Genomic DNA, 72,089 nt, shown 5'->3' on the forward strand with positions numbered 1-72,089 from the left:
TAGAGACATAAAAAGCTCTAATGTCAGGGCGTGACAATATATTTGTGTTCAATGTAGTTAGTTTTGCAACAGTATTGAAAATACATTTTGGATTGTGTACGTGACCAATAAACGTTGATTTGATCTGATTCATTTCTTTTGTCAGGAACAACTTGTGAAAGAGGGAATTGTCACCCTGGGGAACCTGGGTTTGTTTTGAACATGGCCAATGCATTTCTAGGTCAGTGAGATATGTTTCCCACAAAGAGGGCGGGTCTGGGCTTCGTGCGTCGAACTATCAGGTGGCGGAAGGTAACCTAGCGGTTAGGAGTGTTGGCCCAGTAACCAAAAGGGTGATGGTTTGAATCGTCGACTCGGGGAAAATCAGCAGATGTGCCCTTGAGAAAGGCACTTAACCCTAATTGCTCCTGTAAGTCGTTCAGGATAATAGCGTTTGGTAAATATAAGCCTCAATGTTATGCTGATCACAATGTACATTTGTGCGCATGTCGATATAGTTGTCTTTGTTCGATAGAGGTATTGGACGTCTTTCAGCAAAGTTTCTATTGGCGGAATCGTTGATAAATGTTCAAGGTGAGACATTTTTTCTGTCTTCTCTGAAAGATTACAACTTGGTGTGGGGCAGTGCTTCGGGCCCTGGCCCTGTCTCTCTCCCAAGGCGACATTTTTTGAAAGGGAGGCGGACACAACGCAAATCCTCTTAGGAAAATGTGAAAGATTTGACCAGACCACAGTCAAGTGATTCTTCTCATCAACACAATGTATTTTGATGTTCCCTTCGCTAGCTGCATGGTGACATTCAATGATTATGACAGTGGACGCATTTCAATCTCACAAATTGAGAGGCATGATGCAATATAAAGTTAGGGTCATGAACAGATGTAAATCAATATTATTGGCTATCCAGCAAGCTAGCTAGCTAAGTTTATTAACAGTGAGAGGAAACAGTAATACAACCATTTACTGTTGTACATCTCTGAAACTGATGATCTGGTTTTACTAGAAAATGTTTGCCTAAACATGGCTGTAGCTACTGTCGTGCTGCCTATCTAGGTACATGTGTACTGCCTGACCACAGTTCAAATGTTGAGGGCTACGACACATTTCAGCCTCGATATGGTTCTAAATGTAGAATAGATGATCATTTATATATTTTTATATTATTATTTTTCTTACAGACATTACTGTGTTGTGTGGTGCCGGGGCTTCTTCCTGGAGTGGATTCTAGATGGAGAGAACACAATTTATTTGCCTGTGTGTGTCATTGGAGCAGAACTGGCTTGGATGAGATCTTTAAGGTCAGGGCCCTCAGCAAGGCTCACAAAATCCTTTTAGATCCAAGCCAGACTCTGTATGCTGACTTTTATCTACTCCCCTCTGGGTGCAGGTATAGGGCACCCCCCAGCAGGAAAAAGAGAACTAGACAATAATTTGTGCCAGGTGTGATATCCCTCCTAAACAGCTCGAGCTAATGTTGCTATCGATCCAGTAAGGCCGACAGTCTACTCTCTTTTTATTGGTATGTAACTGATATTAATTTTATATTGTCAATTTGTTTTCTACTGTGTTTAAACACACATATAAACGTGGACATGATACTGCAACTATCAGGTTTCCGGTAAGACCCAAGTGCAGACTGTGTTGAAGTAACAATGTTTATTACAACAACAGGGGTAGGCAAACGACAGGTCAAGGCAGGCAGGGATCGGTAAGCCAGAGTATGTGCAAAGGCACCGGACGGCAGGCAGGCTCAGGGTCAGGGGCAGGCAGAGCGGTCAGGCAAGCGGGCTCAGAGTCAGGACAGGCAATGGTCAAAACCAGGAGGACGAGAAAAGAGAGACACGAGAAAAGCAGGAGCTGAGAAACTTGACAAACAGAGAACCAAACTGGTTGACTTGACAAACAAGATGAACTGGCCACAGACAAACACAGAACACAGGTATAAGTACCCATGGGATAATGGGGAAGATGGGCGACACCTGGAGAGGGGGGAGACAAGCACAAGGACAGGTGAAACAGATCAGGGCGTGACAGCAACAAATGTCGCCATAGGGACGATAAAGTCCGTAAAGTAAAGAAAGTGTCCAGTGAACTGTACCCCTCTCGAGATGAATTGGACATTATGCTGGATTACAAGCAGTAGATGACTCAAGGCGAGCTGAATGGCAGTATGAACATGACAACACCCCTCTCATCATTTGCTGATAAGCAGATGTCTGCACTTTACACCTCAGACACAAATCAAATCAAATCAAATTTATTTATATAGCCCTTTGTACATCAGCTGATATCTCAAAGTGCTGTACAGAAACCCAGCCTAAAACCCCAAACAGCAAGCAATGCAGGTGTAGAAGCACGGTGGCTAGGAAAAACTCCCTAGAAAGGCCAAAACCTAGGAAGAAACCTAGAGAGGAACCGGGCTATGTGGGGTGGCCAGTCCTCTTCTGGCTGTGCCGGGTGGAGATTATAACAGAACATGGCCAAGATGTTCAAATGTTCATAAATGACCAGCATGGTCGAATAATAACAAGGCAGAACAGTTGAAACTGGAGCAGCAGCACAGTCAAGTGGACCGGGGACAGCAAGGAGTCATCATGTCAGGTAGTCCTGGGGCACGGTCCTAGGGCTCAGGTCCTCTGAGAGAGAGAAAGAAAGAAAGAGAGAATTAGAGAGAGCATATGTGGGGTGGCCCGTCCTCTTCTGGCTGTGCCGGGTGGAGATTATAACAGAACATGGCCAAGATGTTCAAATGTTCATAAATGACCAGCATGGTCGAATAATAATATTAATAGTAAGGCAGAACAGTTGAAACTGGAGCAGCAGCATGGCCAGGTGGACTGGGGACAGCAAGGAGTCATCGTGTCAGGTAGTCCTGGGGCATGGTCCTAGGGCTCAGGTCAGTTGAAACTGGAGCAGCAGCATGGCCAGGTGGACTGGGGACAGCAAGGAGTCATCATGTCAGGTAGTCCTGGGGCATGGTCCTAGGGCTCAGGTCCTCCGAGAGAGAGAAAGAAAGAAGGAGAGAATTAGAGAACGCACACTTAGATTCACACAGGACACCGAATTAGGACAGGAGAAGTACTCCAGATATAACAAACTGACCCTAGCCCCCCGACACAAACTACTGCAGCATAAATACTGGAGGCTGAGACAGGAGGGGACAGGAGACACTGTGGCCCCATCCGAGGACACCCCCGGACAGGGCCAAACAGGAAGGATATAACCCCACCCACTTTGCCAAAGCACAGCCCCCACACCACTACACCACAACACAACAGCTGCTCCTAAGTGACACAGCTGTACAAGCATTCCCTGAACTTTTCTACACTGATCATACTTTATGTGTATTTGTAAATGGCAATTTCATCATGACCACCTCTCCCATCCTCTGCTGATCACCAGTTCTCTATACTTTACTACACATGGGACACAGTGGCAGCGTAGCCAGCGCAGCTCGTGTACAGAGCATTCAGAAAGTACTCAGATCCCTTGTCTTTTTCTACATTTTGTTACATTACAGCCTTGTTCTAAAATGTATAGAATATTTTTTTTGCTCATCAATCTACACACAATACCCCATCAGAAAAATCTGAATTTTAGAATTTTGTAAAATGTATTAAAAAAAGAAAACTGAACTCAGTCTCAGTCTTCTTGGTTATGACTCTACAAGCTTGGCACACCTGTATTTGGGGAGTTTCTCCCATTCATTTCTGCAGATCCTCTCAAGTTCTATCAGGTTGGATCAGGAGTGTCACTGCAAAGCTATTTTCAGGTATGTCCTATTGGAAGGTGAACCTTTGACCCAGTCTGAGGTCCTGAGCACTCTGGAGAAAGTTTTCATCAAGGATCTCTCTGTACTTTTCTCTGTTCATCTTTCTCTCAATCCTGACTAGTCTCCCAGTCCCTGCTGCTGAAAAACATTCCCAAAGCATGATGCTGCCACCACCATACTTCACCGTAGGGATGGTGCCAGGTTTCCTCCAGACGTGAAGTGTTCAATCTTGGTTTCATCAGACCAGAGAATCTTGTTTCTCATGGTCTGAGAGTCCTTTAGGTGGGCTGTCATGTGTAGCCCACCAAGCCCCTTCTCCCCCGATTGCTCAGTTTGGCCAGGCGGCCAGCTGTAGGAAGAGTCTTGGTGGTTCCAAACTTGTTCCGTTTAAGAATGATGGAGGCCACTGTGTTCTTGGGGATCTTCAATGCTGCAGACATGTTTTGGTACCCTTCCCCAGATCTGTGCCTCAACAAAATCCTGTCTCGGAGCTCTACGGACAATTCCATTGACCTCATGGCTTGGTTTTTGCTCTGACATGCACTGTCAACGGTTGGATCTTATATCGACAGATGTGTCTAATCAATTGAATTTACCACAGGTGGACTCCAATCAAGTTGTAGAAACATCTCAAGGATGATCAATGGAAACAGGAGCTCAAGCTTAAGTCTCATAGCAAAGGGTCTGAATACTTATTTATATTAGGTATTTATGTTTATTTTAATACATTTGCAAAAATGTTTAAAAAACAGTATTGTGTGTAGATTGATGAGGGGAAGAGAAGTGCTCTGAATACTTTCCAAATGCACTGTACAAATATTCTGTACATCCATACAGGCAGAACATTTTTGCAGATTGATAGAAAATATCCATATTTATTTTTGCGGTTCTACACCACAAGCCTGAGCCAGGTGAAACTAATTCCTAGTTTCACTTTTATTTCCATAAATAAATATCAGAAACCAATACAATACTTTCAGCTGTAGATTGCATACTTATAGTTATGCATGGTTCATCTTAGATATATTATTCTACTAGGCCAGGCAGAACTAGAAGTATAGAACCTACAGAATAAAGGAAAAAATATCCTGTGGAATTCTGGTACTGTAGTGGTTCCATCCCCTAGTAAGGAAATGGCATTAGACGGTTAGTTCTGTGAATCAGACAATTAATAGAGATATCTGTAACATCAAAACATGTCATTACAGTTTGTAAAAAACAGTAGTTGTTCAAAGTGAGAACTTTCTCTGTACAAAAAAAACAGTAAGACATTTTGAATACAAAGGAATAACATTATTTGATTACTTCTACAGACAGTGAGTCACTTGGCTGTGTCTTGCTACATAAAGCAGGCAGACAGGTTCCAAGGCATTAGACGTTAGAATGGGCAAAACGAGAGAGCTAAGTGACTTTGTTATGATCGTCAGTGTCAGGCGCGCCGGTTCTCGTATCTCAGAAACGGCTGGCCTTCTTGGCTTTCACGGATGACAGTCTCTTTGGTTTACCGAGAATGGTGCGACAAACAAAACACATCCAGTTGGTGAAAACAGCTTGTTGATGAGAGGTCAAAGTAGAATTGCACGAATCGTACAAGCTAAGAGGTGGGACACAAACAGACAAACAATGATGCAGTACAACAGTGGTGTGCAGAACATAATCTCGGAAAGGACAACTCGTCGGTCTCTTTCACGGATGGGATATTGCAGTGGCCAAACACACCGGGATCCACTCCTATCAACTATAAACGAGAAGAAGAGGCTCCAGTAGGCACCAACGATCACCAACACTAGCCAATTGAGGAGTGGAAAAAATCACCTGGTCCTATGAATCCCGGTTCCTGTTGTGTCATGCTGATGGCAGAGTCAGGATTTGGCATAAGCAGCATGAGCCCCCAATATTTCAGGTTGTTCTGGAGCCAAAGGGGGTTCCGACCTGGTGCTAGATGGGTGTACCGAATAAACTATTCACTGAGTGTATAAACAAACAATATCAGTTACAGGGCCCCTGCAACATATCACTGCCAGAGTAGGTATTCAGGCAATTCGCTCTAGTTTTGACAGGGTAATGGAGTGACGTCAAACTAAGGTGTGCCTGTCTGTTAGACATACTCGCTTAGTGTGTTTTGATATGGTACAGCAGAGTAAACAGAGTTGTAGGGAAGAGGAGGGAGAAGGCTTTATAGTAACTGCTGAATGGCAGTGGTATCTAATGGCACTTGCTGGGTGGGTTGGTGGGCTGGGGAAGATGAGACTCTTCGTGGTTCTAGCAAATGTCCTGTCTCAATGTCAACAGTGACGAGGCGACACCGGGAAGCCATATCTCAGACTGGTCGTTTTTGGCGTTACTTTTGGATACCGTAATAAAGTTTGGTTTCCCCCATTATCCTCTGCTCTCTGCGCTTGACCCACCACTCCTGGCTGTGTGACATAATGACTTTCAGAAAGTCTTTGTTTCTGGACATTTTGAGTCTGTAATCGAACCCACAAATGCTGATGCTCCAGATACTCAACTAGTCTGAAGAAGGCCAGTTTTATTGCTTCTTCAATCAGGACAACAGTTTTCAGCTGTGCTAACATAATTGCAAAAGGGCTTTCTAATGATCAATTAGCCTTTTAAAATGATAAACTTGGATTAGCTAACACAGCGTGTCATTGGAACACAGGAGTGATGGTTGCCGATAATGGGCCTCTGCACGCCTATGTAGATATTCCATAGAAAACCTGCTGTTTCCAGCTACAATAGTCATTTACAACATTAACAATGTTTACACTGTATTTCTGATCAATTTGATGTTATTTTAAATGGACAATTTTTTTCTAAGTGACATTTCTAAGTGACCCCAAACTTTTGGATGGTAGCGTAAACTTTGGGTTTATTTAAGCAGGGCTTTGTGGAAGAACTCTAGATAATAAATAAAAAGAGGGAAGACTACATTTTATGATTACATGGTCTGGAACATACTCTGTCTGGTCGTTAGGCTACATCTAACCACTTGTGAACCTCATCACACAAACACATACAAACACTTCCCAAATTCATGTTTATGCCATGTTTACTGTATATTGAGCTAGCTTAGCCACCAGTTTGTAAATATTTTGCCGACTTACCATCAACAGAGCTGGAGATGTGAAGCACATGCTAGTGGAATCAGATTCTGTACCACCTGGACCCAAACACACAACAATGCACAATTTAACCACCCTGCTAATTTTCTCGATCTTGGATAGCAGTGACTGCTTAATCACACCTAACAAGGCCATTTCAACGTAAATATTGTCAACTTGATGTTAGCCAGCTGACGTAAACTCACTCACTTTTCTACATCGCCTTGGACCGTACAATTGACCTTATTTTTGCACCCAAAAAACGTAATACTACCAGATCAACTGTAATATCAATGTAAAGCACAATTTCTCCCCTTTCCAACAAAATGAATGACGAGACCTTCATGATGTCCATCTCTGCATAATTCAAGAAGGCAATGAGCTTCGTCGGGTCTTTTAAAAAATGTTGGGTGGGGAGCAAAGCGAAGGATACGAAGTGATCTGGAAAGGGGGAAATATGTTGTGTGAAGAAACAGGTGCTTTCACCCAATTTGTCCAACTAATTAACTTTCATCACATACCTGTTTGAAGGTTTGTGTCCAATTTGAAGAGTGATTTAGGGCTGCGCTAGCGTTAGCCTCACAATTCAACTGCAGCTGTTGCGACTTTTGAGTGTCATGATGGCTCGCAGTAATGATGTGCAAAAAAATGCAATTGGCAAAAAAAACTAGTGCAATTGGCACTAGTCATGAAATATTAATTTAATATTAGCAATAATTATATTAATTTAGACAAAAATCATGAATAATTACGTTTTCTTGCAAGTGTATATGGTTAAGCATGATTTTAATCTGCGAGAGAAGGGCTAACCCTTGTGGAAAGAGGCTGTACGGCACAAAAAGAGGTAAATGTAAGGTACAGCGTCAGAGGGGTCCGTTTTTTCATCTTTTCTCCAATACTGTTAGTCCATTACATTATTGTCAATCAACGCTGAGTCGAAATGTTGTTCACACCCCGGATTTTGATGCCAGCACAATCACTACAGTTCCATTAGTTTTCATTGCAGCCTCGTTTGAATGTCGTGGTTACGCACGTTTTTACTGAATGGGGTGAGTTTATGTTAGCTAGCTTTAGTCAGCAGCAGTATTGCTAGCCAGCTGAGAACGAACCAATAAACCATAGACAATTTATACACATTCATCATTACTACCAACACACAAGCAGAGGTTTAGTTATCTAATAGCCTGATAATGCTTTCAGAGTTAGGTAGCTAGCAAGATTAGGTTACCTCTAATCAAGCTCCTCTTGTGAGCTGATGATGGTTGATTGGAAGTCTTCCATTTTGTTTTGAAGAAAAAAAACAATGGTAACCTAATGGCATCACTTCTCATCTGGCATCGTTTGAATTTCCCATCAGTTCCGACTGAAAATCCCTCTGATAATCTTCTGGACTTATTGTTAGTCCAAGTTGGTGGGCACACCCCATCTACCTTGTCTCGCGGTATCGGACATTCGCTATGAAAGCCGGACCTTGTGGTTCACTATGAGCAGACCGAATAGACAGGAAGTGGAAACTTCCTGGGTCTACGAGAGAAACAAAAATGTATTTGTTCTAGCTTTCGGTTAATATAGTAATGATTATATACAGTGGCAGAGCTATAGTGGAATTTCACTTTAAAGCCTAGCTCTTCTGAAAGACTTTAAACACCAATTACCAGAGAAAAGACTTAGTTATTTAGTTGATAAGGAGGGTAGTCTCAAAATCAAAGTGTGAACTAAACTTGTCTAGAGTCCTTTTTTTGGCCATCACTTTTCACACAAGAGCCAAGCTATTTTCTGCCTTCTTATGATTAGTGTCTAGAAATGTAACACGTTTTAGAGTGTTTCATCATCCGTCCATACTTTGGCTTTGATGTGTGATCCTAGATGATATAGCTATTCCACTAAAGATCATTAAAATGTTTGAATGATCTCTGTGTTGGGTCACAGACTGAGTGACATGGGGCGCACTTTATCTTGACACATCTTAGTGGTGTAGCCTCGCATCAAGTTATCAGCTGGTGTGAAAGGCTCATTAAACGAGTATGGGAACGGTTCACAGGCTTTTCAGTTTCTCTTTTCGCTGCTCTGTGTGTATTTTTGAAGGATTCCAAATGGGCTCCAGTCCATTCAGGTGTACTCTGTACTCTCCTACAAAGGCTAGATCCACTAAGGGTTAAAAGAAGAGAAAATATGTTTTTTAACTGCCTGACTTCATTTTTGCATATTGGATGCAAGTCTGAGATATAACACTCAAGTAAGCATATTATTATAGGAGTAAAGCATAGGATTTTTGCATAATCATTGCCTTGGATAAAACAATTTGAATCACACTTGCAAATGGATGTGTGTGCATGGTGTTTATGTTTGTGCATGTACTTACTTGCAAGGTGGACGTGTGTACTTGACTACACTGTATGTCTAGATAGCTCTATGACTTTGAGTACTAAGTCCTTGTCCATCCAGTCACACAATAAGGCGGGCTGAAGCTAGATGTCAACAACTTGAGACAGAGACACCGTCCATCTATCCATCATTCACAAGGACCTAATGGCCCGCCTGAGGCAGCCAGCCATGTTGGACTGTGTGTTTGATGTGTGCATCCCACAGGATACCCTTTTGATGTCCAAATATCAGTTGGCACCGCAGTGTCAGGGCTCACAAATGGCTTTTTCTAATCCACTTGTTGTGGGGGAGTTGTTTCTTTCAACCCCCTTTTCTGAAGCCCAGGCCAAAAATGTACTTAGACACAAACATCCCTTAGACGCCTGACTGTCTCTCACCCCAACCCCTCTCCCCACTGTCATTGTGTGATTTGACTAGCTAATACATTTCCGTAGTGGAGAGAAAGAGAGCGGGAAAGAGAGGAGAGCGAGGGCATCAGGAAATCTCAAATAATGAGATGTCAAGCAGGGCGGACCATAATTGTTAATTACATTTATCCCAGTGCTTTTGGAAAGCAGCCACAGTGCTTTCAGGAATATGAAGTGGTGTCATCAACATGCTCCAGGTTCAACCTTTAAATGGGCCAGGGGAGCGTTCTCTCTGCTCAGTCCTGAAACTCCATATCGGACCATCTTCCAATCTCCCTACCTGACGGAAGAATGTGGGCGCATAACAGAACACAGCACACAGACACATGTCAATGCTAAACGTCTGGACAGGACAGATATATTCTCCAGGTATTAAGCAGAGTGAAACACGGACTCAGTCAACACGTCCACAGACATGAAAATGTGCTGTCAGTATGCAGTGACATGGACTAATAAGTACCTCCATTAGAAGCATGACTTTGAGTTGGTTTAATGTATATTGAAAGGGTTTGTGTCGGTTAGGAAATCTGTTCTAGAATGTTTGTCTTGGCCAGAGGCGTTTACTTACTCCGTCTCTCGCTAATTGACAGTTTAGATGTGATAAATTACCCTTTTTTCATTTTTTTCTCCTGGCCCTGAAACGTCCCACTAGGCACTGCTCATAAAATGTTCCATAAACAAAGTCTATAGATACAGGTAGAGATAAAGGTCCAACGCAACATCTGTCCACAATAAATGTGAAACGTACTTTGACTCTCCCACCCACCCACTCACAGCATGGTTTGATTTTTCAACAACAAAAAAATTGCTGTTTCTTCAGTGGTTCAGGGCGTCCACAGACTAACTAAACCCAGTGACACGGCCTCTTAGAGGAGCTTTAAAGTGCAAATTGTGTCATTCAAAGCAATGAAATATGCATATGCTCTTCGCAAACATAATTCAAGAATGTGAAAAAGGCCTCATAACTCCCCCGACAGCCTCAATCAGGGCTTAATTAAGTCATCGGGAGCACATAGTACACCCCTGCAATTTGACAAAGCGCTCAAATTTTCAGGTATTCGACATTTGTGTGGATGTAGTTGCTTTGCTGGTAACTTCCTAGCTTGGTTTGTGCTATGATGAGACCATTGCTGGGGCTAGAATAACATTTCTCTAGACAACATCTGGGAGACACCCCCAGCAAGTACATTGAAGTGAACATTGAGACATTTAACACATATTCATATTCATTGGCCCTGTGCTTCTCACATACGTACAGTATATTCCTCACTTGATCGAGACAACATATTTAACGGGAGAGGGAGCAAAGCATGTGTTCTTCATGTTTTTCTGTTTTTTCGAAGTGGCACTGAAAGCCTAAAACAGGCAAAAACAGATGAAGTGATTCGTTATGAGTTTCCAAATGTTAGTCACCAGTAATGTATTAATGTGTCTTAAAGCCCCTTGAAATCCTAAACCACTTAACCGTCTTTCTGCGGAGTAAAGAGAGACAAACATTGTGCTTATTTTGTTCACAATGCTTACAGAAAGAAGGCTATTTTAAAAGCACATTGCAATGATCTTTTTGTATGTCCTTGATTCGATTTTTCAAGAAAATGATGTTGTTATATTACGAAAAGGACGCTCCTCATGAAATATGTAGTTGTGCAAAGCAGTTTCACCTTGGTTTTAATGAAAATGCAATTGACCTCACAGACACAAATTGGTTTTTAAACAAATGATTGTTAGGCCTACAGGATTGTAATTGCAGAAATAGATGGCCATAATTGAAAAGCAATTAACATTATGTTTAGAACAATGGTTGGTGGTAGTTAAGTTTTATCCAAAGCGTTGCGGATACTTTTTTCATAATCTTTCTACATCACACGGCAACAATATTATGCCTTTTGCTCATTGTTTAAAGTTTATAGTAATTCTGATGTGTATAACATCTGTCATTTTAACACTACAACATATCCTACTATTACTTTGTCCCCGATGCATGTTTTATTAATCAACCTGTTCTCAAGTGGACTGTTGGGACAACTTTTCATTTGAACACACACACACACACACACACACACACACACACACACACACACACACACACACACACACACACACACACACACACACACACACACACACACACACACACACACACACACACACACACACACACACACACACACACAGCTCCCCACCAATCCTACTTGCCACCCCAAACCATCTGTCAGACAATGTTAATTAGTTTTATGGAGTTCTTGGCAGACCGAGTATGACTGCACGATAATTACCCTTTTATTGTTTTCTATTCTATTGTTAATGTTGTTGTTGTTGTTTTGTGCATTGTCCTAATTAAAAGTTCAGAGTGTCTAGGAATTAGTTCAGGCTGCCCTTTTTGTGCTTCTGAATCACTGCTTATTCTGCAAAGGCAATGTGAGGATGGAGGGAGAATGTGTGAATGAAGTGGATGTGTGTGAGTGAAGATACAGTAGCCAGAGTTGAAAGTAGATTTATCTCGGTAATAGTGTCACCAACGCGGTGCAGGGATGTTATGGTGTCAGTAATAAAGGTCATTTTGTGTCGTCAAGATCAGGGAAGGAGGTCATACAGTGCATTCGGAAAGTATTCAGACCCCTTGACGTTTTCCACATATTGCTACGGTACAGCCTTATTCTAAAATTAATGAAATCTCATTTCCCCCTCATCAATCTAAACACAATACCCCATAATTACAAAGCAAAAACAGGTTATTAGACTTTTTTGCCAGTGTATTAAAAATTTAAAAAACTGGCCTCCCGAGTAGCGCTGTGGTCCAAGGCACTGCAATGTGCCACTAGAGATTCTGGGTTCGAGTCTAGGCTCTGTCGCAGCCGGCCGTGACCAGCACAATTAGCCCAGCGTCGTCCGGGTTGTGCACTAGCTACTCCTTTGGTGGGCCGGGCGAAAAGCACACTGACACGGTCGCCAGGTGTACGGTGTTTCCTCCGACAAATTGGTGCGGCTGGCTTCCGGGGTAAGTGGGCATTGTGTCAAGAAGCAGCGCGGCTTGGTTGGGTTGTGTTTCAGAGGACGCACGGCTCTTGACCTTTGCCTCTCCCGAGTCTGTACAGGAGTTTCAGCGATGAGACAAGACAGTAACTACCCATTGGATACCACGAAATTGGTTAGAAAAAGGGTTATACATAAAAAATAGATATATAATAATACTATGAAATAATAATACATTTCCATAAGTATTCACACCCTTTACTCACTACTTTGTTGAAGCACATTAGCCAGTGAATACAGCCTAGTCTTCTTTGGGATGATGCTACAAGCTTGGCACATCTGCATTTGGGGAGTTTCTCCCATTCTTCTCTGTAGATCTTCTCAAGCTCTGTCAGGTTGGATGATGAGCGTTGCTGCACAGCTATTTTCAGGTCTCTCCAGAGATGTTCGATCGGGTTCAGGTCCGGGCTCTGGCTGGGCCACTCAAGGACATTCAGAGACTTGTCCCGAAGTCACTCCTGCGTTGTTTTGGCTGTGTACTTAGGGTAGTTGTCCTGTTGGATGGTTAACTTTCGCTCTGGAGCAGGTTTTCATCACGGTTCTCTCTGTACTTTGCTCTGTTCATCTATCCCTCGATGCTGACTAGTCTCCCAGTCCCTGCTCCTGAAAAACATCCCCACAGCGTAATGCTGCCACCATCATGCTTCACCGTGAGGATGGTGCCAGGTTTCCTCCAAACGTGATGCTTGTGTTAAATCTTGGTTTCATCAGACCAGAGAATCTTGTTTCTCATGGTCTGAGAGTCTTTAGGTGCCATTTGACAAACTCCAAGTGGGCTGTCATGTGCCTTTTCATGAGGAGTAGCTTCCATCTGGCCACTGCCATAAAGGCCTAATTGGTGAAGTGCTGTAGAGATGGTTGTCCTTCTGGAAGTTTGTCCCATCTCCACAGAGGAACTCTGTCGGAGTGACCAGTGGGTTCTTGGTCACTTCCCTGACCAAGGCCCTTGTAGGTTCTAGGTGGTTCCAAACTTCTTCCATTTAAGAATGATGGAGGCCACTGTGTTCTTGGGGACCATCAATGCTGCAGAAAGGTTTTGGAACCCTCCCCCAAATCTGTTCCTCGACACAATCCTGTCTCAGAGCTCTACGGACAATTCCTTTGACTTGATGGCTTGGCTTTTGCTCTGACATGCACTGTCAACTGTGGGAGATTATATAAACAGGTGTGTGCCTTTCCCAATCATGTCCAATCAATTGAATTTCCCACGTGGACTGCAATCAAATTGTAGAAACATTTCAAGGATGATCAATGGAAACAGGATGCACCTAAGATACATTTTGAGTCTCATAGCAAAATATATATTTATATTTGTTTTGTTTTTTATAAATGTGCAAACAAATCTAAAAATCTGTTTTCATTTTGTTGTTATGGTTTATTGTGTGTAGATTGATGATGACTAAATATAATTGAACTCATTTTAGAATAAGGCTGTAACGTAACAAAATGTGTAAAAATGGAAGAGGTGTGAATACTTTCTGAATGCTCTGTATTCAGAGTTGAGTTGGGTTGCACTTCAGTAGGTTGTCATGGTCCAAAAAATTGGAAGATACTATGAATAGATTTTACACTAAAATCTGTGTCCTCGTTATAAGAGATTACCCATTCTCACAATAATAGATATCAAAATGCAAAACATCTATTTTTAATGAATTGAAACATAAAAAGGCTGTACAACAAGGGTATTGACTTCTGGGTGACTACTAATGGGGTTTGTTCTGGAAGTCACTCTAAACTATAACGAGTGGTGCTGTAACAGTAGCTAATGTTTTCTCTCTGAGGGGATGGCTGGCTACTGTTTGAACCACAAAGGTCACTCCCTGGGACTCGTCTGTTGGACAAACCCACCAACAATGCCTTAGAAATTCACACCATGCCTGTCTCACTCCACACTCCTCCCATTTCTGTGGCATTCCTCTCTTTCTTCTTTCTCCCTGGGGTACAATACGAGTCAATATTTTCACTGCATCTCTCCCCGCTCTCCATGCTTTTAATGGGCTTGAAGTTGACAGGTGGTCAGATCTGGCCGTCTCCCGAATAAGACATGTTGTCTGAGAGGTCCCTGGAGCCAGAGATTGGACATCGGCACGGCACAATCCACTTATACGCAACCCACTAAGCCCTTACATTTAACAGCACACATTAACCTGAGCTAAAACCTCCCTGAGACTTAAGAAAATGAAAAAAAGATTACGACCAGGCAAAGGAAATGCGCAGCCCATCTGGCATCGCTGTATTTTATGTGCTGAATTTTAAAAAATATTTAAAAAATAAACGTTTACATTTTTCTCCACACATTGACCGATTCACACACTAGAACGTTCAGTCTATAGATTTCTAGATTTATCTACTCATCGTTTGAAACTCCAGTATTACCAATTAAATGCAAGTTGATGCTGCTTCACTAATGAGTTCACATATTTGACTTTCACCATCAGTTTAGTGGTGTGGAAATGCTTCCCAGAACGCCACAGAACTCCCATCGTGTATGCTACGTCATCTGCCTCATGATTCCATTTACATTTAGGTGAAGTGCATCTCTGCTTAGGGTTGGAAGGTTCACATCCAAGTAATTACCTAGATACAGTACCTGGCTATACATCAGACTCAACAAGTACTTTAGTGATGCGTATAAGGTCCTTTCAGTCCAGTTTATTTAGATAGAAATTAGAGCAAGTTATTATTATTTTAGATCAGATTTTATTGGGATTTTGGTTTTGGTTTTTGTTGTTTGTGGTTTTGGTCATGACACAGGTTTTCAACTCAGGTTTTCAACACAGTATAAAATAATTGTAAAATTGCAGCCTTTTTGTGAACCTTGTATGTTGTAAAATAACATGTTATCTTTATGTCAATAGACAGACGTCCGCAGATTATAGTTAATTAGTATGATTTTGTGGAGAGAGAAGATAATGATGAGAGACAACACAACAGTTCCTAGGGCTGAACTTATCACCAGCAGTGCAAAAAGTCCCCTTTTTCCTTGTTTGGTGTGTGATTGTGTGGTAAACAGTATGGATGAACGGTGGGGGGTAAGATGAGTTGGAGGTGAGTGGCCATGTGCCAGTTTTCCAAGTCCCAGCTCAGCTGTAGCCTGCCTATTTTGGCACGCTCACACTCCCAGAGATATGGACACAGCAAGCTATGGAAATCTGAGAAACTGATTTATCTCTGTCTGTGATTCTGGTGTGACACTGTGCTCCTGACCTGGAAGCTAGTAACTCAACAGGTTTATTTCTGACAACTACAGTATGGTATTCAAATTGATAATGTATGGTGTAAATAATGTGTAAACAATGTTGAATCAACCAATGAGGGGATATAATATTCCACCCTTCAACAAGTAGACTAGGAAATAGTATCATAGAGTTACCATGTTTTTCAGAAAAATATCCATATTTGTCCTTGCAAAGGGTGTGTGTTGGTGGCAGGGAAGTCAGGCGAAGGAGAATCAAACTTGATAAAAACAGAGTTGTTTAATCAGTGCTTCACAAAACTCCAAAACCAAAATAACATAATAATTTTAAAAATGGTACAAAACCCGTCGTGCACCAACAAATAATACACAAACATACAATCAAACAATCTCCGACCAGGACATGAGGGGAAACAGAGTTAAATACACAACATGTAATTGATGGGATTGGAACCAGGTGTGAAGGAAGATAAGATAAAAACCAATGGAGAATGAAAAATGGATCAGTGATGGCAAGAAGGTCGGTGACGTCGACGGCCGAACACCGGCCGAACAAGGAGAGGGACCGACTTCGGCGGAAGTCGTGACAGTCCTCTATTAAGTCTTCAGCATTCCTGGTGATCATCTGTCAGTTTTAATCTATTCTGAAAGCTGTAGTAATCATCTAGCCTCTTTGAAACCAGTGATCTCACCATTATGGCCATTAAAATCATCTGGTTTGCCATGCTGTTTGTTCACACAACTAGTGATGACCAAACACTTACAGTACTTACACATACACTGGACTCATTGTCATCAATGTCTAGATTAGTTTTATAAACTTCCGGGTTAGAGTCCCGCTCCTTGAAAGCGGCAGCTCTACCCTTTAGCTCAGTGCGAATGTTGCCTGTAATCCATGGCTTCTGGTTGGGGTATGTACGTACAGTCACTGTTGGGACAACGTCCTCAATGCACTTATTGATAAAGCCAATGAATGAAGTGGTATACTCCTCAGTGCCAGGGGAAGAATCCCAGAACATATTCCAGTCTGTGCTAGCAAAACAGTTCTGTAGTTTAGCATCTGCTTGGTCTGACCACTTTTTTATAGACCGATTCACTGGTGCTTCCTTCTTAAATGTTTCTTGTAAGCAGGAATCAGGCGGATACAATTATGGTCAGATTTGCCAAAAGGAGGGCGATGGAGAGCTTTGTATGCATCTCTGTGTGTGGAGTAAAGGTGGTCTAGAATTATTTTCTCCCTGGTTGCACAATTAACATGCTGATAGAAATGAGGTAAAACTGATTTAAGTTTCCCTGCATTAAAGTCCCCGGCCACTAAGAGTGCCACATCTGGTTGAGCATTTTCCTGTTTGCTTACGGTGGTATACAGCTCATTGAGCGAGACTTTAGTACCAGCATCGGTCTGTGGTGGTATGTAGACAGCTACAAGCAATACAGATGAAAACTCTCTAGATAGATAGTGTGGTCTACAGCTTATCTACCTCAGGCATGAAAAATCTCGAGATTTCCTTAAATACCGTGCACCAGCTGTTGTTCATCATAAATGCATAGGCCCCCAGCCCGTGTCTTACCAGAGTCTACTGTTCTGTCCTGCCGATAGAGTGTATCACCCACCAGCTGTATGTTCTTAATATCGTCGTTCAGCCACGACTGGGTGTAACATAAGATATTACAGTTTTTAATGTCCCATTGGTAGGATATACGTGATTTCAGTACGTCCCATTTTTTAGCTAGCAGGAAGGAAGACAAAGGCAGATTAGCAACTTGCCGCCTGATCCTCCCAAGGCACCCTGATCTTTTTCAGCAAAATCTCTGTTTCCTTCTCCAGCTAATGACTGGGCTTCAGGGTCCCCTCCGGCAGCCATCCCCTCTGGCAGCCATCCCCTCTGGTGCCATCTTCACTCCAAATTCTTAAGTTTACGCATTACCTCTGAATGGATAAGGTAAGGGTTAAGCTTTAGGATAGGCTTAAAACCAAAATATCACAAAATATCTTTGGATTCGAACTTGCAACCATGAGGGTAAGAGCGCTCATTGTGGCCCCAATTGGCTGACTTCTTCAGACGTGGATGGACGTCGAATACGGACTTGTATCACGGGTGACCTGGCTGATCTTTCACATTGAAAATATAGGCTATATCTTTCATATTCAATTTTGTCGTTCTTTTCTAGCCATATTCTGACATACTATAGATGCCACTGCACCTCACTTTCGAGGCAACTACAGGGAGAATTGAACGAGAACTCTCTATTGGTCCAAAAATCCACCTCTTAAGCGTCCACCAGCACCAGCTAATGATCGGAGCTCCTGTCAGACAGAGAGAGAAGAAAGGGTACGACTTCTTTACCACATCCATTATTTAATGCAGAGAAAGTGATAATTCCCACATAGAGGAGAGATCCGGTGAGGAGCCGGACAGTTACGCCTGTGTCGCTGTACCGCTCCTCTCTAATAAGGCCTGTCGCCGGCGATTAGGGATTGTTGACAGGGCCACTTGTTGTGACTGGCACCAGCCTCCCTGCACAATCACGGCTTCCTCCCATTCATCACATCATGGTCCACAGAGCACACAGCAGCATCCTATTGTGTATACGCGCAAATGCCTGAATGCACACGCACACATGCACGCAGACATACCCACACGCATGCACACAGACACACAAACACACATGGAGGCAAGCATGCATACAAACAGACACACACACACACACACACACACACACACACACACACACACACACACACACACACACACACACACACACACACACACACACACACACACACACACACACACACACACACGCACACACACTAAACACACACTACACACTACACACACACTCATGTTGACAAATATCAGATGGTGAAATTAACGGTCATTCACGGGTCATGGAGGAGATGTCTCTCTCTCTTCCTGCTTACTGTCTCCACCCACGCTTTCCCCACACAAAGCCCTGCCTCCTGCAGCAGTACATGCTGGCCTGCCACTATCGGGAGCTAAATCTCTCATTACATTCTCATTCATAGCAAGGCCCGTGTACTCTGTATTCTGATCCAGACTGGAACCAAACTAATTACTGTGTCATCGCTGTTCTCTGGGTTTTGTGGCCCCTGGATTTTCTGTGATTAGTTTCTTCCAAGTCATTTATAAAACGGTTCATGGGGTGCAAACTATTTTGTGTCTGAATTAGTCGACAGCCCCTGTTCTTTATTTGCTAAAGGAGGGGGAGACCTTGGGCTAATTGTAAAGGGATAGCTGCTGTCTCATATTATTCCTTATCTTTGCAAAATGGAGACTCAAAATTGAGACTAATTCCATTACTTTTTAGAGTGCATGGGCCCTGGTGTGACAGCCAACTCTTCACCCCATTCTTCCTGTTCCCTATGGAGTTACTGTACGGCCTAAGTCACACCCTGGTATATCTTGCTGACCTCTGACCTGAGCTGCTAACACAGGCATGTGTACTGTAGCTATTTATTGCCCATATGATCATGAGATAATTAATTATCCTGTAAGTCAAGGTCAACTAATGGGAAGTCTGGGGGAATTATACTACAAGTACCCTCTTGGCACCACAGATGGCAAAACAACTAAATATACATGATTGTGGTATTATTGTTATTAGCTAATGAATAATAAAAAAAAACATAACAAAAACCACAGAGTCACGTTATTTGACAGTATTTTTGTTCAAACCTGAGATATGTTTGTAAACTTCTGTATTCAGCTACTGTATGTGTCAGAACAGCAAACCAAACACTCGTGCTCATCTTCCCCGAGGCTGTTTATTCACACCAGCTTATTCCACAATGGCCTATCTTTAATTGAGCTGTTAATTGGACAATGAACTACAGTTGACCTCCAGCGTTTTGTTGCTGTCATTTGTAGCGATCCTCTGAGAACGGAGTAATAGATGTGGTACGAAGAGAAGCGGCACACTCCGAATGACTCCCTGAATTAGTCCCCTATTGAACTGCCCTGATAGACAAGACCTTGGATTTCAAACCATTCCCCACAAAAGCACATTGCATACAGTAGCATCAAGCATAAGCTACATACATAGTGTACACAATGTATTGAGGTTAGGGTTGGAATCAATTCAAATTCCATTTCCACATTTTTATCATAGAGAATGGGGATTTCAATTGACTTCCTGAATTGACTGGGTTGAAATGGAATTGAACCCAAACCCTATTTGAGCCACTACTGAAAACAGAACAAATAAGGAGTGTCAGAGTGACAGTCCTATCCTGACTGCGACATTTAAACATGATTAGTCTACTAACAGTCATTTTTAGAACTGGCCATTTGACCTTCCTCTGACACTATTCGTCTTCACCGAATTATTACCCATGACACATGCCACCCATCGACCAATCAAATAATGCCCGGTCTTAGCTGCAAATTGTCTCCCACAATTCTGGACGAAATGTTGACATCCTTCTATCCACAGATAGAAGGAAGCAAAGCAGATATACTGCTGTAGTTTACAGAGAGAACATTGGTGTGTCAGCACGTCACGTGATGAGTGTAAGTTGGTAAGCCACAGTGAATGGGGCGAACAATGGCCCTGTTAGTTGGGGCGGCTTGGCCCGCCTGGCCCATGTGCATGCTAGCTGTAGCCCTAATCGGCCATGATTACAACTAATGGCTGTAATGATGTACGCTCTCTCCCCAGCAGGACAATTCAATTAGGCTCAGGCCAATTCTGTATCTCCCCAGGCAGCCCCGAACCCTCTTTCTCTCTCTCCCTCTCTGTCTACTCTAGCCAAGTGTGTGTGTGTGTGTGTGTGTGTGTGTGTGTGTGTGTGTGTGTGTGTGTGTGTGTGTGTGTGTGTGTGTGTGTGTGTGTGTGTGACTGTAAAATAGGGTCGTATGAATCTACATCCGCCATGTTTAGTTGCCTCTGGATAAGGTGCTGAGTTTGACATCTATTTCATGTAAAAGTTGTTTTTTAAAGAGGAATTCTAAAAAAAACAACTCTGACCACATATATTGAAGTAACTCTGAGTGCAATGTTAGTAGCCTCAGGCCTGGAAACTCAGTTTGCATCTAAAATACATTAATTAAGTGTTTGGTAGCATGGCTCATACTGCTCTATTCAAAAGGCCATTGTAGAGCAATTTAAAAAAAATATTGAAACAGAAAAACTAAATAAATTGATTGTTCAAAGAGTACTTGAAATTCTTTGTTGTTCACCGGTGACTAAGCATGCTTATGCCGCTCGATGGCCAACCTTTGGCATGGTCACAATCTTGATCAATTTACAAGGTTTTAGTTTTTCGTTACCATGTATACTGTTTTGAAAACCCCTCACATTGGAGTATGGTGCATTATATTATGAAGAAAAAAAAGAAGCTTCAGCTTATTATATTGCCGCCCCACCTGCACATAGATATACTGTAGATATTTTACATACACAAACGTATCTAGACTGAATGCGCACACACACACACACACACACACACACACACACACACACACACACACACACACACACACACACACACACACACACACACACACACACACACACACACACACACACACACACACACACACACACACACACACACACTGAGGTTAAGTGTGTTTAAGTGCTATTTGAAATCAATACAGTGCTTTGAGAAATATGATATTTATCGTACAAACTCACCTCAACCTTCACACAAGCCGTAACTAATTAAGTTTCTGCTGTCATCTTCACCCAACCTCATACTTTAGCATTCAAATTATTCTATGGGAATTTAATGTTTGACTAAGCTCTGCTGCCTGTCCTTTGGGTGGTGGACCATTCTTGATGCACGCAGGAAACTGTTGAGCATGAAAAACCCAACAGCATTGCAGTTCTTGACATAAACTCGTGCGCCAGGCATCTCCTACCATACTCTGTTCAAATGCACTTACATATTTTGTCTTGCCCTCTGGCACACATTCACAAGGAATAACTTGTGAACACATTCCAAATAACAAGGAACAAATAACAAGGAACACAAGGAACACATTACAAATATTGCGTTGCACCCCCTTTTGCCCTCAGAACGGCATCAATTCATTGGGGCATGGACTCTACATCGTGTCGACAGCATTCCACAGGGTTACTGGCCCATGTTAACTCCAATGCTTCCCATAGTTGTGTCAAGTTGGCTGGATGTCCTTTGGGTGGTGGACCATTCTTGATACACACAGGAAACTGTTAAGAGTGAAAACCCAAGCAGCGATTGCAGTTCTTGACACACTCAAACCAGTGCGCCTGGCACCTACTACCGTAACCCATTCAAAGGCACTTACACCTTTTGTCTTGCCCATTCACCCTCTGAATGGCACACATACACAATCCATGTCTCATTTGTCTTAAGGCTTAAAAAACCTTCTTTAACCTGTCTCCTCTCCTTCATTTACACGGAAGTGGATTTAACAAGTGACATCAATAAGGGATCATAGCTTTCACCTGGATTCACATGGTCAGTCTATGTCATGGAAAGAGCAGGTGTTCTTAATGTTTTGTATGCTCAGTGGCTATAGATAACTGACACTGTAATGTAACATATATTGTCGTGAAATATTTCATATATAGGAATTTCCCAGAGAAACTTAGGGAAGCAGCTGTCCCTCTTCCCAAGCGGTAGTACAGAAAGTGTTTACTTCATACTCACAGAAAGAGCTGCGGTTTTCCTCAGGGGGGTGAGGGACTGTAGCGGATGGCTAAGTTAGCATTCGCTATACTGCCTAGGGAAGGAAGTCACTCTGGTATATGTGCTTCCTTGTGAAACACAGCTACAGTCCACATGGTCTATGTGGAGTTGAACTGAAACAACACGGGACCAGTGTACCCATCAGCGTGCTTTATTATCTTTTTACCGTACATTGTTGCATCATATGGTTGACTTTAGGGAGTTTTTAGTGTAAATTGAGGCTAGTGTGAAGTTAGTATGGATTTAAATTGTTCTTGCTTGACCATAAACTTTTGAAATTGTGTCTCTCATGCAACCTTTTCTATGTCAACATTTTGCATAGAGTAAACTGAAGGAAAAGCATCAGCAATAAGCTTTTGATTGGAATTGAGCTGCTGTCCTTTACAAGGAAAGTTTGCAGTTTTGCAATCCTAGGACTGTGCATCCTGACTATTTTTTAAATCTTGCCAGCACAATATTTTATTCTTCATACAGTATTGGTACCAACATAATTGTCACGTCTTCCACCAAAGTATTTGGGCACTTATGTCATTTTTTGTGCCTATTGTTGAGCGGAATAAAAGTGAGCCTGTTTACTCTACTCTGCTCTCTAGCACCTGACTTCGCCTCTCTTACACAGCCTTAAGAATAATACATCTTTCAAAATGACTTGATCGGCAATAGTTATTTAAATGATCACCTCATAATGAATCACTTAATGATGCATTAGTTCTTCCAAATCAGACCAATAGGTATCGTCAAAAGATCATTGTTTTCCTTCCTAAAGGTTGGCTGACTGCAACATGGGTTTTGCCACCTCACATTTGCTCAATGAGAAACGTCCAACAAAAACAGTTAGCTTTTTATTATAATGGTTTACTATGTTATGACTATGTTTACTATGTTATGACATTTGACTTTTAAGAGAACATGGATTTAATATATAATCAATCCGGGTGAATTATGAGACCCTGTCATGTGTATTAGATATATACTTGACCACAAAAGTTTTATTAACCCTAACCAGACTGTATCAGATAGCTGTCCAGATGTCAGCCTTTATAACTTGGGGGAGTAAATGGAAAAGGATCCATATATTTCACCAATCCAGACTCCTTTATATTAATATCAGATTGAGCATTGGCGTATTTTGCCTGACCAGAGCGCAGTCTGCAGTACTTATCAAGTGATTAACTTATCAAGGCTCTCCACTGCCGAACAGTCTGCTCTAGTTTCCATGGAGACTTGGCTTTATTTGATGAAGGTAGCGCGTGTGTGTGTGTGTGTGTGTGTGTGTGTGTGTGTGTGTGTGTGTGTGTGTGTGTGTGTGTGTGTGTGTGTGTGTGTGTGTGTTGTGTGTGTGTGTGTGTGTGTTTGTGTCTATTTGATTGTTTTTAACCCTAAAAGCACCAACAGGGGTACATTTTGACCCCAAGGTTTTTTTTATACTTCTGAACTCGTTTTTATACTTCTGAACTCGTTTTTATACTTCTGAACCCGTTTTTGTAGTATCCAATTGTTGGTAGTTACTATCTTGTCTCATTGCTACAACTCCCGTACGGGCTCGGGGGAGACAAAGGTCGCAAGCCATGTGTCCTATGAAACACAACCCAACCAAGCTGCACTGCTTCTTAACACAGTGCGCATCCAACCCGGAAGCCAGCCGCACCAATGTGTTGGAGGAAACACCGTGCACCTGTGTTACGGTATATGGGGCAGTCTTTCCACTGACACAGAGCCAAAACAAACTGTGTCATTCAATCGAGAACTTCAAATGCATCCTAAGCACTTGAGCTGTAAGCGCTTACTGTATATATGCAGAAGACAGAGAAGGAAACACGCCTGCCAATTCTCTGTATCCTATGAATAACAAATTAACATAGGAAATAAATTATGCAAATAAATGAAAGCGTCTGTCTTCATTTAGTTGGAGATGTGAACATCCCACCCCCCAAAAAGATCTGATGAGCATGTTCAACTGCAGTGCTTTTCAGAATTCCTCCTTTTTGCTCATGGAAAGAAATGGTAATGCGTTGAATTAATAAGGTTGAAATCACTTGCTATTTTGGATCATTCAAACATTCTGATATTCCCATTTTTATGGCTGTTAACATTTAAAACCATAGTGGCTCACCCTCTGTTTTTTATAGAATGAATCATTGTGTTCTGTTGAAGAGAATTTGGAGATATGTTAGAAAGTGTTCCACTTCTCAACCTTTGCTTTGAAGTAGGAAAAGCATTTCTTTCTGGATATTAACTGCAGAAAATAAATAGATAATATATAATGTCTTGAGAAATACTTTCCAGGACAGTAGGAGTTGTATTACTCAATAGAAGGAGAAGAGAAGAGCATATATACCCAGGGGAGGATATATGTTTTCATTCTTCATACTTACCCCACATCTCTCACTCTCTTTATCTCTCTATGTCTCCCCTTCTCTTTCTTTCTCTCTCTCTCTCTCTCCCCTTTATAAATGACACATAAAGGGAAAGGAGGATACCTAGTCAGTTGTACAACTTCCACATTTAACCCACATTTAACCTGAATCAGAGAGGTGCGAGGGGCTGACTTAATCGACATCCACGGCACCTGGAGAACAGTTGGCTAACCACCTTGCTCAGAACAACAGATTTTTTCTTTGTCAGCTCGGGGACTCTATCCAGCAAGCTTTCGTTTACTGGCCCAATGCTCTAACCACTAGGCTACCTGCACATACGGTGTATACATTCAGATAGTGGAATATGAAATCATTTTTCATCTCACACAAATACAGAGACAGATGGAGAATGGATAGCACCAGGCAATGCAAAATAGTATAATGTCTCTCTCATAGTATCAAAATGTATGCAGTTGGCAGAATCGCCTGGTACAAAAGGAGATAAATTATTGAGCTATGGAAAATTATGCAAGCCTTTGGGCACACAACTGAAGGATATGATTCTTCTGTAGCTTTCCTTGTTTCGCTTTCATACATTGTGTCTCCTTCCATGTAAAGATAATGAGAATACCACACAAGCCAGTGAAAATGTAATGATTACAATACTATTTGTATAGTATGTGTGACTCAAATAGCTGTATAATGGCTGACATTTAGGTAATGGAGGAATAATAGTGCAGGTCCAAGAGCTACATTCAGGTATTATCCACAATTTATTGTTGAGAGACAATTGTTTCCATGGGACATCATTTTGACCACTGCATGGTGCATGGTATTGTTGGTTCTGGCTCATTAAAAAAGTTTAACGGACAGATTGGAGTGGCAGCAAGTCTCAAACTTTAAATGGTTCAACATTTTGCCATGTCCAATACGTCAAATCAAATCAAGTTTATTTATAAAGCCTTTCTTACATCAGCTGATATCTCAAAGTGCTGTACAGAAACCCAGCCTAAAACCCCAAACAGCAAGCAATGCAGGTGTAGAAGCGGCTAGTGGCTAGGAAAAACTCCAGAGAAAGGCCAGAACCTAGGAAGAAACCTAGAGAGGAACCAGGTTATGAGGGGTGGCCAGTCCTCTTCTGGCTGTGGCGGGTGGAGATTATAACAGAACATGGCCAAGATGTTCAAATGTTCATACATGACCAGTAGGGTCAAATAATAATAATCACAGTGGTTGTCGAGGGTGCAACAGGTCAGCACCTCAAGAGTAAATGTCAGTTGGCTTTTCATAGCCGATCATTCAGAGTATCTTTACCGCTCCTACTGTCTCTAGAGAGTTGAAAACAGCAGGTCTGGGACAGGTAGCACGTCCGGAGAACAGGTCAGGGTTCCATATCCGCAGGCAGAACAGTTGAAACTGGAGTAGCAGCATGGCCAGGTGGACTGGGGACAGCAAGGAGTCATCAGGCCAGGTATTCCTGAGGGATGGTACTACTGCTCAGGTCCTCCGAGAGAGAGAAAGAAAGAATTGGAGAGAGCATACCTAATTTCACACAGGACACCGGATAAGACAGGAGAAATACTTCAGATATAACAGACTGACCCTAGCCCCCCGACACAAACTACTGCAGCATAAATACTGGAGGCTGAGACAGGAGGGGTCAGGAGACACTGTGGCCCGTCCGACGATACCCCCGGACAGGGCCAAACAGGCAGGATATAACCCCACCCACTTTTCCAAAGCACAGCCCCCACACCACAAGAGGAATATCTTCAACCACCAACTTACCATCCTGAGACAAGGTCGAGTATAGCCTGCAAAGATCTCTGCCATGGCCTAAACAAGGCCATAACTTGTCCGTGTAGACCAATTTGGGTTTTCAATCACTCCAAAGGAATGTGGTGATCGATGGTATCAAAAGCAGCACTATGGTCTAGGAGCACAAGGACAGATGCAGAGCCTCGGTCTGACGCCATTAAAAGGTCATTTACCACCTTCACAAGTGCAGTCTTGGTGCTATGATGGGGTCTAAAACCAGAATAAAGCATTTCGTATACATTGTTTGTCTTCAGGGAAGGCACGCAACAGCCTTTTCTAACATTTTTGAGAGGAATGGGCGATTCGATATAGGCCGATAGTTTTTTATATTTTCTGGGTCAAGGTTTGGCTTTTTCAAGAGAGGCTTTATTACTGCCACTTTTAGTGAGTTTGGTAAACATCCGGTAGATAGAGAGCCGTTTATTATGTTCAACATAGGAGGGCCAAGCACAGGAAGCAGCTCTTTCAGTAGTTTAGTTGGAATAGGGTCCAGTATGCAGCTTGAAGGTTTGGAGGCCATGCTTATTTTCATCATTGTGTCAAGAGATATAGTACAGTACAGTACAGTGTCTCCCTTGATCCTAGGTCCTGGCAGAGTTGTGCAGACTCAGGACAACTGAGCTTTGAAGGAATACGCAGATTTAAAGAGGAGTCCGTAATTTGCTTTCTAATGATCATTACCTTTTCCTCAAAGAAGTTCATGCATTTATTACTGCTGAAGTGAATGAAAGCCATCCTCTCTTGGAGAATGCTGCTTTTTAGTTAGCTTTGTGACAGTATCAAAAAGACATTTTGGATAGTTCTTATTTTCCTCAATTAAGTTGGCAAAATAGGATGATCGAGCAGCAGTGAGGGCTCTTCGATACTGCACTGTACTGTCTTTCCAAAGCTAGTCGGAAGACTTCCAGCTTGGTGTGGCGCCATTTCCGTTCAATTTTCTGGAAGCTTGCTTCAGAGCTCGGGTATTTTCTGTATAACAGGGAGCTAATTTCCTATGAGAAATGTTTTTGGTTTTTAGGGGTGCAACTGCATCTAGGGTATTGCGCAAGGTTAAATTGAGTTCCTCAGTTAGGTGGTTAAATTATTTTTGTACTCTGACGTTGTCACGTTCTGACCCTAGTTCTTGTGTTATTTGTTTGTTTTAGTTGGTCAGGACGTGAGTTGGGTGGGCATTCTACGTTTTGTGTTTCTAGGTTGATTTTCTGTGTTCTGCCTAGTATGGTTCTCAATCAGAGGCAGGTGTCATTAGTTGTCTCTGATTGAGAATCATACTTAGGTAGCCTGGGTTTCACTGTTGTTTTGTGGGTGATTGTCTGTGTTTGTCGCCACACGGTACTGTTTCGGTTTGTTCACGTTTATTGTTTTTGTATTCATTGTGTTCAGTTTATGTTTTTTAAATAAACAACCACGGACACTTACCACGCTGCGCAATGGTCCTCTGATCCTTCTCGCTTCTCCTCCTCAAACGAAGAGGAGGAGGAAAACCCTTGCAGACATCCTTGGGTAGGCGGAGGGAGTCTGGAAGGGCATCTAGGAATCTTTGGGTTGTCTGTGAATTTATAGCACGACTTTTGATGATCCTTGGTTGGGTCTGAGCAGATGATTTGTTGCGGTTGCAAACGTAATAAAATGGTGGTCCGATAGTCCAGGATTATGAGGAAAAACATTAAGATCCACAACATTTATTCCACGGGACAAAACTAGGTCCAGAGTATGACTGTGGCCGAGAGTAGGTGCGGAGACATGTTGGACCAAACCCACTGAGTCGATGATGGCTCCGAAAGCCTTTTGGAGTGGGCCTGTGGACTTTTCCATGTGAATATTGAAATCACCAAAAATTGTAATATTATCTGCCATGACTACAAGATGACTAGAAACTCAAAAGACGAAAACTTCATTCATTTTTTGTAAATTGACATTTGCTGTCATAAATGTTAGCAACACCTCCACCTTTGCGGGATGCGTGGGGGATATGGTCACTAGTGTAACCAAGAGGTGAGGCCTCATTTAACACAGTAAATTCATCAGGCTTAAGCCATGTTTCAGTCAGGCCAATCACATCAAGATTATGATCAGTGATTAGTTAATTGACTATAACTGCCTTGGAAGTGAGGGATCTAACATTAAGTAGCCCTATTTTGAGATGTGAGTTATCACAATCTCTTTCAATAATGGCAGGAATGGAGGAGGTCTTTATTCCAGTGAGATTGCTAAGGCGAACACCGCCATGTTTAGTTTTGCCCAACCTAGGTTGAGGCACAGACACGGTCTCAATGGGGGATAGCTGAGCTGACTACACTGACTGTGCTAGTGGCAGACTTCACTAAGCTGGCAGGCTGGTTAACAGCCTGCTGCCTGGCCTGCACCCTAACTCATTGTGGAGCGAAGGGAGTTAGAGCCCTGTCTATGTTCGTAGATAAGATGAGAGCACCCCTCCAGCTAGGATGGAGTCCTTCACTTTCTGGGTGAGTCCCAGAAAGAGGGCCAATTATCTGCAAAAGCTATCTTTTGGGGGGCAGAAAACAGTTTTCAACCAGCGATTGAGTTGTGAGACTCTGCTGTAGAGCTCATCATTTCCCCTAACTGGGAGGGGGCCAGAGACAATTATTCGATGCCGACACATCTTTCTAGCTGATTTACACGCTGAAGCTATGTTGCGCTTGGTAACCTCTGACTGTTTCATCCTAACATCGTTGGTGTCGACGTGGATAACAAACAATCCCTATACTATCTACACTCGCCAGTTTTAGATTTGGCCAGCACCATCTTTAGATTAGCCCTAACGTCGGTAGCCCTGCCCCCTGGTAAACAGTGTATGATCGCTGGATGATTTGTTTTAAGTCTAATACTACGGGTAATGGAGTTGCCAATGACTAGAGTTTTCAATTTGTTAGAGCTAATGGTGGGAGGCTTCGGCATCTCAGACCCCGTAATGGGAGGAGTAGAGACCGGAGAAGGCTCGGCCTCTGACTCCGACTCGCTGCTTAAGGTTATTTATAATAACATACAATTCACAAGATGCAATGTAGTAAAATACCTACCTTCTTGAGGTGGGGAGCTGGCCAAGCTTTGAAATCAAGGGTGGGGAAAACAGGCAAAACAGATGACGGACAATGGACAGAAATTCACTCACATTGACGACATGAGACAAACAAGACACATGAAATTCGAAGTCAATTTGCACTGCTGTCTTTCTCTTTCTGTTTCTCCCTCTGTCTTTCACTCTCTTCCCACCTCTCTCTCTCTCCCTCTGTCACTTTCTTTCTCACTTCCTTCCTCTCGCTCTCTCTGTATTAGTTTCTCTGTCTAGAAAAAGACTACTTGTAGGTTCCATTTGATAAAATCATTAATACAAGTTGATTGCCATAACTCAACAGAAATGTCTGTTGCTTGCACATTCGACATCACGTAAACTACGTATTCGTTATATATCGAGGAATCTAATAGAATAAACTCTAATTTAATCCAAAGTATCTGTAAGATCAAGTCGGAAGTCACCATTTACTGAACTTCCAAAGTTATTAATGGGGAGAACTGGTTGAAAGTTTCTGTTGAATGAGCGACACTGGTTGAGCTTTCCTACAGCATTTCCCTCCAGAGGCCATGAGAAAGTTGTCCGGCTGCGGAGACTGTGCGAGGGGGTTTATACTGCTATCTGTACTTACTGGTGGTACAGACGCTGTTTCATTCTTTCCTACACTGAAATGACCCTTGCCTAACAATTGCGTCTGAAGCTGGGCTTGCAGCACAGCTATCGTCGCTGTAAGGCGATTGTTCTCCTGTATATTATGAGTACAGCGACTGCAATTAGAAGGCATTGTGTTAATGTTACTACTTACCTTCGGCTGGTGGAAGTCCTGATGAACCATGTCCAGATAAAGCGTCCGGAGTGAAAATTTGAATGAAAAGAAGTAGAGTGAGTGAAAAACAAAAACGTAATTAGAAAGTTAAAAAGTTGTCAGGTAGCAAAGTAAAGTTAGCAACAAAATGCACAACAGCACGTAAACAAGTCTGCAAGTTGTGTTCTGTTAATCCCTGTCGTCGCTGCCAGTTTGGAAGCCTTTGTTAAGGCCTCTAGTAGTACAAGTGATATAAAGCATCAAATATTTTTTCATATGCTGTAATGTTTGTAAACCCTTTACCTAATAGCCAACTTGCTTGCACCAATCCCTTGGAATTACAGTAAAATACAACCCCTTCCCCCTAAACAAATGTAATTAATTAATTGATTCAGATAACGTTAGCATTTTTTCTTTTTACCGTATAATACAGTAAATTTTACAGTATTGTACTGTGTTATTACGTAGTACTTGCTTTGATACCGTATTTGTATTTCAGTAGGTGTAGGCTACTGTAATATGAAATACAGAATTTTACTTGCCAACGAGCTGCCTGTAAGCTACTGTCAAATCCACAGTAACCCCTTTATAGTTTATGTGTGTCACTTGGAAGCTTCACTATTGTAGCCATATGACATAGCTAAATGTTGTTGTTGTTGTGGTGGTTTTCGTTGGATGTACTATTACTATTTTAATCCATATCTGATGGAAATAAAATGAAAAATGTAGACCAATGTTTTTACTTTAGATTTATAAACAATCTATAAATGAACAATGAACAATTTCTAGACTACTTATGAACCTCTTTATTAATCCTTTATACCTTAAATGGTAAAGTTTTACCGGCCCAGCAGTTCTACTAATTGTCAGTATGTTTTCAACATAGGTCTGTTCTGCCCGTTTACAGTGTCAGATATAGATATATAAAAGATCATTTAAAAAATAATACCCAACCCTTTTATAGGATACCAAGTGTTTTAAAGTCCTGGAGATTATTTAATTAAACTTCTTTCAGATGTATTTGTATTTATTAGGGATCTCCATTAGCTGTTGCCAAGGCATCATGTCACGTTCGTCATAACGAGGCGACCAAGGCGCAGCGGGGTAAGCGAACATAACTCTTAAATTAAAGAGAGAACACTGAACAGAACTAAACAAAACAACGAAACGAACGCAAAGTTATATAAACCGAGTGCTGACAGGCAACTACACATAGACAATAACCCACAAAACCAAAATGGAAAATGGCAACCTAAATAGGATCCCCAATCAGAGACAACGATAAACAGCTGCCTCTGATTGGGAACCAATTCAGGCCCCCATAGACCTACATTTACCTAGACAAATTAAACCATAGATATACAAAAAATCCTAGACAAGAAAAAAACACTCATACCACCCTCTTCACACCCTGACCCAACCAAAATAATAAAGAAAACAAAGTTAACTAAGGTCAGGGCATGACACAGCAGCTCCTCTTCCTGGGGTCCAAACATATTAAAGCACTTACATTACGTATAAAACAAAAGATACAACAGTAAATCATATAAAATTGTTATACCACTATATATCTACAATACAACATGTTTAATACCACCATACAACAATATCACAATGTATGCATATGCATGTGTCTGTACCTTTTTGTGTGTCTCTTCACAGTCCCCGTTGTTCCATAAGGTGTATTTTTACCTGTTTTTTAATCTGATTTTACTGCTTGCATCAGTTACCTGATGTGGAATAGAGTTGCATGTAGTAGTGTGCGCCTCCCATAGTCTGTTCTTGATGTGTGTCATGCCTTGGTCATTGTATTTTGTGTTTTTGGTATATGTTTGGGTAGGCCAGGGTGTGACATGGGTTTATATGTTGGGTTTCGTATTGGGGTTTGTATTAATTGGGATTGTGTATGATTAGGGGTGTGTCTAGTTAGGCTTGGCTGCCTGAAGCGATTCTCAATTGGAGTCAGGTGATTCTCGTTGTCTCGGATTGGGAACCGTATTTAGGTAGCCTGAGTTTGCGTTGTATTTTGTGGGTGTTTGTTCCTGTCTCTGTGTTGTAGTCACCAGATAGGCTGTAATTTGTTTCACGTTTCGTTTTGTTGTTTTCTTATATCAGTTATTTTATGTACCACGATATATTTCATTAAAGTCATGAGTAACCTACACGCTGCATTTCGGTCTGACTCTCTTCATTCAACAGACTAACGTCGTTACAGAAACACCCACCCCTCACAGACCGAGCAGCGTGTGAACTGGCAGGAGCTAAAAGACGACGTTATGGACAGCAAAAGCATGGATTATAAGACGTGGGAAGAAATCGACAGGTGGGCGGCCGACCCAGAGAGAGTGCAGGCGCCCGCCTGAAGCGCAGAGAGAGAGTGGCTGAGTCAGGAGTCAGACCTGAGCCTACTCTCCCTGTTAATCGTGAAGAGCAGTTGCAGTGGGAGAGGCTGCACCACTTGGAGATTTGGACATGGGAGGAGGAATTAAACGGAAAAGGACCCTGGGCGCAGCCTGGAGAATATCGCCGTCCCAAGGATGAAATAGACGCGGCTAAAGCGGAGAGGCGCAGGTATGAGGTGGCAGCACGGCGACGCGGTTGGAAACCGGAAAGTCACCCCAAAAAATGTATTGGGGGGGGGGCTAGAAGGGAGAATAGTTATGCCAGGTAGGAGACCTGCGCATACTCCCTGTGCTCACCGTTGGGCTAGAGAGACCGGGCAGGCACCGTGTTATGCTATGGAGCGCACGGTGTTTCCAGTGCGGGTGCAGAGCCAGGTGCGGCACATACCAGCCCTTCCTATTGGCCAGGCTAGAGTGGGCATCGAGCCAGTTAAGCTTGGGCAGGCTCGGTGCTCAAGAGCTCCAGTGCGCCTGCACGGTCCGGTCTATCCAGAGCCACCTCTACACACCAGTCCTCCGGTAGCAGCTCCCCCGCACCAGGCTTCCTGTGCGTGTCCTAGATCCAGTACCACCAGTTCCAGCACCACGCACCAGGCCTGTTTAGCGCAGCCAGCGCTTTTCTCCCCTCCTGCGCTGCCGGAGTCTCCCGCCTGTTTAGCGCAGCCAGAGCTTTTCTCCTCTCCTGCGCTGCCGGAGTCTCCCGCCTGTTTAGCGCAGCCAGAGCCTTTCTCCTCTCCTGCCCTGCCGGAGTCTCCAGTCTGCCCAGCGCCGCCAGTGCCGCCAGTCAGCCCAGCGCTGCCCGACAACCAGTCTCTTCCAGATCTGCCCGACAACCAGTCTCTTCCAGATCTGCCCGACAACCAGTCTCTTCCAGATCTGCCCGACAACCAGTCTCTTCCAGATCTGCCCGACAACCAGTCTCTTCCAGATCTGCCCGACAACCAGTCTCTTCCAGATCTGCTTGACAACCTGAATCATCCAGTTCCACCAGCCAGCCAGGATTTACCAGAGCCTTCTACCTGCCTGAGCTTCCTCTCAGTACTGGGCTTCCTCTCAGTACTGGGCTTCCCCTCAGTACCGGGCTTCCCCTCAGTACCGGGCTTCCCCTCAGTACCGGGCTTCCCCTCAGTCCCGGGCTGCTTCGGTCCCGAGATGCCCCTCTGTCCCGGGCTGTCCCTCTGTCCCGAGATGCCCGCCCTGTCCTGAGATGCCCCTCTGTCCTGAGATGCCCCTCTGTCCTGAGCTGCCCCTCTTTCCCGAGCTGCCCTTCTGTCCCGAGCTGCCCCTCTGTCCTGAGCTGCCCCTCTGTCCTGAGCTGCCCCTCTGTCCTGAGCTGCCCCTCTGTCCCGAGCTGCCCCTCAGTTATGTGGGGATCTGGGTGAGGACTATTAGGCCATGGTCGGCGGAGAAGGTGGATGATCCCAGGACGCTAAGGGGAGGAACTAGGACATTAATGGAGTGGGGTCCACGTCCCGAGCCAGAACCGCCACCATGGACAGACGCCCACCCGGACCCTCCCTATGCTCTTGAGGTGCGTCCGGGAGTCCGCACCTTAGGGGGGGGGGGGTTCTGTCACGCCTTGGTCATTGTATTTTGTGTTTTTGGTATATGTTTGGGTAGGCCAGGGTGTGACATGGGTTTATATGTTGGGTTTCGTATTGGGGTTTGTATTAATTGGGATTGTGTATGATTAGGGGTGTGTCTAGTTAGGCTTGGCTGCCTGAATCGATTCTCAATTGGAGTCAGGTGATTCTCGTTGTCTCGGATTGGGAACCGTATTTAGGTAGCCTGAGTTCGCGTTGTATTTTGTGGGTGTTTGTTCCTGTCTCTGTGTTGTAGTCACCAGATAGGCTGTAATTTGTTTCACGTTTCGTTTTGTTGTTTTCTTATATCAGTTATTTCATGTACCACAATATATTTCATTAAAGTCATGAGTAACCTACACGCTGCATTTCGGTCTGACTCTCTTCATTCAACAGACGAACGTCGTTACAATGTGGGGAATGTGAAGAGACCTCTAGTGGCATGTCTTGGGGGGTATGCATGTGTGTCCGAGCTGTGTGCAAGTATTTTAAACACACAGCTCGGTACATTCAGCTTGTCAAAACCTCTTACAAAAACAAGTAGTGATTAAGTCAATCTCTCGTCCATTTTGAACCATGAGAGATTGACATGCATGTCATTAATGTTAGCTCTCCGTGTACTTTTAAGGGCCAGCCGTGCTGCCCTGTTCTGAGCCAAGTCTTTGTGGCACCTGACCACACTACTGAACAGTAGTCTAGGAGTGACAAAACTAGGGCCTGTAAGACCTGCCTTGTTGATAGTGTTGTTAAGAAGGCAGAGCACAGACTTCTCCCCATTCTAGCTACTGTTGTATGAATATGTTATGACCATGACCATTACAAACCTGGGTTAACCTCTTGAAGCTACGGGGCACTATTATTATGTTTGTAAAAATAATGTTCCCAAAGTAAACGGCCTATTTCTCAGGACCGGATGCTAGAATATGTATATAATTGACAGATTAGGATAGAAAACACTCTAAAGTTTCCAAAATGGTCAAAATATTGTCTGTGAGTATAACAGAACTGATATTGCAGGCGAAACCCTGAGAAAAATAAAACCAGAAAGTGGCATCTATTTTGAAAACTCCATGTTCCATAGCCTCCCATTGCTCCATTTAAAGGGAAATCAACCAGATTCATTTTCCTATCGCTTCCTCAAGGTGTCAACAGTCTTCAGACATAGTTTCAGGCTTTTATTTTGAAGAATGAGCGTGAACGACCACATTGCATAAGTGGATAGGTGGGGGCTCTCAGAGTGAATTGTGCGCAAAAGAGAAAGGCGACCATTGTTACTCCCGGTCCTAGTGAAAAGCCAACTGTCGGTTGATATATTATCGAATAGATATTTGAAAAACACCCCGAGGATTGATTATAAAAAACGTCTGACATGTTTCTGTGGACATTATGGATATAATTTGGAAATTTTGTCTGTGTTGTCGTGACCGCTCTTTCCTGTGGATTCCTGGGCATAACGCACCAAACTAACGGAGGTATTTGTATATAAAAAAATATCTTTATGGAACAAAAGGAACATTTGTTGTCTAACTGGGAGTCTCGTGAGTGAAAACATCCGAAGATCATCAAAGGTAAACAATTAATTTGATTGCTTTTCTGATTTTCGTGACCAAGTTACCTGATGCTAAGTGTACTTATTGTTTTGTCGAGCGATCAATAAACTTACACAAACTGTTTTGCAATATTGCACTTGTGATTTCATGAATATTAATATTTTCTAGTAATATTAATTGACTGTGGCACTATGCCATTCAGCGTTGCTGATGACAATTATCCCGGATCCGGTATAGATGGTTCAGAGAGGTTGCCGTCATTTCAGTTGCTGAAGTAGCTGTAGTAGCTGACGTGCATAGTGTTGAGTCGTCCGCATACATAGACACACTGGCTTTTCTCAAAGCCAGTAGCATGTCGTTGGTAAAGATTGAAAAATGTTAGGGGCCTAAACAGCTACCCTGGGGAATTCCTGATTCTACCTGGATTATGTTTGAGAGGCTTCCATTAATGAACACCTTATGTGTTCTGTTAGACAAGTAACTCTTTATTCACATTATAGCAGTGGGTGTAAAGCCATAACACATATATTTTGACAGCAGCAGACAATGAACGACAATGTCAAAACCTCCACTGAAGTCTAACAAGATGGTCCCCACAATCATTGTATCATCAATTTCTCTCAGCCAATCATCAGTCATTTGTGTAAGTGCTATGCTTGTTTAGTGTCCTTCCCTATAAGCATGCTGAAAGTCTGTTGTCAATGTGTTTACTGTGAAATAGCATTGTATCTTGTCAAACACTATTTTATCCAGAAGTTTACTAAGGGTTGGTAACAGGCTTGATTGGTCGGCTATTTGAGCCAGGAAGGGAGGCTTTACGATTCTTAGGTAGCGGAATAACTTTAGCTTCCCTCCAGGTCTTAGGGCACACACTTTCTAGTAGGCTTAAATTGAACATGTGGCAAATAGGAGTGGCAATATCACCCCCTATTATCCTCAGTAATTTTCCATCCAGATTGTTAGACCCCGGTGGCTTGTCATTGTTGATAGACAACAATCATTGCTTCACTCTTCCACACTGACTTTACAGAATTCAAAAGTCTTTCAGAATTTGGTCAGATATATTTGGATGTGTAGTAAATCAAATCAAATCAAATTTATTTATATAGCCCTTCGTACATCAGCTGATATCTCAAAGTGCTGTACAGAAACCCAGCCTAAAACCCCAAACAGCAAGCAATGCAGGTGTAGAAGCACGGTGGCTAGGAAAAACTAGGAAGAAACCTAGAAAGTCCTCTTCTGGCTGGCCAAAACCAAGATGTTCAAATGTTCATAAATGAAGAAACCTGGAGCAGCAGAGTCAGGAACCAGGCTCAGGTAGTCCTGGGGTGGCCAGTCCTAGAGAGAGCTTCTGGCTGGCTGTGCCGGGTGGAGATTATAACATAACATGGCCAAGATGTTCAAATGTTCATAAATGACCAGCATGGTCGAATAATAGTAGTATCAGTGTTTGTTGCTGGCATGTCATACCTAAGTTTGCTTATCTTGCCAATTAAAAAGTCATTAAAGTAGTTGGTGTCGTGTCTTTGGCTATGCCAGATTAAGTGATATGACATGCTATTCTATAAAATAATTTCTCTGTAAGTAATATTACCTGATTAAGATAATCAGGTAGATTATTAACTCGAAAGTCAGGGCACCACCAAATAATGTTTATAGAGCTCTTATCTTACGAATAAACTCTGCTACATAAGTAGCAGTAAAAATTGAATCGTCACCTTATTTCAGTCTCATCTGAAAGTTGTAAATGGTTGGTTATCTTCACAAACCCTGGCTATCAAGTTGAATCAGCAATATAACATTTGGTTTAATTATTTATTTACTAAATACCTAAATAATCACACAGAATTACATATACAAAGAATATATCAAACATTGATTACAAAGTATGTCATAAAGGAAAACGTCCCTAGCGGACTGAACAGATATGACAGCTGGTTACACAAAGAGAGGGGGGTTGGGTTTGAGTGAAAGAGCGGGAAGACTGAGTAACAAAGGGAGATGCTATGCTATCGTAAATATTTTATCTTATCCATTCTAAATTACTGCCCATTTGAAAAAGGAGAATGCAATAAATATTTACTCTGAACTGTGCTTCGGTAGATTGTTCATAGATGGGAGATCGGGTGGTCCAGCATGGATCTCTGGTCCTCTGAAGACTGTCTAGTGGTGAACTGGAGCGTGGTAGAATGGATACTCTGTCCGTCCTCTCCTAGCCCACATTTAGCGGGCAGAGGGGGTAGCACTTCTTTAGTGAATAAAAGTTCAAAGTTCATACCAAGTTGCCATACTTCAAGCTCATGCGATATTCTGGTTGGTATAGTCGAAATTCATCCTTCTGGCGTGTAGGTCGTCACCTTCACATTGAAATTCTATGCCAATTTCATTAGGTTCTTGCTGATGTTGGCTTAGTTCTGTAGGTGGTCTTTGTCCTTTCAAAATGGGGACTGCCAGTCCGCACAAGTTACATTTTCGTCAACAGGTTTATATAGTGGTGAAAGGAAGGGCGTGTTTCATAGTTTATACAACCCATGTCTGTTCACTTGGGTGGGGCCTCTGAGTGAGCAGAGTTTATCTATGATAAACCGTTCTCTCATTTATGAAGCTAAATTACATTTCACAAATAGTTTCATATTTAAACATTTAAATTGCACAACAATTCCATGTGAATTTGATAACTAGAATGTGTCGACTTTCCAAGATACAGTTTATGTCGTCCTGTGATCAGTAATAATGTCTCAGACGCCAACTGATCTGACATCATATTCATTAAGTACCAACGCATATTTTCAACTGATTGGATTACCGAAATATGCTTCAGTTTCCCACCTTTTGATGTTCCAAGAATCTCTACGTTAACAAAGGGCTTTTTCAAGAGTCAACTCTTTAGAGTAGAGAGAGAGAAACGGGGAGGGAGGGAGGGGGTATTTATGGGGGTCATAAACCTCCCCCATCAAGCCAACGTCATGACATTGGCAATATCACTGTGTTTTGTGATGAATGAGCTATCTGATTCAATGAATGATGGAGCCAAGTTTGCCTTTTTTCACAAAATTGAATTTAAGACAGACACTTAAGGATTTTTACTGTCATTCTTTATATCATTTTTTTTTCATAGTATAGTTTATTTTTCTTTCTATTTAGTTTAGTCACATGATTTCTTGATTTGCAGTACATCTGCCAGTCAGTTGGGCTGCCAGACTTATTTGTAATGCCTTTTGCCTCATCCCTCTCAACCATTCCATTTTTCAATTCCTCATCAATCCAAGGGGATTTAACTGTTTTTACAGTCATTTTCTTAATGGGTGTGTGCTTATTAGTAACTGGAATAATCCATTTCTATCATGACTCAGGATATGACCCAGATGCAGACACTGGAGGTGGATGGTACAGTTCTCAATCATGTATTGTAACACGGAGCAAAGGGCAGGTCGAGGGCAGGCAGAAGTTTGTAATCTGGTCAGAGTCAGACAGGTACAGGATGGCAGGCAGGCTCGGGGTCAGGGCAGGCAGAGGTTCGCAATCAGGTCAGAGTCAGACAGGTACAGGATGGCAGGCAGGCTCGGGGTCAGGGCAGGCAGAATGGTCAGAACCAGGAAAAACTAGGAAACAGAACTAGAGAACCAGGAAGGCGGGAAAGAACACTGGTAAGACCTGATAAGACAAGACAAACTGGCAACAGACAAACAGAGAACACGTGTATTTTTTCATAGGGGATAATGGAGAAGATGGGTGACACCTGGAGGGGGGGGGGTGGAGACAAGCACAAGGACAGGTGAAACAGATCAGGGTGTGACAATTTCATAAATGTGTCATGTGCAGTGCCTGGTTGCTCCTCATTATACAAAAGAGACCAGCAAATATTCTTTACATCATCAACATATGATTCACTACAAAACATATTGTATGACCTCTTATACACCGTATTTGACCCAGCATTTAAACCTTTGGTTTCAGATATGGCTACTTTATTGTCATCACTACATCATATGGAATTGGATACTGCTTTAAAGTAAATTTCGGCAACATTGGTAAATATGTGATCAATACATGTTGATGATTTCATTCATTTGCTGTTTTTAAATACCCCGGGAGGTTGTCTGACAACCTGAACCAGGTTGCAGGCACTGGTTACAGTAAAGGAACATACATACATTAACAAGCATTTCCCACATACTATCCAGATACCTACTGTTAGCACTTGGTGGTCTATAACAGCTTCCCACAAGAATTGGCTTAAGGTGATTGTACCTCAGTCGATGATGTGGAATACGCTGGGTCTCTTCACTGCTCTCCCCTCACTACTGAGCTGTTAGAACCTCTCCTTGCGTCTTTGATGTGCAGTTAGGCTTTGTGAAGAGAGAGAGAGAGAGAGAGAGAGAGAGAGAGAGAGGTGGTAGAGTCAGAGGGAGAGAGAGAAAGAGGATGAGGGAGAAGTGGAAGAAGGATAGAGTGACAGAAGCACAGCTGGAGAGAGATGTTTGAATAATGTACATTCATATCTGAGAACACCCTTCCAAAGGATGAACCAAAAGAAAAATGTGGCGTCTCACCATGAGATCTCTACACTCTGATGTACCCTAGTCAGAAAATCCTAGAGGATTACTGATTTTTCTAATAGAATCCTATAGTATTCTCACAATCCGATATGATTTTGTGTCACCTCTAACAGAATCCTTGGAAATAAAAACTAATCCTATTGGATCCTGTAGGATTCTCGCAATCCTATAGGGTGTTGTGTCACCTGTACCAGAATCCTATTAGAAATGGTTTACTTAATTGAACCCATTGAATTAGTTCCAGTACAATACTACAACATTAATTACAACATTTTCATTAATCGGAAAAAACAGTTATATAATTCATCTTTGTTTTATTCACCTGTAGGAGAGCCTGTCACCTGTCCATTTAAAAGTGACTAATGACATCACAGGTAGGATGAGCTCGCAGTGTTAAGGTGTTAACACACTATACGCAAACAGGGGTTTTTGTCACAAAAGGGGCGGCTCCTTGTTATCCGCTCCGTATAATTCCTTGCAAAGACCGAGGGGTAGTACTGAGTGAGTTTAGTAACGTAAGTCCCGCCCCTGTTTTCTACATCACATATTTTCTGGTAACCATTCTGGTGTAAGGGATACCAGAAGGGATGGACATTCTGCTACTTCGCTTCTACTACTTGCAAGCTTCCATTTTTGTGCTTTTTATTTTGAGAATTGCTAAGCGCATTTGTGACTATATCCAGTTTGAGGCAGCGTCTGTGCGAGCTGGTGAGACAACATGATAACCTTTACAACCCTTCGATGCGGTTGTATTCGGACAAGCAAGCAAACGTCAACAGCTGGTGGGAGATATCACAGAATTTGAACACCGAAACTGGTATCAAAGAAACATGAAGAAGGATTCAGGACCAGTATGTGCACAATCTGCAAAGTATGAAGGAGACGAGTAGTGAGGATGTCGCTGGTGTTTGTCTCACCGATTGTCAGAAAACTGGATTGGCTTCGTTTTCACGCAAAACAATGTCAGACAGACACCAATATGCCAGATAAGGTATGTACTCATCATGCAGCCGAGCCCTTTTGTACAGTCAGTGTGTTTGTTTGTGATCTTATGTGTAGCAGACCTAGTTATAACATGTGAAATAAGCTCATTTCTGGGAATAGGTCAGAGACCTGGCAGTGTGGTGCCTGGACAACAACCTTTCCTTCAACATGATCAAGAAAGGAGATGATTGTGAACTACAGAAATAGGAGGACCGAACATGCCCCCATTCTCATCGACAGGTCTGTAGTGTAGCAGGTTGAAAGCTTCAAGTTCCTTGGTGTCCACAAACACACCAAGACAGTCGTTAACAGGGCACGACAACGCCTATTCCCCTTCAGGTGACTGAAAAGATTTGGCATAGGTCCTCAGATCCTCAAAAAGTTATACAGCTGCACCATTGAGAGCATCCTTACTGGTTGCATCCCTCCTGGTATGGCAGAGGGTAGTGCGTGCGGCCCAGTACATCACTGAGGCCAAGCTTCCTGCCACCCAAGACCTTGGTACCAGGCGGTGTCAGAGGAAGGCCCAAAAAATTACCAAGGACACCAGCCACCCTAGTCATAGACTGTTCTCCCTGCTACTGCACGGCAAACGGTGCCGGAGTGCCAAGTCTAGGTCCGAAAGTCTTCTTAACAGCTTCTACCCACAACCCATACGACTATTGAACAGTTAATCAAATGGCTACCTGGCCTATTTCCATTGTCCCCACCCACCCCACATTTTTACACTGCTGCTACTCTCTGTTTATTATCCAAACATCGTCACTTTACCTCTACCTACATGTACATATTACCTCAATTACCTCGACTAACCGGTGCCCCAGCACATTGACTCATTACCCCAAACCCCTCCCTGTATGTAGCCTTGCTACTGTTTTTTTAATTTGTTGGTTAAGGGCTCCTAAGTAAGCACTTCACTGTACATGTCCGCACATGTGACAAATACAATTTGATTTGATTTGCAACTCCATCAACCTCAACGGCATCTGCCTGACCCAGATCCAATGCCCCGAAAGAGGAAGACAGCTGAGGACACTGACATTATGCAGCAGGGTGATGACTTAAAGAAATGGCAGCGGCAGTTACAGAAACAGCAGCAGTGTCCAGCAAAGGCTGGCTACGACGTCATAGCACATTGGATGGTGTCTATTCCTGCTGATCCACGTCTCGCGTTTGTCTCATACCAAAATCTGGTGTTGCGAGCTTCCCCCCCCCTTTATTATTGCGTTAGGGTGGTGGGTAATTTACTGGGGAGTTTTGTGAATTTAAAAAACGTATTTCCTTAGTAACATGGTGTTTGCTTAGTTTTTTCTCTTATTTCTCCTTACTTCACACTTTTCACCTATGTATTACATGGCGTTACATTTGTCGTGTCTTTGACTATGCCGGATTAAGTGATATGACATTCTATAAAATAATTTCTCCGTAATTAATATTACCTGATTGAGCAAATCATGTAAATGTAATTAACTAGAGAGTCGGGGCACCACAAAATAATATTTATAGAGCTGTTATCTTCAAATTCGTAAAGATCAAATTTTAATTTACATTTACATTTAAGTCAAAGACGCTCTTATCCAGAGCGACTTACAAATTGGTGCATTCACCTTATTACATCAGTTGAATAGCCACTTTACAATAGTGCATCTAAATCTTAAAGGGGGTGAGAAGGATTACTTATCCTATCCTAGGTATTCCTTAAAGAGGTGGGGTTTCAGGTGTCTCCGGAAGGTGGTGATTGACTCCGCTGTCCTTTCGTGAGGGAGTGTGTTCCACCATTGGGGAGCCAGAGCAGCGAACAGTTTTCTGGGCTGAGCGGGAACTGTACTTCCTCAATGAACGCAGTGCCCAATCAGAGCCTGGAGGTACTGAGGTGCCGTTCCCCTCAATAGGCAAGCACCATGGTCTTTAGCGGATCAACTGGAAGCAGTCAATATTAATCGTCACCTTAATTCAGTCTCATCTGGCTAACAAGTTGAATCAGCAATACAAAATTGGGTTTAATTATTTATTTACTAAATACCTAACTAATCACACAGAATTACACAAACATATAATTAATCATAACTTGATTACAAATTACGTCATAAAGGAAAACGTCCATGGCGGGTGGAACAGATATGACGGCTGGTTACACAAAAGAAAAGGGTCTGGGTTTGAGTGAAAGAGTGGGAAGACTGAGTAACAAAGGAAGAAGCTGTGCTATCGTAAATACAGTATCTTATGCATTCTAAATTACCGCCCATTTGGAAAATAAAAATGCAATAAATATTTCCTCTGAGCTGCGCTTCAGTAGGTTGGTGGTAGATGGAAGGCCGTGTTGCCAAACCGAGTCCTCTGTCCTTTGAATTATGTCTCTGGTTGTCAATTGGATACGTTGTAGTAATGTCTTTGTGTGATAGACGGGATACTCTGTCTGTTCCTTCCTAACCCTCGTTTGCAGCTGCTGTTGCTAACTCTACGGTTAGGGGTTTCACTTCTGTAGTGAATAAGAGTTCAAAGTTCATACCATTCGCAACCAAAGCTCACGCTGATGTTGGCTTTGTTCTGTAGTTATTATCTGAACCATTCTGACATCGGACCATTGTCCTCACGTCCTCGGAACAGGAGGCTATATTGTCGTCAAGGCTTTATATAGGAAGGGAGAGGAGGGCGTGTTTGAAAAGTTTTATAACCCATGTCCCTTCACAGGGGTGGGCCACTGATTGAGCAGAGCCCTAACCGTATGAAAACCCAAATCTCACATTTTAGAAGCTAAAATCACATTTCATCCCATCACGAATAATTTCATATTCAAACATTTAAATTGAACAACAATTCCATGTGAATCCAATAACTCTGATGTGTAGACTTTCCACTGTAGAGTTTGTCATCTTATCATTGATGAGAATGTCTCAGATGACAAGAGTATAGTTAATTTCCCCCCACCTTCTGAAGTTCCCAGAATCTCTATGTTAACCAAGGGGTTTGCAAATGTAACATCATTAGGGTAGAAAGAGGAAAAAAGGGGGTGAAAGCTATTTATGACTGTCATAAACCTAACCCCAGGCCAACGTCATGACACATTGTACTATTTTCCTCTTGTGAAAATAAATATCTAAAAGGTCTGCAAATGTATTTGTCTGGTTATTTGTACTTCTGGCAGAAAATATTACTGTTTTGAATCAGTCACTCAGTAAAATTGTACTGCTTTGTGCATGAGCTATGAGAATGAGTTTATTGTATTGGGGTGTCTATCCTTATTTGTATACAGCTGGACACTCACCCAATGTGCAAAAGCAGGAAGGTCTCAGTTGAAAGGCCACTTCACATGACTGTGTACATAACATAAACGTGTGTTATGTTATGTTATGTTGATAAGGATAATGTCTCGATGGCCTAGTTTTATTGTCTACAGCTGGACAGCCATTATCACCGATTTGCTGCAGCAGGTAAATATCTTGAGGGTCGAGCCTCCCAAAAAAATATGAAACACTAAACCAGGTGACTGCCATTATAGTACTCTTTATTTTGATTTGTAAAGTGTGAATAAGAAAAACAACAAAAATAAGTGTGTAGCTCACAACATGACACAAACAGTCATCAACCAGAAGTAGAGAATGTACGTGTGCATATATTTTCCAAACCACACAACATTTACTGTAGTGTGTCACACATGATAGCAACATCCTGGAAAGACACTTGCTGGTGTGAGGAAGTTGTCCTTGAGGTTGTTGCGCATGTCGATAGCAACACTGGTTTCCAGTCTGCCCACATGTTTCTTGGGTAAAGGAAGCTGGTGTTCACTTGTAAACACCTGTCTCCAATCTCCTGGAAACAGGTCCCCAGCGGGTGTGGAGTGCTCAACAAACATGGGGTAGATGTACTGTGTTGTCAGTGTCTGTGGTGTCAGTGTCTGTGGTGCAAAGGTAGTTGTGGAGGGTCACATAGACTTTCACAATGGTCTCAGCTTTCTCTGGGGCAACCTCAGGAGCTCGTCCCAGGATGCACCATCTTGCAGCAAAACATTTTAAAAAGTTCTCTGAACATTTTCTGGCTCTTCAGTGGCAGTACTGTAGATCTTCAGAATATCCTTTGAGTGTGTGCTTTAGATTAGTATTTACATTGGTATTGAACAGGAACATGAAGGCTATCAAATGTGTACAATAACAACTGTGTAGCCTATGCTTTGGACATAGGTCCCCATCCCCACAAGGTCTATATTGGTATAATTTAACAGTGCCTTCGAAAATAATTCAGACCCCTTGACTTTTTCCACATCTTGTTAAGTTACAGCCTTATTCTAAAATTGATTAAATGAAACAATTTCCTCATCAATCTACACACAATACCCCATAATAACAAAGAGAATACAGGTTCTTCGAAATGTTAGCAATTAATCACAAATAAAATAAACAGAAATACGTTATTTACATAAGTATTCAGACCCTTTGCTATGAGACTCTAAATTGAGCTCAGGTGCACCAGGTTTCCAATGATCATCCTTGAGATGTTTCTACAACTTGATTGGAGTCGATCTGTGGTAATTTACATTTACATTACATTTAAGTCATTTAGCAGACGCTCTTATCCAGAGCGACTTACAAATTGGTGCATTCACCTTATGACATCCAGTAGAACAGCCACTTTACAATAGTGCATCTAAACCTTTTAAGGGGGGAGGGGGTGAGAAGGATTACTTATCCTATCCTAGGTATTCCTTAAAGAGGTGGGGTTTCAGGTGTCTCCGGAAGGTGGTGATTGACTCCGCTGTCCTGGCGTCGTGAGGGAGTGTGTTCCACCATTGGGGAGCCAGAGCAGCGAACAGTTTTGACTGGGCTGAGAGGGAACTGTACTTCCTCAGTGGTAGGGAGGCGAGCAGGCCAGAGGTGGATGAACGCAGTGCCCTTGTTTGGGTGTAGGGCCTGATCAGAGCCTGGAGGTACTGAGGTGCCGTTCCCCTCACAGCTCCGTAGGCAAGCACCATGGTCTTGTAGCGGATGCGAGCTTCAACTGGAAGCCAGTGGAGAGAGCGGAGGAGCGGGGTGACGTGAGAGAACTTGGGAAGGTTGAACACCAGACGGGCTGCGGCGTTCTGGATGAGTTGTAGGGGTTTAATGGCACAGGCAGGGAGCCCAGCCAACAGCGAGTTGCAGTAATCCAGACGGGAGATGACAAGTGCCTGGATTAGGACCTGCGCCGCTTCCTGTGTGAGGCAGGGTCGTACTCTGCGGATGTTGTAGAGCATGAACCTACAGGAACGGGCCACCGCCTTGATGTTAGTTGAGAACGACAGGGTGTTGTCCAGGATCACGCCAAGGTTCTTAGCGCTCTGGGAGGAGGACACAATGGAGTTGTCAACCGTGATGGCGAGATCATGGAACGGGCAGTCCTTCCCCGGGAGGAAGAGCAGCTCCGTCTTGCCGAGGTTCAGCTTGAGGTGGTGATCCGTCATCCACACAGATACGTCTGCCAGACATGCAGAGATGCGATTCGCCACCTGGTCATCAGAAGGGGGAAAGGAGAAGATTAATTGTGTGTCGTCTGCATAGCAATGATAGGAGAGACCATGTGAGGTTATGACAGAGCCAAGTGACTTGGTGTATAGCGAGAATAGGAGAGGGCCTAGAACAGAGCCCTGGGGGACACCAGTGGTGAGAGCGCGTGGTGAGGAGACAGATTCTCGCCACCTGGTAGGAGCGACCTGTCAGGTAGGACGCAATCCAAGCGTGGGCCGCGCCGGAGATGCCCAACTCGGAGAGGGTGGAGAGGAGGATCTGATGGTTCACAGTATCGAAGGCAGCCGATAGGTCTAGAAGGATGAGAGCAGAGGAGAGAGAGTTAGCTTTAGCAGTGCGGAGCGCCTCCGTGATACAGAGAAGAGCAGTCTCAGTTGAATGACTAGTCTTGAAACCTGACTGATTTGGATCAAGAAGGTCATTCTGAGAGAGATAGCGGGAGAGCTGGCCAAGGACGGCACGTTCAAGAGTTTTGGAGAGAAAAGAAAGAAGGGATACTGGTCTGTAGTTGTTGACATCGGAGGGATCGAGTGTAGGTTTTTTCAGAAGGGGTGCAACTCTCGCTCTCTTGAAGACGGAAGGGACGTAGCCAGCGGTCAGGGATGAGTTGGAGGTGAGGTAAGGGAGAAGGTCTCCGGAAATGGTCTGGAGAAGAGAGGAGGGGATAGGGTCGAGCGGGCAGGTTGTTGGGCGGCCGGCCGTCACAAGACGCGAGATTTCATCTGGAGAGAGAGGGGAGAAAGAGGTCAGAGCACAGGGTAGGGCAGTGTGAGCAGAACCAGCGGTGTCGTTTGACTTAGCAAACGAGGATCGGATGTCGTCGACCTTCAATTCAATTTCAATTGATTGGACAAGATTTGGAAAGGCACACCTGTCTATATAAGGTTCCACAGTTGACAGTGCATGTCAGCGCAAAAACCAAGCCCTGAGGTCGAAGGAATTGTCCGTAGGGCTCCCAGACAGGATTGAGTCGAGGCACAGATCTGGGGAAGGGTACCAACAATGTTTAACAGCATTGAATAACCCCAAGAACACAGTGGCCTCTATCATTCTTAAATGGAATAAGTTTGGAACCACCAAGACTCTTCCTAGAGCTGGCCGCCTGGCCAAACTGAGCAATCGGGGGAGAAGGGCCTTGGTCAGGGAGGTGACAAAGAACCCGAAGGTCACTCTGACAGAGCTCTAGAGTTCCTCTGTGGAGATGGGAGAACCTTCCAGAAAGATAACCATCTCTGCAGCACTCCACCAAATAGGCCTTTATGATAGAATTACCAGACTGAAGCTACTCCTTATTAAAAGAATATGACAGCCCGCTTGGAGTTTGCCAAAAGGCACATAAAGACTCTCAGTCCAAGAACTCTTTGACCTGAATGCCAAGCGTCACATCTGAGAAAACCTGGCACCATCCCTACGGTGAAGCGAGGTGGTGGCAGCATCATGCAGTGGGGATGATTTTCAGAGGCAGGGACTGGTAGCCTAGTCACGGTTGAGGCGAAGTTGAACGGAGCAAGATATCCAGAGTGCTCAGGACCTCAGACATGGACGAAGGTTCACCTTCCAAAAGGACAACGACCCTAAGCACACAGCCAAGACACCGCAGGTGTGGCTTCCAGACAAGTCTCTGAATGTCCTTGAGCCTGGACTTGAACCAAATCGAACATCTCTGGAGAGACCAGAAAATAGCATGCTCCCCATCCAACCTGACAGAGCTTGAGAGTTCCTCTGGACCCTGATCTCTCTTTTGAAGAACATATCAAGACCATTTCAAGGACAGCTTTTTTCCATCTACGTAACATTGCAAAAATCAGAAACTTTCTGTCCAAAAATGATGAAAAATGTATCCATGCTTTTGTCACTTCTAGGTTAGACTACTGCAATGCTCTACTTTCCGGCTACCTGGATAAAGCACTAAATAAACTTCAGTTAGTGCTAAATACGGCTGCTAGAATCCTGACTAGAACCAAAAAATTTGATCATATTACTCCAGTGCTAGCCTCTCTACACTGGCTTCCTGTCAAAGCAAGGGCTGATTTCAAGGTTTTTCTGCTAACCGACAAAGCATTACATGGGCTTGCTCCTACCTATCTGTCTGATTTGGTCCTGCCGTACATACCTACACGTACGCTATGGTCACAAGACGCAGGCCTCCTAATTGTCCGTAGAATTTCTAAGCAAACAGCTGGAGGCAGGGCTTTCTCCTATAGAGCTCAATTTTTATGGAACGGTCTGCCTACCCATGTCAGAGGCGCAAACTCGGTCTCAACCTTTAAGTCTTTACTGAAGACTCGTCTCTGCAGTGGGTCATATGATTGAGTGTAGTCTGGCCCAGGAGTGGGAAGGTGAACGGAAAGGCTCTGGAGCAACGAACCGCCCTTACAGGGGCTGAGTCACTGGCTTACTGGGGCTATCTCATGCCGTCCCTGGAGGGGGTGCGTCACCTGAGTGGGTTGATTCACAGTTGTGGTCATCCTGTCTGGGTTGCCCCCCCCCCCCCTTGGGTTGTGCCGTGGCGGAGATCTTTGTGGGCTATACTCAGCCTTGTCTCAGGATGGTAAGTTGGTGGTTGAAGATATCCCTCTAGTGGTGTGGGGGCTGTGCTTTGGCAAAGTGGGTGGGGTTAAATCCTTCCTGTTTGGCCCTATCCGGGGGTGTCCTCGGATGGGGCCACAGTGTCTCCTGACCCCTCCTGTCTCAGCCTCCAGTATTTATGCTGCAGTAGTTTATGTGTCGGGGGCTAGGGTCAGTTTGATATATCTGGAGTAACTCTCCTGTCCTATTCGGTGTCCTGTGTGAATCTAAGTGTGTGTTCTCTAATTCTCTCCTTCTCTCTTTCTTTCTCTCTCTCGGAGGACCTGAGCCCTAGGACCATGCCCCAGGACTACCTGACATGATGACTCCTTGCTGTCCCCAGTCCACCTGGCCATGCTGCTGCTCCAGTTTCAACTGACCTGAGCCCTAGGACCATGTCCCAGGACTACCTGACATGATGACTCCCTGCTGTCCCCAGTCCACCTGGCCATGCTGCTGCTCCAGTTTCAACTGTTCTGCCTTATTATTATTCGACCATGCTGGTTATTTATGAACATTTGAACATCTTGGCCATGTTCTGTTATAATCTCCACCCGGCACAGCCAGAAGAGGACTGGCCACCCCACATAGCCTGGTTCCTCTCTAGGTTTCTTCCTAGGTCTTGGCCTTTCTGGGGAGTTTTTCCTAGCCACCGTGCTTCTACACCTGCATTGCTTGCTGTTTGGGGTTTTAGGCTGGGTTTCTGTACAGCACTTTGAGATATCAGCTGATGTACGAAGGGCTATATAAATAAATTTGATTTGATTTGAGAGGATCTGCAGAGAACAATGGGAGAACTCCCCAAATACAGGTGTGCCAAACTTGAAGACCCAAGGCTGTAATCACTGAAAAAGGTTCTTCATCTAAGTACTTAGTAAAGTGTCTGAATACTTATGTAAATGTAAGCCTGATTGGTGGAGTGCTGCTGATATGGTTGTCCTTCTGGAAGGTTCTCCCATCTCCACAGAGGAATTCTGCAGCTCTGTCACAGTGACCATCGGGTTCTTGGTCACCTCCCTGACCAAGGCCCTTCTACCCTGATTGATCAGTTTGGTCAGGCAGCCAGCTCTGGGAGACTGGGCTGCAGACATTTTTTGTAACCCTTCCCCAGATCTGTGCCTTGACACAATCCTGTCTCGGAGTTCTACGAATAATTCCTTCAACCTCATGTCTTGGTTTTTGTTCTGACATGCGCTGTGTACTTTGGGACAGGTGTATGTCTTTCCAAATCATGTAAAAATAAATAGAATTTACCACAGGTGGAATCCAATCAGTTTGTAGAAACATCTCAAGAATGATCAATGGAAACAGGATGTCTCATAGGAAAGCGTCTGAATACTTATGTAAATAAGGTATCTGGTTTTTATTTGTAATACATTTCCAAACATAAAAAAAAAAAACGTTTTCACTTTTTCGTTAAGGGGTATTGTGTTAAGATGGTTCAGGTTAATCCATTTTAGAATAAGGCCGCAACGTAACAAAATGTAGAAAAAGTGAAGTGGTCGGAATACTTTCTGAAGGCATTGTACATGCAAATAAAAAATAAATAAATAATATGTTTACAATATGTTTTTGAATTGGCTACCTAGTTATTAGTCTGTTCTCTGTCATACTTTATAGGCTAAGTGGTAATTCCTTGAGGTTCTCCACCTCTTCAACACACCATCACAATATGGGTGTTCTTCAAGGCTGCAAGTTCATTTGCCGTATGACCAATAGAAAAATCCTATAGGATTCTAATGCAAGAATCCAATAGAAAAATATTTTCAGATTTTAGAACCAGTCCTATTGGACTCCTATGTGATTCTATCTTATTGGATCCTATAGGAATCCAATACAATAATCAAATAGAAAATCCAGCAGATTTTGGAATCAGTCCTATTGGAGTCCTATAGGATTCTAGGATAGATTACAAAATCTGATAGGATTTTCTGTTGGATTCTTGTATTGGAATCCTATATTCTTGGATAGGGAAGTAAAGGTCATTATGAGTTTTTGTGACATTGATTTACATGGCATTGAACAGTGGCTGAAGAAGGTAGCCTTTTAAAAAGTGAAACAGTTAGAAATGCACAGCGGGTTACATTCTGTGTAATGGGGCGGACCGATTGGCCTGCATCTGCTCCGCTTTCAATCGGTTATTCTGAGTGCAAGGAGTGTGAGGCAAACAAAGATGAGGATAGCTCATTAGCCTGCTAAGTAGATAGCAAGCCGCCGCCTTTTCATCTCTAGCGATGGTTCTGTGAACAGCATCAATGAAATGACCTCGACTCGACCAGAGAACTAATAGTCATGCTCTCATGCGTGATTGAATCACTGCTATAGAATAGAAAAGTCTGCATTTAATAATAATATAATAATCTGGGGAGCAGCAGAAAAATGTTACATTTCCCAAATGCAATGATTGCATAGGCTAATTTCCCTGTACAAATGGGTCCAAGCCAATTCATATGTCAAGGCAATGTATAAATGGGTGGAATCAAATGTACAGACATACATAAGAACCCAAAGAATTGACACGATTGTATAGAATATATAGGGGTCTTCATAACAGGGATGGATATCCCATAACACTAAAGCAATTGCAGAATTTAAGCATACTAAAGAAGTTTGACTAGCATTCAATATATACACTGAACAAAAATATAAATACAACATGTAAAGTGTTGGTCCCATGTTTCATTAGCTGAAATAAAAGAACCCCGACATGTTATGACTGTAAGTCGCTTTGGATAAAAGCGTCTGCTAAATGGCATATATTATTATTATTATTATTATTATTATGTTCCATACAAGAAGAAGCTTATTGCTCTCAAATGTTGTGCACACATTTGTTTACATCCCTTTTAATGAGGATTTCTCTTTTGCCAAGAAAATCCATCCACCTGACAGGTGTGGCATATCAAGAAGCTGATTAAACAGCATGATTGTTACACAGGTGCACCTTGTGCTGTGGACAATAAGGTAGGAGTATTTCTGTATGTAATAAACACTTTTGTGGTGAAAAATTCATTCTGATTGGCTGGGCCTGGCTCCCAAGTAGGTGGGTCTACGCCCTCCCAGGCCCACCCATGGCTGTGGCTCTGCCCAGTCATGTGAAATCCATAGACTAGGGCCTAATCAATTTATTCAATTGACTTATTTCCTTATATGAACAGTAACTCAGTAAAATCATTCTTCAGTATATAATCGTTACCATATAAGAAGCATTTCCCATTGCTTCCCAGGAATAATGACAACTGTCACCATGTAGTGACATTCCCTGAACAACAAAGACACCAAAATAGCAGTTTAAGTAGCAATTCCACCTCAGCGAAAAAAGAAAGGATAAAACATGAACAAATGCTCAAAGTCATTCCGCCCAAGATTATTCTTTAACAGATATTTCCAGTAGTTCGTCTCTGGGCTTAGCATGCTGAGAAGGCCTGCTTAGGAAAGATGAGGAGGGTGATTTTATTTAACAGCTCATTTAGCATCCATGTATAGTACATTTACCCTTAACGACCTGCATCCCCCAGGAGTTGTCAGAAGATGTATGGAAATGCAAATCCATCAGCAGGAAATGCACCCACACCTGTTCGTTCAGGGTGAAGCACCAACCAACCCAGCAAACTGCAACTCGCTTTTCAAGTTGGAACCTTCCTTAGTCTCTGGATATTTGATTATCTCAAAGTGTTTTGCTGTTAGTTCTATTGTATGTCTTTAGTTTTGTTTAAAAGACTGTGAAAATGAAATGTACTGAATAGGTTAACTCTCGCCCCTCACAGGTTTTGAACCTAGGTCACCCAGCCAGTTTACTTGCCAACTACTGCTGCAATAGGGTTAAAGATTTTGGGTAGAGATCTTAACCAGCCAACCTAGGAAAGATGTGTTACTATACAGTATCTACAATGCTACATTTTCACATCACATTATATTCTGCTAAGGAAGAAACAACCAGTATCAAAATTAGATGGAGAAAAGTAAAAAATGGGAGTGAGAAATGGGAAGAGAGATTCTTTTTCATTTAGGATGTCCCACCTGATTTGGCCTTGTTTTTCATCAATGCTCAGGCGGGCAGTATTCGGAAGTTCGGATGACTGACATGCCCAAAGTAAACTGCCTGTTACTCAGGCCCAGAAGCTAGGATATGCATATAACTGGTAGTATTGGAGAGAAAACCATCTGAAGTTTCTAAAACTGTTAACATCTTAAAGCTAGGGGGCACTATTTTTATGTTTGGAAAAATAACGTTGCCAAAGTAAACGGCCTATTTCTCAGGACCAGATGCTAGAATATGCATATAATTGACATATTAGGATAGAAAACACTCTAAAGTTTACAAAACTGTCAGAATTGTCTGTGAGTTAAACAGAACTGATATTGCAGGCTAAAATCCAATCAGGAAGTGCCCTTGTTTTTGAAACCTCTCTGTTGTTATGCATCCCTATTGCCCATTTAAAGGGATATCAACCATATTCCTTTTTCTATGGCTTCCCTAAGGAGTCAGCAGCCTTTAGACATAGTTTCAGGCTTTTATTTTGAAGAATGAGCGTGAACGACCACATTGCATAAGTGGATAGGTGGGGGCTCTCAGAGTGAGTTGTGCTCAAAAGAGGAAGGCGGCCATTGTTTCTCCTGGTCCTAGTGAAAAGCCAACTGTCCCAGTTGATATATTATCAAATAGATATTTGAAAAACACCCTGAGGATTGATTATAAAAAACGTTTGCCATTTTTCTGTGGACATTATGGATATAATTTGGAATTTCTGTCTGCGTTGTCGTGAGCGCTCTTTCCGGTGGATTGCTAGGGACTAACGCACCAAACTAACGGAGGTATTTGGATATAAAAAAATATCTTTATGGAACAAAAGGAACATTTGTTGTCTAACTGGGAGTCTCGTGAGTGAAAACATCCAAAGACCATCAAAGGTAAACGATTAATTTGATTGCTTTTCTGATTTTCGTGACCAAGTTACCTGATGCTAAGTGTACTTATTGTTTTGTCGAGCAATCGATAAACTTACACAAACGCTTGTATTGCTTTCGCTGTAAAGCATAATTTCAAAATCTGAGACGACAGGTGTATTAACAAAAGGCTAAGCTGTGTTTTGCAATATTGCACTTGTGATTTCATGAATATCAATATTTTCTAGTAATATTATTTGACTGTGGCGCTATGCTATTCAGCGTTGCTGATGACAATTATACCGGATCTGGGATGGATGGTTCAGAGAGGTTAAAATAATGTCTGTGATTATAACAGAACTGATATGGCAGGCAGAAACCCGAGGAGAAACCATCTGGAATTTCTTATTTTGAAGTGAGCACCATTTAAAATGCCTGTCTATAGGAAAATCAAAGGAAATCCTCCCAGATTGCAGTTCCTGTGGCTTCCACTAGATGTCAACAGTCTTTAGAAAGGGTTTCAGGCTTGTTTTTTGAAAAATTAGCTAGAATTTGTAGTTCGTTATTTATCTCGGCTATTGAACACACTATTCTCCATCTTAAATTTGATTGTTGATTTACATTTCAGGGAACCTGAGGATTGATTAGAAATGTTGTTTGACTTGTTTGGACGAAGTTTATTGCTAACTTTTGGGATTCCTTTGTATGCATTTTGGACGAGTGGAACAGGTGGATTACTGAATCAAGCGCGCCAACTAAACTGACTTTTTTGTGATATAAAGAAGGACTTTATCGAACAAAACAACAATTTGTTATGTAGCTGGGACCCTTGGGATTGCAAACAGAGGAAGATCTTCAAAGGTAAGTGATTTATTTTATCGCTATTTCTGACTTTTGTGACACCTCTGCTGGTCTGGAAAATGTTTTTAATGCTTTTGTGTGTGGGGCACTGTCCTCAGATAATCATATGGTATGCTTTTGCTGTAAAGCCTTTTTGAAATCTGACAAAGCTGCTGGATTAACAAGAAGGTAAGCTTTTAAACGATGTAAGACACTTTAATTTTCATGAATGTTTAATATTACGATTTTTGTACTTTGAATTTCACGCTCTTCAATTTCGCTGGATGTTGTCGAGGTGGGTCGCTAGCGACACGTCTAGCCCAAAGAGGTTTTTAAGTAATGCTAGTGGCTATGACTGAAGGCAAAGGACAGTTGTATTGGGGTTGTGGTTTGATGTGGGTGTTTCTTGGGTGTGTGTTTTCCATTCAATCACAACAAACAAATGCAGTAGTGAGTTTAGCTTGTAATGGCGACCCGTCATTCAGGGCAGGTGTGGAAGAGCCCCATTTTATTTTTTAAATATTTTTTTTAAGAGGTTGGATTAGCTTAATATTGCGGAATGAATGTTGCATCCAATGTAATTGTCTGCATCATTTCCAATCCCCCATATTTTTGGGGTAAATATATATATCCATACACACATGCATATATATACACATATATACATACACATACCTATATAGACATACATACTTTTTTAAAGAATATACCTTTATTATTATTCCCCGCAAATCCTATCCCCAAATTGGAGTAAACTAATAAACACTTCTGCTTCTACCTTCAATCCATACATCTTCTACAGTATAAACTCCATTCGTACTTTATCAAAAGCCTTTTCAAAATCAGCTATGAAAACCAGGCCTGGTGTCCCCGATATGTCATAGTGTTCTATTGTTTCCAGTACTTGTCTTATATTATCTCCAGTGTATCGTCCATGTAAAAAAAAATGTCTGATTAGGAATAATGAATAATATCTGACAATACTTTTTTAATTCTATGCACCAAGCATTTTACTAGGATTTTTGCATGTAAGAGTGTAAGAGGTCTCCAATTTGTTTAATGGACTGGATCTTTATATATACCACTTGGGTCCTGTTTCAGTAATAATGATATCAGACCTTCTTGTTGCGTGTCTGATAATCTACCATCTATATAAGAGTGGGTAAAACAAGCCAATAATGGTCCTTTGAGTATACCAAAAAAGTGTTGTATACTTCCACTGGTATGCCATCCAGACCTGGAGTTTTCCCATCCTTAAAGGCCCCAATTCCCTCAAGCAGTTCTTCCTCTGTAAATTAGCCTTCACATGAGTCTTTCTGTACAGATATTAATTTTACATCATTATTAGGGAAAAAATCCATACAATTAGTTTCAGTTAGTGGAGATGGAGGAGTCTGAAATATTCTTAAAGTACTTTACTTCCTCTTTCAAAATATCATCCGGTGAATCATGCATGACTCATCATTTGTAACAAGTTTTAATACATTTTTCTTGGTAGCATTTCTATATTAAAGATTGAAAAAGAATTTGGTGCATTTTTCCCCATATTCCATCCAGTTTGCTTTATTTTTTATAATATATTACACTAGATCTTTCTTGAATAAGTTCCTCCATTTATTTTTGTTTTTCCTCCAACTTATTCTGTGCCTCTATAGTACCGTTTTTATTGCTATCTAACTGTACTGTTAGTCCTTCAATTTCCTTTGTTAATATGGACTCTTTTGATCTAAATTGCTTTTGTTTTATAGATGAGTACTGTATTGCATTGCCTGTAATGGCACATTTAAAAGTGTCCCATACAGTAAGGGGATCTGCTGTACCTATGTTATGTCTGAAAAAGTCAGTTATAAATTATTTTGTCCTAGTTCTAAACAATTTATCATCTAGTAGGCTTGGATTAAATTTCCAATATCCTCGCCCACGTGGAAATTCTGTAAGAGTAATATATATGCCAATTATGTGATGATCCGACCGCATTCTGTCCCCTATCAACACTTTTTAAACTTTTGGTGCCAGAGAGAATGGTATAAGAAAGTATTCAAGGCGACTAGCTTGATTAAGCCTCTGCCATGTATGTCTCACTAGATCAGGGTATTTAAGTCTCCATATATCCACTAATTCCAATATATCCATGACATTCATGATTTCCTTAAGTGCCTGAGGGTGATAGTTTGTAGTGTGATTTCCTTTCCGGTCCATAGAGGTATTTAAGACCGTATTAAAATCTCCCACCATAATAATAGAGTCTGGTGTTGCTTTTAGAGTTGATAAATTCTTATATATATTTTCAAAGAAGTTTGGATCATCATTATTCAGACCGTATGGGTTAATAAGCCATATCTGTTTATTGTCCAATAAAATATTTAAAATAATCCATCTACCTTGAGGATCTGTTTGGACAATTTGCACATTTGGATCAAAATTATTGCTAATTAAAACCATTACCCCTTTTGAATTTCTTGCCCATGGGAGAAGTATATTTCTCCCCCCCAGTTCTTTTTCCACAAAACTTAATCTAAAACTGTTGAATGGGTTTCCTGTACACAATAGATAGAAAATTGTAACTGACTATACTTATTTCATCACCTATCATAATGAGACACAACTTTCAATTATTTTTATCAAAATATATGTTTGTAAACGTACCATTAAAAAGTAACATGATGATTGAGTGTCTATATAGCTGTACCATGATATTTGCATTGCTATTAAGTAAACCTCCAATTGGTCCCCACTATTCCACCCACTAAAAGCCCTCCTCATCCCGAGTTGGTTTGTCATTCCAATGCCCGGCAGACCACCCTCGACCCCCTGTATCCCATAACCCATAACCGACTGGGATCCATCATTTGAAAAGAGCACACAGTGCCATTTACCAAATTGGAGTAGATTAACTGCCAAATGCATTTCCATCGCCCTCACCTCAATTTGTATTCTATATACAGTAGCTGTGGATCATCCTCTATTGTCTCTAACATCTTTTACTCCTTCGCAACAGTTGTGGGATACACACATACACCCACACACACTCAACCCTTTCCCCCCACACAACCATAAGCTCACTTACTCAACAATTGCACCACCCCAGACCCCAACTCAAGATAGGTCTTGATTTACAAATGCACTTGCAGTTGCAGCTGCACGAGAAGGCCTGCAAGACCGCACAAAAAATAGGCAAAAATTAAAAGATTTTATTTACCATTGTCACATCCTAGATGATGGAGGTCAAATGTACACCTTTTCCCTGAAACACCCACAATACGGTCCCCTGTATTGACCATATTCCCAAGCATCTCCATGTAGTCCGACTTCTGAATGTCCGAGTGTGACCCCCTCTCCATGGGTTACTGCAGCTAGTGTTGCCAGCACTGCCACTGCCTGGGTGGGGGCACCCCACCAGAATCCCCACCGGCTAGATACAAGGTCATCAAGGTTCTCATTAGCAGCTTTGAGAATTTCCTTGTATAGTATGCTCTCCCTTTAGGGGGCTTCGGCTTTGCAGGACCAACCCTGCCAAGCAGGCTCAGAATATTGAGGGGGCAGTGCTGCTCTTGGTCTCTGGAAGAACCCCATTAATACGTGTCACATACCGGTTTGCAAACAATTTTAAAAAATGATTGAATAAGACAGCTCCAAAATGCAGGTGTTTCAGCCTAGCTCAGTGCTTTCTGTGGTGGAGGGGCAGCCAGTGGAAAAAACAGAGCGTAGCGGTTGGTAATGTTCTCTAGTTGCACCGTGATTGGCTCAGTGTTCTGTCACTCATGGGGACACTACATCACCTTAAAATTTACAGCGAGAGCTTGAAAGTTCAAGCCCCCTTGGGTGCTGCCATAGATTAAGATTAGAAATGCCCATCCAAGAAGGCTTAAGGTCATTGGCCAAAGATAAAATGATGTCAAATCACATTACAGTTGAAGGTGGAAGTTTACATTCACTTAGGTTGGAGTCAATAAAACTCATTAAAATGCACATACACAAATGTATCTAGACTTAATGCACACACACACACACACACACACACACACACACACACACACACACACACACACACACACACACACACACACACACACACACACACACACACACACACACACACACACACACACACACACACACAAAGTATTGTGAACTTCCGACTTCAACTGTATATCTACCATAGCTTTGATTGGACTGATCATGTCATCCTCATACTTTCAAAATCTAAGCTAACAAGCTAGACAAGCAGTCATCTTAATAGATCACATCAATAATCTACTGGCAAATATTTTTCAATCCTTGTCATATGAAGATAAATTATAGATAAATTGTATTGGTGCTCATTGGCCATTGATCATAAACATTACACAACAAGTTGGAAGTTGCGAATTCAACAATAAGTGGTTTGGAAGAAATCAGTGGCTAACTGCGAGCAGTGCAAACAATCTCTATTTTGCTTCCCCTGCCTGCTATTCGGTGGAGAGGTTGTTCAGAGTTTGGGTTTAAGGGTATCTTTTCCAAGTTTAATAGGATAAACATTCACACGCAACATCATGGCCCAGAAAAGGTTGAATACATTGGCCATGCTGTCAAGCCAGCATGACCTCTGCCGTGTTCAAAACAACTGAAAACTCAGAACTGGGAAATTTCAGACTTCAGTGAGTTCAAGACAACTGGGAACTCTGAAAAAACTAGCTCAGACTTGGAAAATACGTTTTGAACGGTCATCCAACTCAAAATTCCAACTCGGGAACTCGGGCCTCTTGCTCAAACTCCGACCTGAAGATCACTGACATCGTGATTTGACCTTATTTTTTCCCGAGATCCCAGCTGTCTTCAATGCACCATAAATCCAGAGAATGACAAACTTTGATGACAAAGGTTGATTACAAAATTTGCCCACAAGAAGAACCAGCACCACCTTGCTGTTCAAGTGAGCACAGCACAACAAGGTGAGTCTAAAAATAGTATTTTATGACGCTGCATAAATTATGTAATATGCCAGGGAGATACTTATACTGTAGCTAAAAAAAGTTGTGTAGTAAGCTGTTAGTAGCCCATGAGATTCACCATAATCATTTGGTCCCTTTCCCCCTTCATAACGTAGCCTACTTTTCTGACTTGGTGTTGCAGGTGTAGCCTATAGCCTGTTTTAGAGAAATGTCATCATCTTATATTCTATATTGCCCTTTATTTATCATCTGGTTCTGACTTGGTGTACAGGGCGAATATTGTAAGAACGGCCCATGTTCTGAATTCTGTCGCTGTACATTTCAAAAGTGCTGAACAAATAGTTATATTGACTACGTCCGTCTTAGCTCACTCATTAATGTCTTAATTGAAATGATGGATTACCTCTTCTCCCCTCATTGTTCCCTTATGTTTGTACATCTCAGTTGTCAGTCGAAACAGTCATATTAGTGAATAAACTGTTTGGCTACCAGACAAGGCTCCACTTCTAGCCAGGTGTAGCGGGGGTAAGGATTCACTCCAGGATGCTGAAAAGAAAGTGCTGCTGTTGGGACAGCTTTAGAGTATGTAGGCCCTAACAGTTTGTGTGCACCGTTTGTCACCGTTATAGTGCAATTAATGTATTGTTTAGTAATGTGTTGTGAAGTGGCTTTACTGACATGCATCAAAAACATCTTTATGGGTTTGCCCCACCAAGATTTACATGCTAAAATCTCCACTGGCGCTATTGTTAGATAGGGGTAAAAATAAAGATTGTGTTTGGGTGCCAGATAGGTATTAATCCTGTGAAAGGAAACGAGTAGGCTAGATAGCGCTTCCAGACACACACACACACACATCAGCAGAAGAGACTGCAGAATATAGCCAGTGGAGAGAAAGGATAACACACACCATATAACCACAAGTCACGGCCCAGGGGTAAAACAACCAATAATACATCATACAATAGCAATGGTAGAGCAATTCAGAGGCAACTTAATAGAAACAACTGTAAAGAAACGAACCCAGTTATAAACCTTAGAAAATATGCAATATTCCATGTTACTTCCCAGTGGAGGAGTTAGGGGTGTGTGAATGGGTGTGTACAGTATGTGGGTGTGTTCATAGACAAAAACAAAGAAAGCCTTAAAATGTCTCAAGTCTCCTCAGTCAAATCACAATAGTCTCACAAAAATACTGTCCAGTCCAATCAATAATCCAAAATAATAAACAATCTCAAATGCACTCCTTCGAACACAAATAGAGAAAAAAAAATGTAATACATCAGACAGGGCAATAATAGTCCAGCGACACTGAACATCAAAGAATGTTCAGAGAAAAAAAGAGAAAGTCTGCTGCAGTGTAACGCACTAGAGCGAGATGAGTGTGAGAGAGCGAGAGGGTGGTCTTAGCTGATGACTTCAGTCTTGCAGTTGCACTCGTCTGTCCATCCGATACACCTGTTGGTTTGTTTGTCAAAGCTTCGCAACACTGTTGCTACTAATCCATGCGATCAATGATTGGAGCGGTCCCAAATGTTTCCAAACATGACCTAGAGCTGTAACACCAGCGATCAGCTCAAAAACTTTACAAACTCAGCACGCTGAAAATAAAGAAAACTTCTGCAAAGAGTAGCACACAATGTGAAGAAATATATGTAAAAAAAATTACATCATCTTTATTCGCTCCTTCCTAACTGCCGATGCGCTCTTAAAGTGGCAGCTCACAGGGAAGGCTCCGTGCAGGATTTCTCTAAAAGCTAAGCTATCTAAATTTGCTAAGTATCGAACAAAGTTTTGAATTTGAGGACTTCTCCCACCTGGCAGACTCGCCATCTCACGATGGTCAATTCAGTTCTATGGGTAGGCTAAAGTCTGCGCTGACCTTATGTTTAGCCAAGCTGACAGCAGCTAGCTAGCATAGCTTGGTGATAGCTGCAGCTGGCTGTCCTATGTAACGTAAAACTCACTCACTTTTGTGCATCGCCTTGGTCTGTACAATTGACTGTATTTTAGCGCCCCCAAAACGTAATACTTCCAGATCAACTGTAATGTCAATACCATTGTAAAGCACACTTTCTCCACTTGCCAACAAAATACATGACATGACCTAAACGCTGCCCATTTCTGCATGATTCAAGCAGGCAATGAGCCCCGTCGGGTCTTTAAAAAAAAATGGCGGGTGGGGAAGCTAAACTAATGCGTGATAGTGAGAAGGAGAGAAAATTTCTTTTTTTTACTCGATCTGTCCAACTTATCACCTCTAAAATGTAAATAAAACACCATAAAGAGTTTATATAATATGTGATTACATACCTATTTGAAGGTTTGTGTCGAATTTGAATTGGGTTTTTAGGACGGTACTAAAGTGATCTTCAGAAGTAAACAGTTTTTTTGAGAGTCGTGATCGCTTGCATTGACGAAGCAAAATATGACTAGGTATCCCCCCTTACCCCCGTCACTGTCCATTTCTTGTTTTCAAACCATGAGAGAAGTGCTACACCTGGTGGAGAGAGATTGTAAGACAGAAATGGTTGCTTTATGCGTGCTGTACGTTACGGCATGACACGTCATGATGTAACTGAGGGTCCGTTTTTTCAACTTTTATCCAATACTATAGAGCCAATACCATGTCGATTAACGCTTGAATAGAAACGTAGTTCATACCCCAGATTTTGAAGTCAACACAGTCGCTACAGTCCCATTAGTTTTCTTTGCAGCCTCGATTGAATGTCGCGGTTGCGCACATTTGTACGGAATGGGGTGAGTTCACGTTAGCTGATACTGTATTTCTAAGTCAAATCAGTTATGACAAGAGAGCAAGAGCCACTGTCTGGAATGGGTTTCATAAGACACTTGTTCTACAACGTCTTGCTACAAAAGTCGCTTGCAACTTAGTTTCAACGTTTCATCACATCATTTAAATGCATGTTACCGTGGAAACTATATCAACTACTGCAATTGAATGCCTGTGGGTTTCACTCAGCTCAGCTGTGCTTCAACAAAATATTCTATAACAGGCTATTTTAGTCTTGTCACGTCTCTCCTTTTAGCTGCTGTTCAATCTTTCCTGGAAGACAAATCCCAGAATTAATATACCTACAATATGTGTAGGCTGCATGTGGACATTGCACAAACATTGCCTAGCTTGAGTGCAGATACATCAACATTTTCTGCTGTAAATATCATATGATGTGCTTATAAAGACACTATGCCTACACTTTACCTAACAAATCAAAATCAGTTGTGTGTAGAATTCAACTTCAGCTGTCTAACCAGAACTAGAATGGCATTTCTAATTCCATGAGTCTATTTGCCCAAATCTAAGGATTTGTCTGTCTGACACACTGACATGCACAGGTCTCTGGGTGAGGTTCTGTCTTCAAGTCTTCAGTGGGTAAAAAAGTCCCTTCCATCAATGTCATGTATTACAGGTTATGGACATGTGCAGTCGGGTGGCAGGAGGGGTAGAGGGCATGACACTCCATCCTGGATATGACAGCGTTTGCCTCATGGGTCCACCAGGCAGACTTCAATAACTACAGGCAGATGTGAAATGCAGGAGGATGGCACACTTCTCATACTCAGTAGCCTACAGAGTAATATGAGACAAATGCAATTGCTGAATTTATGTCGATATTCTAAACAAAGTGTTCTGATCACTTTCAAGTGTAACAGTTCCATGTAGAATAAACAATCCTTCACAAAAATACAGTGGAAGCAGTGTTCTGCTAATATAACAATGTGCAAATATGTCAAGTGTCATACCTTCCTGTATGGTATTACATGTAAGGGATTACCAAAAAACGGTAACTGTAATCCGTTACGTTACCAGCAGAAATATTGTAATATTGAAATATGAAAAAATTGTAACCAGACTACAGATACAGAAAAACTATACGATTACTTTGAGGAATACCTATAAATAGAGGAAGGATTTTTACCCCCAAAAATCTTTAACACTTCTCTGTTTTCTCAATTACAAAAAGGCCCAAATTTAAGTTTGTTCCACCTGAGAAAGTATGACCACAAGTCAGAGATCACTATGATGACACACCAAATGCGTTTGATGGATCGCGGGAAAAGAGCAAGAATAGGCTTTTGTAGGTTAAATTCCAAGCTATGTCTTCCAATGGTGCGACTGCTGTCGGCATCCAAAGATGATCCAACTTGAATAAACACTTGGAGGTAAGGATGACAGCAGTGGTGTAGTCTACGGTGATACGGATATCACTTATTGATATCTACATAGTGAATTGATGTGAATCACACTGCTTCTCTCTCATTTAGCTATTTGCGCCTTACGAATTGTGGTTGTTGTGGATGGCTGTATACACATCTAAATGTGTATTTGAACCCAATAAAGGTTTAATTCAAGAATTGAAGCTGCCTATCGATCATTGTTTTTGAAACCAGTGGACAGCCAGTAAAAAATGCGCTCTTGCAACAGCTGCAGTGCAGATCCCAGCCTATGGAATAAAAGTAGGTCTTTTATTGCTCAGTCTAATTCAATCTAAAAATCCATAGGCTTAATGGACACATGCTCAAATTTACACACTTTTGATAGACTTAAAGGGTTAATATGTAGTTGCTACATCCATTTGTGGACATATAAATCATATCCAATACCAGTCAAAAGTTTGGTCACACCTACTCATTCAAGGAATGTTCTATTTGTACTATTTTCTACATTGTAGAATAATAAAATCAAAACTATGAAATAACACATATGGAATCATGTAGTAACCCAAAAAGTGTTAAACAAATCAAAATATATTTGAGATTCTTCAGTAGCCACCCTTTGCCTTTTAACTAGTTAATAACAAATTCATATTTACAAAGACGGCCTACCGGGGAACAGCGTGTTAACTGCCTTGTTCAGGGGCAGAACAGCAGATTTTTTCCTTGTCAACTAGGGGATATGATCCAGCAACCGTTCGGTTATGGACCCAACGCTCTAACCACTAGGCTACTTGCCACCCCATGACAGCTTTGCACACTCTTGGCCTTCTCTCAACCAGCTTCACCTGGAATGCTTCTTTAACAGTTTTGAAGGAGTTCCCAGATATGCTGAGCACCTGTTGACTGCTTTTCCTTCACTCTGCGGTCCAACTATTCCCAAACCATGTCAGTTGGGTTGAGGTCAGGTGATTGTGGAGGACAGGTCAACTGATGCAGCACTCCATCACACTCCTTATTGGTCAAATAGCTTTTATACAGCCTGGAGGAGTGTTGGGTCATTGTCCTGTTAGAAAACGAATGATAGGGGATGGTAGGGGATGCCATGTGCGACTGACGTGTTTTCCGTTTGCTCCCGTGGTATTCTTAAAGTTTATGTGAATTCTGCAGCAGAACCGTATTTATTTTCAAATATTAATTTGGTGATCCCTTTCCGTAAAAAACAAGACTACTTTGCTTCCGAATGTCAGCATGTCGACCAAACATAAGGCCAAAAGCATGACTTTGAGAAAACCCGGCCTACAAGACCCGCTCTCATCACCGCCCTCTCCTGAGTCTGAGGGCCCGGGGACGCACACTTTAACCGGGGGCGCGGCTTGGCCTGGCGGCGCTGAAATTAACATTCTCGAGGCCATCAAAATACTACGCTCTGAGATAGTTGAAATGAAAACACAGGTGGTTGCTATGATTGAGGCCAGAATACAGGAGGTTTCTGACACTTTAAAAGCAGATTTAACCATCCTGCGGAACGAGACTGTGCCAGCAATCACAATACACAAAACAACAACTGCGTCACACACTACAACGATTGCGGCACTGGAGGCCTCCACTACTAATGTCTCCGATTTAACTACATCCCTGGAGGCTGAAGTTAAACGTTTAGCTGCGGATTTGAAAAAGGTGAAGGAGAGCTGCGTGAGTCTAGAGGGATTCTCTCGCCACAATAATCTGAGACTTTTATCGGTCCCAGAGTCCGCCGAAAGGATTTCGTTTCGGGGCTGCTGAAGGATGTTCTTGCCTTAGATGAAAAGCCCCTGATTGATCGAGCCCACCGGTCTCTGCCGTTTATGGATATCTCACGAAGGTAAAGACTACACATTTGAATCTCCGGATAAGGCAGAGATTAAAGAAGTCTTGAATATGCTCACAGTTCAGCAACTGTTGCTTGCGTACTGTGGATAGTAAGTAACCCACTTGTGGTACAATTATGCTTAGACATAACAGGCTAGTCTTGTATAGTTGGTGAAACTATTCAGGCTTATTTGAGGTGATCTAATGTTTTGATCGTCTAGTGTGCATGCCTTATCAAGCTCACCTATTTAGTTTGTTTACACATTGTCTCGGTGACTCAAAATATTTTTGGTTATTTGTTTACTGCATCCGTTTGCATTGACCCAGTTAACAGTAAATGTCTCCCGAGGCTACACGGTTTTTGGGGCCTCACTTTAATTTTAAAAGTTTTGAGCGTCATTTATGCCCAGCAAACGCTCAACGTTGTTTTTTGGTATTGGTTGTAAGCTGTCTCAGCTTCAACTAGACTACTATTATAATTACTATTATTTTTGATTGTCTTACTACGATTTCCTTACTTCAAATTAGATTTTTGGCTGAGAGCCTTTATACATTTGATTTATTTTCCCTCTCAATGCCTGTTATAAGACTGGGAATACAATTATATACATCTACAGGTGGTGCTTTTGTCATTCCGTTTGCACAAGGGATTCGCCTTTTTTTTATTTGAAAAATACATACAAATCTTTCTTTTTGCTGCTTGATCCACGAACAAAACGCGACTTTAAAGAGCGGGACTGTGGGTTTAGGTTTAAGACCGCACTCTCACAGACATACTGTGCGAAGAGAACATGTTCTATTTAGGCTTGTACCTCGTTTGGGGAGGTATTGTCTGGGATGGGTGGTGGGGGGGCAGGTTGAATTGTTCAGTTCTAATGTTGTCATTCTGTCTTTTTATTTTTTTTTATCAGTTTTTCTTTCTGTACTTTTTCCAAACATTTACCACCATACATTATTACTCTGAGACAAGTTATTCAGGGGGGGTTTGGGCGCTCATTGCTTTTCCATTCTATGCTCTAATGACAGGGTTGAATAACGGGAATGCCCAGAGGGGCCGAAATAATATGATCAAGTACATTTCTTGGAATACCAAAGGGGTTAACAACCCGGTGAAGTGTAAGAGGGTGTTGACACACTTAAAGGGTTTGAATGCAAATATTGCATTTCTACAAGAGACTCACTTGAGGATTGGTGAGCATTTTAGGATGCGTAAGGACTGGGTTGGTCAAGTGTTCCACTCGAACTTTCATAGTAAATCAAGAGGTGCTGCTATTCTGGTTGATAAAGCTACTCCCTTTGTAGCTTCTGAGGTTATTGCTGACCCTAAGGGACGATACGTCATAGTAACCGGTGAACTTTTTTCTACCCCTCTTGGTTTGGCTAGTATTTATGCTCCCAATTGGGATGACACAAGTTTAATTTCTTCCTTTCTGTCTACTATTCCCAATTTAGATTCTCATTTGTTGATTTTAGGGGGGGGATTTCAACTGTAAAATGTCCCCAGTTCTTGACAAGTCCTCACAAACAAATACAGGCCCATCTAAATGTGCCCTACTTATTCAATCCTTTCTTCAGAAATATGCTATGTTTGAGGCCTGGCGTTTCCTACATCCTACAGATAGACAACATTCCTTTTATTCTCATGTTCATCAAACATAATCCCGGATTGATTACTTCTTTTTGGACAAAAAACTTCTGCCTAACCTTCGGCAGTGTACTTACGAGAGTATTGTTATCTCTGACCATTCACCATTAGTGCTTGAACTAGAGTTTCCCCAGCGACCTCCTATGTGTTATCAATGGCGTCTCAACCCCATTTTACTCTCAGATAAGGAGTTTGTCAATTTCATCTCTTCTGAAATCACCTTATTCCTAGAAACTAATTCAACACCATGTATGTCCTGCTCTACCATATGGGAGTCTCTCAAAGCATACCTACGTGGCCAAATTATTTCTTATACAGCCAACCAAAACAGAGTTCGCTCCCAGCGACTTCGGGACCTGAGCGAGTCCATAGCCACACTGGATGAGAAGTATGCTACGGATCCTTCCTCTGATCCGCATAAAGAGCGCCAACTACTCCAATCTGAATTTGATGAGCTTTCTACCAGGCAAGCTGAACAGTTACTCTTGCGAGCTCGATACAAAGTCTATGAACAAGGCGACAAGGCCAGTAAACTCCTTGCGCATCAGATCCGTAAATCTGAGGCCTCACGTTTAATCCCACAAATAAGGACCCCGTCTGGTGCCACCACAGTTATACAGAAAGAGATCAATGATCAATTTAAACTATTTTACTCTGCGCTATACACCTCTGAATCCCCTCAAGACCCCTTGCTGATTGACTCCTTCTTTAATGGCTTGAATATGCCTTCAATTGATACAGACTCCCATGACTATCTAGAAGAATAATTTACGCTTGAGGAGGTTGCAACAGCAGTGTCCATAATGAAAAGTGGTAAATCACCGGGTCCGGACGGTTTTCCAACCAAATTTTACAGGACGTTTTCTGGTCTGCTTTGCCCATTCTTGTCTCGACTATTTGCAGAGTGCCTCAATACTTCAAAGCTACCGCCTAGTCTTTATCAGGCTTCAATTTCATTACTACTAAAGAAAAACAAAGACCCCCTGGAATGTGGATCCTATCGGCCAATCTCGCTTTTAAACTGTGATTACAAAATCCTAGCAAAGCTTTTAGCCATCCGTATGGAAGGCTTGCTGCACCAAGTAATACACTCTGACCAGACTGGCTTTGTGAGAAATAGGCATTTATTTTTCAATATTAGGCGCCTTATGAATATACTGTACTCCCCAGCATCGGAGGACCCGGAGGTGGTGGTCTCACTTGATGCCGAAAAAGCGTTTGACCGCATTGAGTGGGATTACCTAACAGCTGCCCTTTATAGATTTGGCTTTGGCCCCAAATTCATTGCGTAGATAAAGATTCTTTATTTTTCCCCCATGGCTTCGGTACGGACTAATAACTTGTCCTCTGACTATTTTCCCTTGCACCGCGGATCCAGACAGGGTTGCCCACTCTCCCCCTTGTTGTTTGCTTTGGCAATCGAGCCTCTCGCCATTGTACTACGCTCTAATGATGCCATTCAAGGCATAATCAGGGCGGGCTGGGAGCAGAAAGTCTCGCTATATGCTGACGACCTCCTTTTGTTTATCTCCAACCCCGATACCTCATTGCCACGTGCCCTATCTGTTCTTAAAAAGTTTGGATCAATCTCAGGGTACAAGCTGAATCTAGGCAAGAATTAGCTTTTTCCGGTAAACAAGGCTGCTTTAAAGTGCTCTTTTACAAGTTCTCAGTTTAGGATTGTCCGGGATCAATTCACTTACTTGGGAGTAAAAGTGACAAGGAAATATTCAAATTTGTTTCAGGAAAACTTTGTTGCTCTAGCAGACAGATTGAAACAGTCATTTACTTTTTGGAATTTGCTACCCCTTTCTCTTATCGGAAGGATTAATGTCATTAAAATGAATGTGTTGCCCAAATTTTTATATTTATTTCAATGTTTACCCATTTTTATTCCAAAATCTTTTTTTATTTCACTGGATCAAACATTCATGCATTTTATTTGGGATGGCAAGGTACCACGGATTGGTAGAAAACATTTACAGAAGCCTAGGTCATTGGGGGGTTTAGCTCTACCAAATTTTCAGACATACTACTGGGCTGCAAATTTCAGAGCCGTTCTGTACTGGCTGCAGACTGATCCTACTGGCCCTAGACCACTCTGGGTCCAGATGAAGTCTGAATTGTGTAAACCTGCAGCACTTTCCTCTGTGCTGTGCTCGTCTCTCCCAGTGTCCCTAGGCAAAAGTTGTGTCAACCCAATTGTAAAGACGTCTCTTAAAATTTGGAATCAGTCCCGTTTAGCCTTTAACCTCCGAGGCTTTTCTCTATCAGGCCCAATCAATCAGAACATTTTATTTCCTCCGTCTTTGAATGATGGGGCTTTTGGCATTTGGCACTCACTAGGCGTCTCCTCGCTAGCCCAATTATTCTTTGATGATACATTTGCCTCTTTTTCTCAGCTGCAGGAAAAGTTCAATCTCCCCCAATCCCACTTTTTCCGCTATCTCTAGACTAGAAACTTTGTCAGGGCTAACACACCTGGATTTCCCAATAGGCCTGCGAATACAGCTATAGAGAGCATCTTGGAGCTGAACAAGCTTCCTAGGGGCGCAATTTCAGATGTATATGCAATCATTCATGACTTACAGAACCCTTCTTTGGTGCCTTTAAAGACTCGATGGGAAAAGGATTTGGGGGAGGAACTTGGGGAAGACGCCTGGGAATCTGTGCTGCACAGGGTGCACTCGTCCTCTTTTAGCACTAGACACAGCCTCATTCAATTCAAGGTGGTTCACCGTATCCACTGGTCGGGGGCCAAACTTGGAAGAATATTCTCTGATTTTGATCCTACCTGTGTCAGACGTAAAGTGGAACCAGCCACACTGATGCATTTGTTTTGGGGCTGTCATAAACTGTCAGGTTTCTGGGAATTAATATTTCAATGTTTCTCTGATATATATGACACTGTAATAGATCCGTCTCCCCTTACAGCCCTTTTTGGAGTACTGCCCATGGGTACCCCCCTATCAAGAATCCAGTCGGACACTGTTGCTTATACAACTCTTTTAGCTAGACGGCTAATACTACAGAACTGGAAGATGGCAGCTCCCCCATCTTATAAATATTGGGTGAGGGATGTGTTGTGCTCTCTGAAACTAGAACGAATCCAATTCAATTCACGTGGGAACCCCAAAATGTTTGATGAGGCTTGGGCGCCATTCCGGTCTTACTTTAAACAGTCCATCCTCTGATGGCATTCCAATCAATACTAAAATAAGTCTGTGACTTAAGGGTTGGAGGAGCCTCTCTCTGTGTTTTTGCTGGGGGGGGGCATTAAGGTCCATGTGCTTATTGATTGTGATCCGCAGATGCCTTGTTCATCTTGATCGGGCAGAGACTGAAGTGTAAGCTTGTTTTTCCCAGTTATTTTTACACTTTGTTCACGCCTACATGAATAATCATTTTATTTGTTTATTTTAAAGCATTGTAAAAAAAAACCTGTCCAGTGGATGGTCGGTCTGTGGCCATGACTCTCTGTGAGTGGTTGCATTTCTCCACCCTTATCCCTTGACTGTTTACAGGAACAATGGTGAGGTGTTTGCTCTTTCCCTGTACTATAGATTGCCATTTAATCTCTGTAGCCTTCTGCCTGGTATGTTTAACTTGTCTAAAGTATGGTATCTTTAAAGCTTTTTTATTTTTTATTATTATTTTTTTTTTCTAGTTGAGGATATTATTTATATTGCTTTGTCTTGTCTATGTGTGTGTGTGTGTGTAAAACTTAATAAACAGAGTTAAAAATAATAATAAAAAATGTAAAAGAAAACTAATGATAGACCCACTAAGCACAAACCAGATGGAATGGCGGATCGCTGCAGAATGCTGTGGTAGCCATGTTGGTTAAATGTGCCTTGAATTCTAAAGAGGTCACAGACACTGTCACCAGCAAAGCACCCCCACACCATTACATCTCCTCCTCCATGCGTCACTGTGGGAACCACACATGCAGAGATCATCTGTTCACCTACGCTGCATCCCTCAAAGACACAAAACTTCAAATT

At 42.3% G+C, this 72,089-nt stretch overlaps 1 long non-coding RNA gene across 1 annotated transcript; it reads right to left on the reverse strand.

Annotated features, from left to right (window-relative positions):
* Nucleotides 1-25,704: 25,704 nt before the first annotated feature.
* On the reverse strand, nucleotides 25,705-29,945 carry LOC127907634 (uncharacterized). The gene is made up of 2 exons (XR_008065240.1): nucleotides 29,814-29,945; nucleotides 25,705-26,458 (listed from the first exon to the last, which is right to left on the reverse strand). It is a non-coding gene; the product is annotated as an uncharacterized LOC127907634 (long non-coding RNA).
* Between the last annotated feature and the right edge of the window lie 42,144 nt (nucleotides 29,946-72,089).

The sequence above is a fragment of the Oncorhynchus keta genome, chromosome 15 (genome assembly GCF_023373465.1).
Source record: "Oncorhynchus keta strain PuntledgeMale-10-30-2019 chromosome 15, Oket_V2, whole genome shotgun sequence".
NCBI lineage: Eukaryota > Metazoa > Chordata > Actinopteri > Salmoniformes > Salmonidae > Oncorhynchus > Oncorhynchus keta.